Source organism: Grampus griseus (assembly GCF_964374135.1).
Source record: "Grampus griseus genome assembly, chromosome: 2".
NCBI classification, from domain to species: domain Eukaryota; kingdom Metazoa; phylum Chordata; class Mammalia; order Artiodactyla; family Delphinidae; genus Grampus; species Grampus griseus.
In genome coordinates this window covers 74486233-74555664 of record NC_139018.1, presented here as the reverse complement: position 1 = coordinate 74555664, position 69432 = coordinate 74486233, and the positions used below count along the sequence as shown (strand labels likewise).

At 46.6% G+C, this 69432-nt stretch overlaps 5 protein-coding genes across 12 annotated transcripts in view; all 5 read right to left on the bottom strand.

Annotated features, from left to right (window-relative positions):
• Nucleotides 1-9461, bottom strand: part of RBM23 (RNA binding motif protein 23) — a gene marked incomplete at its 3' end in the record, with an annotated part of 10514 nt that extends 1053 nt beyond the window's left edge. The window contains exons 1-14 of one of the 4 annotated variants that reach the window (XM_082681555.1): nt 9295-9461; nt 6214-6265; nt 5488-5563; nt 4582-4703; nt 4031-4078; nt 3735-3902; nt 3476-3529; nt 3205-3322; nt 2956-3108; nt 2733-2870; nt 2139-2204; nt 421-616; nt 234-338; nt 56-144 (exon numbers count right to left, since the gene is read on the bottom strand). In XM_082681555.1, the coding sequence (XP_082537681.1) occupies nt 56-144; nt 234-338; nt 421-616; nt 2139-2204; nt 2733-2870; nt 2956-3108; nt 3205-3322; nt 3476-3529; nt 3735-3902; nt 4031-4078; nt 4582-4703; nt 5488-5553 (1323 nt within the window). In that variant the 5' untranslated portion in view covers nt 5554-5563; nt 6214-6265; nt 9295-9461. Of the gene's footprint in view, nt 1-55; nt 145-233; nt 339-420; nt 617-2138; nt 2205-2732; nt 2871-2955; nt 3109-3204; nt 3323-3475; nt 3530-3734; nt 3903-4030; nt 4079-4581; nt 5102-5487 lie in introns of those variants that run through there. The other 3 variants (XM_082681553.1, XM_082681554.1, XM_082681552.1) reach the window with 3 other exon arrangements.
• Nucleotides 9462-10775: 1314 nt separating this feature from the next.
• On the bottom strand, nt 10776-18440 carry PRMT5 (protein arginine methyltransferase 5; the record flags this gene model as incomplete). 2 transcript variants are annotated; one of them, XM_082647968.1, is made up of 17 exons in its annotated part: nt 10776-11315; nt 12120-12184; nt 12517-12633; nt 12822-12915; nt 13368-13477; nt 14011-14186; nt 14273-14395; nt 14482-14540; nt 14636-14713; nt 14889-15050; nt 15774-15937; nt 16156-16205; nt 16352-16464; nt 16843-16977; nt 17144-17229; nt 17546-17664; nt 18321-18440. In XM_082647968.1, 17 exons carry the CDS (start codon nt 18428-18430, stop codon nt 11163-11165), a joined length of 1914 nt encoding a protein of 637 aa, XP_082504094.1. In that variant the 3' UTR covers nt 10776-11162. The 2 variants fall into 2 exon arrangements, with proteins under 2 accessions (XP_082504094.1, XP_082504095.1); XM_082647969.1 differs by lacking the exon at nt 18321-18440 and adding an exon at nt 18235-18293.
• A 14987-nt stretch (nt 18441-33427) lies between these two features.
• Nucleotides 33428-41250, bottom strand: HAUS4 (HAUS augmin like complex subunit 4). Of its 3 annotated transcripts, none has more exons than XM_082648112.1 (10): nt 41090-41250; nt 39333-39417; nt 37722-37864; nt 37500-37631; nt 37025-37159; nt 35779-35875; nt 34743-34888; nt 34469-34599; nt 34039-34107; nt 33428-33894 (listed from the first exon to the last, which is right to left on the bottom strand). In XM_082648112.1, the coding sequence occupies exons 2-10, from the start codon at nt 39385-39387 to the stop codon at nt 33711-33713; spliced, it is 1092 nt and encodes a 363-aa protein (XP_082504238.1). In that variant the 5' UTR covers nt 39388-39417; nt 41090-41250; the 3' UTR covers nt 33428-33710. The 3 variants fall into 3 exon arrangements, with proteins under 3 accessions (XP_082504238.1, XP_082504239.1, XP_082504240.1); XM_082648113.1 differs by lacking the exon at nt 41090-41250 and adding an exon at nt 39918-40027; XM_082648114.1 differs by lacking the exon at nt 41090-41250 and having other exon boundaries at nt 37722-37890; nt 39334-39365.
• A 9421-nt stretch (nt 41251-50671) lies between these two features.
• On the bottom strand, nt 50672-61520 carry AJUBA (ajuba LIM protein). The gene is made up of 8 exons (XM_082649448.1): nt 60176-61520; nt 57081-57182; nt 55366-55433; nt 55185-55247; nt 54335-54465; nt 54200-54251; nt 53431-53499; nt 50672-52976 (listed from the first exon to the last, which is right to left on the bottom strand). The coding sequence occupies exons 1-8, from the start codon at nt 61206-61208 to the stop codon at nt 52821-52823; spliced, it is 1674 nt and encodes a 557-aa protein (XP_082505574.1). The 5' UTR covers nt 61209-61520; the 3' UTR covers nt 50672-52820.
• Nucleotides 61521-65058: 3538 nt separating this feature from the next.
• Nucleotides 65059-69432, bottom strand: part of LOC309817965 (uncharacterized protein C14orf93) — a gene marked incomplete at its 5' end in the record, with an annotated part of 9814 nt that continues 5440 nt past the window's right edge. Inside the window, 5 exons of one of the 2 annotated variants that reach the window (XM_082647259.1) lie at nt 65059-65471; nt 65592-65706; nt 66017-66129; nt 66998-67101; nt 67692-67753. In XM_082647259.1, the coding sequence (XP_082503385.1) occupies nt 65287-65471; nt 65592-65706; nt 66017-66129; nt 66998-67101; nt 67692-67753 (579 nt within the window). In that variant the 3' untranslated portion in view covers nt 65059-65286. Of the gene's footprint in view, nt 65707-66016; nt 66130-66997; nt 67102-67691; nt 67754-69432 lie in introns of both variants that reach the window. The other variant, XM_082647258.1, reaches the window with a different exon arrangement.

The window sequence follows — 69432 nt, the reverse complement described above, 5'->3', positions numbered from 1 at the left end:
AAGCCGGAGGAAAGAAAGTTAACTGTGAACACTGAAATGAGCTGGGCCTTGAGACTCACATGGTTTGGCGGGTAAAGAGGCTGGAAAGCTGGAAGCACTGGGAGGCGATTGCCTGGGAGGCGAGGTTCAGGGCCGGACTCAGAGCTGGAACAAAGAGAGACAAGGGAGTTAGCACAGAGCATTCCTGCCTTCCAGGCCCGACCCTTCTCTCCCTTTCCCAAGTCCAAGCCTACCCGTCAAAGCCGCTGGGTTCAGGGCCCCCAAAGGAACTGCTCCATTCAGTTGCAAGGCAGCAGCTTGGGCAACAGCAGCAGTGGTCGGCAGCTGGATTCCAGAGCCTCAGAGGAAAAGACGAGGTTAAGTCCTAACCCTTGATGTAAAATTCAACGCCATGTTCTTCACTCTGCAGAGAAGCCCTACCTTCTGCCAATTTGGCCATGAGCTGCAAACGTCCACCCGCTGATCCCAGATCCAGATCCTGGTCTCCATCAGGAAAAGTGATGTCTGTGCCACCATCCAGTCGCTCGGTCACATGGCCAACCCTCATAGGCCGACCAGCAAGCTCAAAGCCATTCAACTGTTCCAGGGCCCGGCGGGCACACTCAGAGTCAGAGAACTACAAGAAACCCAGGTCATATCAGGTACCTCCTGGCCACAGACATGCTCTCAAAGCCCCACTAATACTCTCTCGTCCTACTGTCCCATGAAAATTGCATGCTCACTGTGGCTCAAACTTTTCTTTCCCAGGGAATGTGACCTAAGATCCCCATGCCCGCAAATAGTTCTCTAAAAAAGACCTTTTCCAGCTGACTCAAGGGCAATCGCTTTTCAATCTCCAGCTCCACTGAGAACCTAACAGTGCATCATTTGTAGGGAGCCCAGCCTGATAGGCTGTTTCACAAATGGACATATCAAATGGAAGTAAGACAGGCGGAGATCCAAGACTCCTGAGCTTTAATTTCAGCCCTCAGGACTAGTAAGTTTCAGTCCTTAGTCAAGAACCAGGAACGTGGAACTCCAGAGCCCAGGCTCAGGAAGGTGCACACCCTGGTACTGAAAGCGAGACTGCACCCCCACTCCCACCCCACCCCAGTGCGGCTGACTCTGGCCCACTGGCCAGAAGGCCTCTACTCTCTCATCCCTTCCAGCAGCAGCACTAGCAGCAGCCTGGCATAAAGAGGATTCCCAGTCTGCTGTTTATGTGTCAAGGGTGTTGACCTAAAAGGCAGGAACACAAGGGCAAAAAGGCCCCACAGAAGCCTTTCTGCATCTGAGACACACCGGGAGCTAGAAAAGGTACTTGCCACCATGAACAGCACAGCTGGCTTTATTTACTCTGGTATTACCTGTCCTAGGGCCTGGCATGTGGTACTGACAGTTCCTAGGCAGGTGGTATAGGTGGCTTGCTTTTACCAGATACTTCTGAGATGAGCAATTCCCACGGTAGAACACAACCTACCTCCCCTCTGCCCTGCAGGCAACTGGGGGGGTGTATGCTGCCTAGATTGAGCCCAGAAAATATCAGCTTCAATTAGACTTTGTGGCTGGCAGCCAGTCCTAGCCTGGAGTCACATGGGGCTAGAAGAACCAGTTATGGGAATTGGAAACAATTTTGTTGGAGTGTCAGGAAAAGGTGAGACTTGCCCACTATTAGGTGGCCTTACTGTTTTCCCTATAGTGGTATTTAAATATAAAGATATTTCTCAATGGGGAAACTGCTTCAAACTGGGTAGGACCAGAGAGAAGTATATACCTTCTTATTCCCACTCCATCATGAAAATATACCAATTCTATAAAGCACATCTATAAAGGCCCGTACCTAACCTCCCTCATGCCCCCAACCGCTTAGCTGCAGCCTGGAATCGTTACTATTACCCAGAGAGCAAGCTGTAGCACCAGGGAAGCTGGTTGACCTCCTGGACACCCCATACCAGTGCCACTGACAGAGTGTAGGAGCAAAGCCATGATCTCAAGCAATGCACTCATCTCAAGGGGCAGAAGGCTAGTCCAAGCTTCAGGCACCAGGGTTTATGGGTCATTTAGACAGTTCCTATGGGAGGAGGATGAAGCTAAGCTGCAAAATCAGACAAGTGGACAAACCTAAACTAAAATTAAAAAGTTGAAGACTAGAGACTCACCGTAATAAAACCATAACCTTTAGAGCGGCCTGTATCTGAGTCCTTCATCAGGACAATATTATCAATCTGCAGAATAGAGAAAAATAATCAATAATCTTTTGGCTAAGCCACACCTTTGATCTTTCCTACCCAAACTGTTCTATTTTTTTGGCCATGTGCAGCATGTGGCACATGGGATCTTAGTTTCCCAACCAGGGATCAAACCTGCGCCCCCGAAGTGGAAGCATGGAGTCTTAACCACTGGACCGCCAGGGAAGTCCCCTACCCAGATTGTTCTAAATACCTCTAACTTTCTAACCAACCCATTACAGCTCTCCAAATCATTTTAAAAATGAGATAAAGCCCATCACTTTCCCAAACACTTTTTCTGACTCATCTTACTTCATATGGACCCCATTATTTGATTTCATGGTGCCTAATTTGTCTCCTGAGCAGTATGAATACAGAGATGGAGCCCAACTCCTCCAGCATGGACCCACATGGCCATTGTTAAACACGCAATGGGTTAATCATGGTCAGACAGAACGAGAAGGTACACTCGCCCTCCCCACTTTTTCCAATTCCCTTCAGAGGTTTCCCTCACTTTCTACTCACTTTGCCAAAGGGCTCAAAGATGCCCCGGAGCATGTCCTCGGTGATATTGAAGTGCAGGGAGCCCACGTAGAGGCGCATTGGTCCACCACTGCCCTTCTGCAGGTTGTTGGCCATGGCTGCCAGTCGGTTTTTCTCAGCCTGTGGAAGAAGGAAATGATGGGTCATGCCCCACACCTACCACCATTATCTCCATCTTCTTATGTCCATTTCTCAGGCTGCTCACCTGTGAGGCCTGTACAATGATAGGCACTCCTAGCAGCCGCTGTCCGGTCAGCCCAATGGCAAGTGGCACAGACTGGATCTCACAGAATTCCACATAGGCAATGCCCTTAGAACGACGTGAGTTCCGATCTGAGATGATACGTACATCTCGAACCTATCCAGGGCAAAAAGAAAATCCTGAATTGGGCATAAAGGGGGATGGATAGAAGACAGGCTTCTCAGAGACAACTAAGAGGGGGAAGAGGTTTACCTTGCCAACAGCCGAGAAAAAGTCCTCCAGGTCCCGAGGCCGAATGCGGGCAGCTAACTGCATACAGAACACCGTGCGGGCATCCCGCTCCTCAGGACTCAGATTATCAACTGGCTCCCTAAAGAGTGAGCAAAATCGTCGAGACCCTCCCTGCCAGTACATGGTCATCATTCTTCAGCTACCCTCAAGTACTACACATTCCTGTGGTTTGGCTCAAACCGCTTTTTATTCATAACTCACAATCCCTAAAAGAGTGCTCATTGTCACTCACCTGACTGGGCTCTTCTCCCGGAAATGAGGACTCTTACTGTGTCCATACCTACGCCTACGGAACAGAGAACAATCAAACTGAAAACCGTGTCACCCACCTTTATCCACACTGGCCCAGTGCTGGGTCTTCCACCATGAGAAAACCAGATTACAGCACCTCATCGCACATGCCAATTCTGAGTATCACCCCTCCAGTAACTGGGTCTCCTGCCTACCCCAAAACATGATACAAAGGTGATCTTATAAGCAAAAGGTGATACCCAGTGGCAAGCGGTGGACTCCTGTAGCGCACACGATCCTCACGACGTCGGTCTCGACTTCGTGACTCACTACTATGTCGACGTTCCCAGCTACGGCTGCGGTGACGACGCTGCCGATCTCGACTCCGGCTCCGACTGCTTCTCCGCCTATGACGGTCTCGACTACGACTGTGGACGGCAATGACTGTTAAGCTCCTTAAAGAACAATCCAACCTTTCTGGCCTTTAATGTATAGCTTTCCCTGGTATCTTTCCATTTATAATTCTCAAAACCCAAGCGGCCCCAGAATGACTGACCTGCGTTTTCTATCCCTGCTTTTACTATGGCTCCGACTCCTCTTCTTCCTGTGAAAGAGAGCATACACTCTTACTACTGAGGTTTCATCACCTCTCCCAAGGATAAGAAATGACACTAAAGCAAAGGTGAAACAGAAAGCAGTGAAAGACCAAAGCCTAGAAGACAATATGGCAGAAGTTCACAGCAATGGCATGACATCAGTTTACACAGAGCCCTGAATGCTGTCAGGCATCTGAAATGGCCATTTTCCCCCACAAAACCAAGCAAAAGCTCATGTTTCCAAATCAGAGATCCTCTTGCTATTTTACTCAAGTGAAATACTACATCGACGCTAGGACTGATCCACAAGTCTATCCACAAATCTACACTGGCAAGCGAAGACTAGAAGATCATTAAGCCAGGTCACCATCATTCCCATGACCCAGTGGAGCCATTACTAAAAGTCAGAAGTCTTACCAGCAACCACCTCCCTGTTCTGGCTGTTTCTATAATGGACACAGTTGCTTCCCTTCCTCAAGCTGCCAACCCATTTTCCTCAGGCCACACTCACCTGCCTGCCTCCCCACTGGCGCTGCTCCCACTGGTGCCACTGCCACTGCTGCCGGTACAGCTGGTGCTGTTGGTGGTGTTACTAGGGCTCTCCTTTTCAACCTCGTTAGTTTGCTGCTCATCCTGAGGGGTTCGCCAGGAAAATGACACAAGGTACCAGGTGGCAGACACACAGATTCCATTGGGCAAAGAAAGAAGTGGACAAGGAAGAAAGCTCATGAAATCGAAGCTCTCAATCATCTAAACAGTTTCTAAGCACCTGGATCTCCTAACAAAAAGAATAAGAGAAGAAGGAAGGAAACTACCCAAAAAGATCAGATTTTGAAGTCAAACCTTTAGCTACCCCAACATCTGTTCCACTAACATTTCCCTGGAGAGTGAGAAATGAGAGTTATGTCTGAGATACACTGACCTTCTACTGTGTCACTGAGAGCTGTGAGCAAAGCACTGGTTCCCACCGCAACTTCATGTCCCCTCCACCCCCAGTTTTTGGGGCCCTTTCTGTAAGCATGGCCCTTGAGTATCGGTCTCCAGCAGAGCTTACTAAAAGATTATGCCTTGAGCTTCCCTGGTGGCACAGTGGTTGAGAGTCCGCCTGCCGATGCAGGGGACACGGGTTTGTGCCCTGGTCCGGGAGGATCCCACATGCCGCGGAACGGCTGGGCCCGTGAGCCGTGGCCGCTGGGCCTGCGCGTCCGGAGCCTGTGCTCCACAACGGGAGAGGCCACAACAGTGAGAGGCCCGTGTACCGCAAAAAAAAAAAAAAAAAAAAAGATTATGCCTTTTATGAAAGCCACTGCACATAATAAACAAACAGGGAAAGAAGATTCACAAAACGTTGAAACTGATGATCCACAAGTGCTTTTCCTTACCAGCCCAATTCCAAGAGTGAGATGGGGAATCTTACCTCCTCTTTTTTATAGGGAGCCTCCAGCATGGCCTCAATCACTATATCAAAGTCATCGGATGCCATTGTAGCAGATCTGAGAAGAGGACATCAATACATAAGAACCTCATTTATATTTTTCCTCCCCTTCCAGCACCCCACATTCCCTCCCCCCTCCAAGAAACAGACTTCAGGATATACAGTTCTGTTTCTTGAACTCCAAAGGTACCTTACCCGTTGTTGTTTACCCTATGTTTATTTTTGTACCTTACAGATCTGAACGAGTTCTGCTTTGTGGCTTAGAAAAGGTCAGGGGTCTAGAAGAAAACTGAATATCTAGGTAGAGACAAAATACAATATAGACCCTGTCCTGTGAAAAGAAAATGTTGGTACTCAAAATTACTATTTATTTTACAACGGACACTTGGCCTCCATTCTACTGTTCAAAATTCTGAATAAATAATTGGTTTAAACATAAATTGGCACATATTTCCAATAAAAAGGTAAGAACGCATGACTAAAAATTAGGAGCAAGAGAAAGCAATACCAGAATAATGCAGATTAGTCCTAAGCTTTTCCCCACACCACCGCCCAACACAAATAATGAGGGGATTCATCATTAAGCATTTTCTGTACAATACCGACCAGAGTTTGGGTAACTCAGAAAGACCATGATTAAGATAGGCTTAACCAGTCTCACTTTGAAGCCTTTCTGTCTAGGAAGGTACAGTAGGACTTCTCGCCTACCCCAAGCTTTCACATCTAGCAATGGTCTTTCCCAAGTCTGTCCACCACAGGTCTATAAGTAAAAAAAAACAGAAGACACCAGCAAAATCAATAGGATAAATTATTCAGAAATTACTGGTCTGAAATTATCAATATACATAACACGGATGAATCTCAAAATAATTATGCTGAGTGGAAGGAAACAGGTTAAAAAAAGCATACATACTGTATGATTTCATTTACATAAAATTCTAGAAAATGCAAACTAACCTGTAGTGACAGAAAGCAGACCAGTGGTTACCTAGGGCTAAGAATAGGTGGGAAGGGGCTCGGATGAAAGGATTATAAAAGGGCATTTTGGAATTTGGGGGGTGATGGTTTCATGGGTGTTAACTCATATCAAAACACATCAAACTGTACACTTTAATGTGTACGGTTATATTTTATATCAATTATATCTTAATAAAGCTGAAAAAAAACTAATCTAAATACTTTCTATACAAGGAGGTTAATCATAATTAGACTTTCCATATCCTCAAGAGCTTCGTCCTCTTTAAAGCAGCTAATGCATCATCCAATCATGCTGTCTTGGTTGCCCTCAGAGTCCATAGCCTATTTTGATGATTTAATAAAAGTAATCATTATATCAATATCTATCATTTATAGTACCTAATATTGCTCGGCACTATGCTAAACATGTTACAGAGATAAGATTCTTGGAAAGAGCCAACCAATAAAACTTACTTGGAGCCAAATTTAAGGCTTACAATGGAAACCAAACCAAAATAAAATAGGTGTGTCTAAAAACCAGTGAACTCAATCTCTTATACTAACACCTTACATTTATTTAACAATCAATGGTAACATATGCTACAAGCAAATACTGGATCTAATGCACAGATGAGGGACTTCCGTGGTGGTCCAGCAGGTAAGACTCCGTGCTCCCAATGCAGGGGGCCCAGGTTCGATCCCTGGTCAGGGAACTAGATCCCACATGCATGCTGCAAGTAAAAAGCCCATATGCCGCAACTAAAGATCCCACGTGCCTGAACTAAGACCCGGCACAGCAGAAAGGAAGGGGGGGGGGGAGAGGGAAGAAGGAAAGAAGGACGGAAGAAAGATTTTAAAAATGCACAGATGAAAAAACTGAGGTTCTGTGAACTGCCCAAAGTCACAAAGCTCAAATGGAGGAGCTGACCCTTGATCATAAATCTTCCGACTCTTAAGTCTAATATTCTAACAGGTTACTGATCTCTCATGTGGTTTATAATTTAAACCCTAAAGGAAATTTAAAAAAGAAAAGTACACAACTTACCAAGATGTCTATTTTTAAATATATACTGACCTGAAGAATTAATGTTCTGATAGATATATCAAAAGAATCAGTCCCATTAGTCACACCTATTGTGTGGCTTACAGATACTCAGCGTGTAACAGTATATGCTACAAAACATTAGAAACCAGGCTGACTTTAATATATGCTATCTGATTTTAATATATCCCAGCATATATCTTAACATATGCTACTGTGGGAAAAAACGGTTCTAAAAGTAAGTTTTTGATCTACAAGCTCTGTTCCTTTCATTCATTTTTTTTTTTTTGCACTACGCGGGCCTCTCACTGCTGCGACCTCTCCCGTTGCGGAGCACAGGCTCCGGACATGCAGGCCCAGCGGCCACAGCTCACGGGCCCAGCCACTCCACAGCATGTGGGATCTTCTCGGACCGGGACACGAACCCGTGTCCCCTGCATCGGCAGGCGGACTCTCAACCACTGCGTCACCAGGGAAGCCCCTTTCATTCATTTTGGCTGCCAAATCTATACAAATTTTCTAAGTGTCATAACGCTTCTCTTTTACAGTCTGCCTTTAACTCTCCAAATGAAATGCTTCAAGAACTGCTCTTTGTTGAGTGCTAGTACAGCATAGGGATAACTTAACACCAAAAAAAACTTTCATGTAAGTTGACAAATGAACCCCTTCCTATGGAATAAAGTTTTCAGACTTCAGAAACAAATGAATGAATCTATTTAAGCACAGACATATATAACACCAGCACACTTTGAAACTTGCAATCTTGCTGGGTTTAGTCTTTCTAGATGTCCTAAAAACAGAATGTCCCAAACACTATGTGCTTTCACGTTGGGAGTTTTCAAACTCTTTGAGTCCTAACTTATGGATCAAAGTCCACTCAATCCCATACATTAAAATATTATAGTGCTTTCTTCCAACCCTGCTTCAAAAACTACGTTAGAGGCCCATAATCACGGCACTACGTGGACCTTGTCATAGCACAAACAAGACCCAAGCCAGCACTTAGGCCCCACTGCCGCGGGGGCAAAGGAGAGTGAAGAACCACTGTCAGCCCCATCAGGCAGAATTCACCAAACGCTGGAGTCCCAGGGGTGATGGTAGCGCCATCTCCTGGGTCGGGTAACTGAGCTGGGCACAAACATCTCCAAACTGAGGACAGCTTAATTAAGAAAAAACAATGAGAAAGATAAAAACATTCCCCATGTTGTGTAACAGCCAAGGCCACGCTTCAAAAAATGGTCCTACAAGTTACCGACAGGCAGCATCTCTGCGAGGGCCAGTGTCCCGATTCTAAACCCTCGTATGTGGCCCCATTATGCTCCTTTACCGCCACAGGATGTGTGGGCACAGTGGCCAACATACTGAACATGAGTCTTTGAGAGGCTGAAGATTGAGGAAGAAGCCTCAATTCCCTCATCTCTGAGTGGTGGCACTAGGGGCTGAAAACGGATCCCACATGTCCTCTCAGACCGTGGTGGGTCGATGCTCCCTCCACAGTGTGGGACACCCTAAATGTCAAGGCTGCGGGGACCTGGAAAGAGATCAGTCATTGGGACCCTTGAAACAGCATCTTCATCGCTAAAGGATGTAGCCACGAGGGTGCCGATGGACTACAGTTAGGTAGCGAACACTTCCAGATCAAAGTAAACAAAAAATGTTTTTAATTTTAAAAGTTTGCCCAATTCTGCTCTTGACGCCATTTTCTGCCTGTGACGTCAGGGGGAGGCGCCGTGCGACAACGTCACGCATAGGTGACGTTTCGGGGGGGACACGGTTTCGGGGTTTCTTACCAGTTCCGGGTCCCCGCAGGGTGGGGGGGGGTCCCGGTTCCCTTCGTTCCTTTGGGTGTGTCGGGGGACGCGAAGCACGACTCCCTTCCAGAGACTCAGCAGTAAGAGCCCCACTACAACTGGAGCTGCTCCTCTTCCCGCAAAATGGCGGCAGCTCCGCTGTCTTCCAGAACCTTTCCCAATCTGCGCAGGCGCCGAAACATTCAGGTGGCGGAATTAATCTCACGGGTTTCGCGGCAACACTCCAAAGTACAGATTTTCATTGGCTAAAATCTGAGCATGGGTGGAGCCAAGCTCAAAGGTCTCTTAGCAACCAACAAGTTCCCATTGATTGGCTAATCTTTCCGAGACTCAGGGAAAGCAGAAGCGTCCTTAGGTATCCGCCTATCGCTCTCTCATTGGTTAAATGACTTGCGGAAGGCGGGGCAACCGGGCAGAGAACCGGAGAAAAGGACCCCCCGACTCGCTCCCGGTTCTCATGTAGACTAGGCTAACACCGCGGAGGAGCCTATTGACGTCCTTGGCCGTCCCCACTCAGATTTGCCGAGGAGCTCACGTCAGGCTTCTCTGGGACAGCTTTCTGGAGAGCAACTGCATTTGCTTCCCGTGGGGAGGGATGCTGGGCTGCCCATCCCCATTGTGTCATACAACCCTCCCAACCGCTGTCTCGTTTCCTCGGCGCCTGGATCTCATGTGACTGTCACAGATTTGTCTTCTTCCGCATTCTGCCTGGTCCTACAGCTCATATACCTTCAGTTCAAATCAGTGCCCCACACACCTCCCACCGCAAGGGTAAACTTGAGGCAGTTTCTCAGGTGACTCTGGGTGCAGCAGTACTCAGCCCTCTAGCCAGAAAGAGAAGTCCACCCTCACGTTGCAACGTCTTCCAGAACCCCCAGAGCCTTCAGCTGCCTAATACAGCTGCCAGAAAGATAGCTGGTTATAACATGGAGAGGGCCATGGAGTCACAGGAAACGTGTTGAGTCCTGATTTGAATACTAACTTTATATCATTGTACCAATTCAAATTCCTCTTCTGTAAAATGTAGAATAGGACTAGATTATCTCTTAGGACTTCAAACTCTAATCCTATGATTTTATTCAAATAAAAAAAGTGGCTTCTTGCTGGTGAAGCCTGGATGACTTCCAGTTTCTCTCCCAAGAGGTAACAGAGGAGCTGGCAGTACAGCAGTTCAGGAAGGTGGAAGGGAAGCTGGCTTCACTCACTACCCTATCTTTCTCCATGGCAACAAACTCTATGCCTCCTCCCCCAGACAAGAGCCTAATCACAGGTCCTAATGGACAAGACCTCTCTGTAGCTGGTCAGAAAGCCTATAATTGGGAGTCCAAGAGTCACCACTAAGCTGCTTAAATAGGAAATAAAGCTAGGCCCCTTCAAGTCTTGGATAAGAGCATCGATCTGAATATGTGTAAGTAATGGGTGGAGAAGCAGAGGCAGGGGGCAGCAGAGTTGGAGCAGGAAAGGCCATAACCTCACTTTATTTGTATTTCCTCCTTACACAAAATCATCAAAATAGGAACAGAGATGGGCAGAGAAAAGGGCTGAAAAGTTGTTCAATCCACATGTTCTCAGGGCTATCCCAGGGAGCACTTGAGGCTCAGTGCCTGTTGGAGTAGCCACAGATTCAACATGAATTCCTCATGCCCTGGCCTGAAGTCTTCACAGATTGGTGGCGTGAGCCCTGCAATTCTCATCCTTTGCCCATCTTGATGTAAGGCAGGAAAGTGGACTGAAATGCTCCTCTCTGATGGGCAAGGCAAATCAGAGCCCATGGTGTACTGCACCTTCTGTGCTACAGGAGCAGAACCTGAAGCTGCTTCCAAGGTTCTAGACACCTGCAGGCAGGGCTAGAGGCCAATGGTGTAAGAGCGGCCTGTGGGGTTGTGAATAGCAGAACAGACTGGTGCTGTCACAGCCCACTCATACCACACCTTCTTGGAATTGCTGCATCGCCAGAAACGCACACAGATGGTCTGGCCTTCACGCACGGTAATGGGCTGCTGTAAGAAGAAAGACATGGAGGTTCAGGGTGGAGCTAATGAATTTTATGTGGCAATGTACTAAGCTAGGTGTGGAGATAAAATGATCAAATGACGTTCCAACCCTCATGAGGTTTATTTGAAGTCTATCGGAACAAATAATCAGAAATGAACAGACACTGAACAAATAATCAAAAGTGGGATGAACACTGTGAACAGGGATAGGGTGCTATGAAAACACCTATGAAAGTTAACACTAACCTAGTCTACAAGGTCAGGGAAAATTATCTGACAACAAGAATGTTTAATGAGACTTGGAAGATAAGTCAGCTGAATCAAGAAATGAGCCAAGAACTTTACAGGCAGAGGACAAAGGTGTGAAACCGCGAGGCAGGAAAGAACATGGGGCATTAGAGGAACCAAAAGAAGGTCCATAGGACTGAAGCAATGTAATCAAAGGACAGTGGCTGAAAAGGCAGGCAAAAACTAGATCACACCAAGTCTAACAAAGATTTAAGACCTTATTGTAGGGCAGTGGAAAAACATCGAAGGGTTTTAAAAGGAGAGAGATAGGATCAGATTCATGTTTTTAAAAGATGACTCTTGCTCCAGGTAGAGAATGGACAGAAGAATAGCCACAGTAGGCGTGGGAAGCCAGGCAGAAGGCCCCTGCAGATATCCCAACATCTACAACAGGATCCAAGAGCACGTGAGAGCAGTAGAACATGGGTCACAGACAAGCATCATCCTGGGAGAAGGGAAGGGGCAGAACACCAATGACAATAGTTACTCTTTAACCCAAGGAGCCTTAAAGGTGATTCCTACCTTAATGGGGAAGAGGATGGGAAACCATGAAAACATCCCAGGAGAGTGAGTCTCTGGACGGATACCTAAGTGGACAAAGTAATTTAAAAAACTGAGTATAACTGATTCACTTTGCTGTACACTGAAACACAACATTGTAAATCAACTATACTCCAAAAAAAATTTTTTTAATTAAAAATTAAAAAAAAATTGAGGTCTCCATGACTCTGCTTTTTGCCTAGATTGAGGAGAATCTCTTCTGTGAACACAGAAACAAGTAATCAAAGATCCCCATTCACTGATTCCTGGGTTCCCTGTGACTCTAAATGAAACATGTACATACGCTACCCGAAACATGTACATACACTGCCCAGGTAGCATACTCTTATACTCCCCATCTACTGCCCTAAACACTTACTCAGAGTGATGTCCTGATAAAGCACAGTCTCAAAGTAGCCTGCAAAGCCATGCAGCACTGTGTTCACCTCCACGGGAAACTCCAAGGTGCAGTAGCGGTTGTTGTCAATCATAGGATCTGTCAGGGAAGAGCGGTGTGGGTGATGAGTGGCCAGAAACCCTAGACAACTTGGTAAAGCATGAGCAGGAACCAGGAAAGGAAGCCCTGATAGAGACCAGATAGAGCAGACTCAGGACAGCAAGGGAAGAAACCAGGAGGGTGAGCTCTCACGCAACCAGTCAGAGGACAGCCATGCAGGAACCCACCTCTGTTGGGATGGCTGAAGGTAAAACAGGGCTGGGGCGCAGACAGCTGGTGGAAATTGTGCAGTCGTACCACATAAGGCATTTCAAACTGGGCCTATCCCGAGAGAGAACAAGATCTGGAGAAGACAGGCAAGAGCTACCTAATTCCCCAGGGAATGCAGCTCAAGCTTTAGGGACACAGACAAAGATAAAAACACAGGGACTTCCCTGATGGTCCAGTGCCTAAGACTGCGCTCCCAATGCAGGGGGCCCGGGTTCCATCCCTGGTCAGGGAACTAGATCCCACATGCTGCAACTGAAGATCCCAGCACGCGGCAACGAAGATACCATGTGCCGCAACTAAGACCCGACGTAGCCAAATAAATAAATATTAAAAAAAAAAAGAAAAAGAAAAAGATAAAAACATAGTTTCACTTCAACTGCTTTCCCACATCCCCAACTCCTTCACCTCTTCATCTTCTCCAGTGGAAGAAAACACTTATGCTGACAGAGAAAAAGAAAAGGACTAAAGAGAAAAGAGTCCTCCAGAAGAGAGTATCTCTTTACCTCAGGGTCGCGGTCCTTTTCCCGACAGGCTCGGACCTCATTGTACAGCTTGGAGGAGGAGATGGGAGCTAGAAAGGAGGTGTACTCCCCAGGGATGCTCACGCCATCATCTGCAGAGCGGGAGAGTCACATTACTTCCCAAGGGATGGAAATGGCGCGTCTGTACTGAAAGCCCAGACCTCCCATATCAAAATAGACCCAGGCAGCTCCATGCTATCACATTCCCAGGCCAACCTGCTCCTAACTCCTGCCCTGAGGGATTCTACTTCTAGGTTAATTTAGAGTCACACAAGAGTAAAACTGGAAGGAACCCAAGGTATTTTAATCTAGTGGTTCTTAACTTTCTTTCCTTTAAGATCCTAATGAAAGCTAAGCCCAAAGTACATATGTCAGCTTAGGAAGTCTACAGATCTCCGATTAAGAGTCTCTGCTCTGGTCCACTCCCCTCATTTTACAGATGTGAATACCGAGGTTCAGAGAAATTGCTTCATTTGCTAAGGGCACTGACCCAAGTCTGCCCTGCCTTCCCTAAACTTTGTAACCTCCTCTAGGCTGCTGCCACACCCACCCTTCCCCAGTCCCGTCCAGCCTTCCCAGTTGATAATCCAATCCCCTTACTCAGTACACCCCAGCCTGGAGGCACCTTTTAGGAAGTGCTGGGCTCCATCCAGGCATTCCGGTGACAGCTCATTATCAGCGAAGGACCCCAGAAGCTCACTGACAATGATATCCGCTTTCTCTGGAGCCACCCACTCCCGCATGTCCGATGAGACTACTGTCACCTGGCTTCCCCATTCTTCAAACTGCCAGTTCTCCAGCCTAAAACAGAGATGATACAAGTGAGGATAAGATAAGAAAAACTGACACTGGGGACAAACTTCCCAGCAAAAAAGGTTGCTACTCACGTCACCACAGCATTTGGGTTCTTCTCCACAGCGTACAGCTTTATCCGCCGGTCAGCCTGCTTGGCTGCCCTCAGGGAAGCATTCACCAGGGGCCCCCGGCCTGCTCCCAGCACCATCAGCACTCTAAGAAAGAGAGGGAAGAGTCAAGCTGACTCTGCATGTAGAGAGGCAGGCATGCAAATCTCTGGAATCATGGGGAGAGCACTCACTGGACATTGGTGTCCTTCTCTTCCTCTGGCACTCGGTCTAACAGACATTTATAGATGGCCTGGGGGAACAAGGGAAGACCTCATGGCTATAATGCCATCCTCACCCAGGTCATCCTGGCCCTGTGCTTGACCCCATCTGGGACCCATACTGTACCTGCTGGTATTGAGAGTATTTGATAGGGTCCTTTTCAAACACTTCGTATGTCTGAGATTCCAGATTATCCATCAGTGGCTGATGAATGAGAGGAAAAAGGCAAAGTAAGTTAGCCAGTTTCTGGCAAGGACAATGCACCAGAATACCAAAACCTTCCCACTGCCTCCTGAGCTCTGATAGGATTTTAGGGCACCTGCTCTCAAGAGACATTTCCTCCCCCCACCTCCCTCCTCTCAGTGTACTCCAGACCCACCTGGAGTGGGGATTGCAGGTAGTCTTCATAGCCCTTGGCAAAGAGTTCGTAGGCATTGGGTGGAGGTCGATTCTGGCTCAAGTATTCCAAGTACTGGAGGTAGGAGCAGAACTCTTTCTCTGAGTGGTGGTTGGTGCCTGTGATGATGAACTGCACCTCCAACTGTGAGAATAAGTCAGACCATCAGACACAGTCCTTGTACCAAGAGGATATTATTATGGTTTATGGCCAAAGAGCTCTAGCATAAAATAAGGCCCAGATCACCAAATACCAACAAAAGCATCAAGAGCCCTCCTATGCCACATACTCATCATCCTGGCTCAAGAGGCCCATGGATTGTTGCTATAACTTCTTTTTTTAATTTTATTTAATTTATTTATTTTTGGCTGTGTTGGGTCTTTGTTGCTGCGTGCGGGCTTTCTCTAGCTGCAGGGAGCCGGGGCTACTCCTCGTTGCAGTGCACGGGCTTTTCCTTGCAGTGGCTTCTCTTGTTGCAGAGCACAGGCTCAGTAGTTGTTGTGCACGGGCTTAGTTGCTCCGCAGCATCTTCCAGGACCAGGGATCGAACCCATGTGCCCTGCACTGGCAGGCGGATTCTTAACCACTGCACCACCAGGGAAGCCCTTTTGCTATAACTTCTTAAATGAAACTTTCTGCAAAGTTTTCATGAGATCTGGTTCCTTTTGAAATGTTTCTGGGCCCTCTACTGCTATTTGCGTTTTTGCGTCCAAGACCAACTTTGCCGAAATTGCTCTCCAGAAACTAGAGGGGCAAAGAACCCCACAGAGGGAAAAAACAAAATAAAACAAAGAACACCCCATCATACATATGTGAATAAGGCAAGAGGATTAGCTGCAGCACCTTTAGAACCCTTCTACTACACACCTTGAGGAGTCGGAAGATCAGCCTCTGGTGCATCTTAGAAAGAACAGGAAATCCCTTCTTATTGGTCAGGAAAATGCTGGTGGGGAGAATGGCTGCTTTGATGGGCTCCCCAAGCCAACGATCAATGACATGATTAGATGGGAGGTCAGCACCAATTTCGAGAGCTACACAAGGGAAAAGAAAGACCTGTAAATCACTGATAGGTCAGAAGCCTTTCCTTGCTCTTTTGTGCAAGATCTGTCTACTCCTTAAGAGCAAGGCAGACCTAAGGCACAGAGAAAGTAGCAAAACTGCCCAGCAGACAAGTGTACATGAGACCCCTGATTTTTGGTCACAGAAGGTCAGAGAATGATAACGTATCCCAGGATATTTGTGGACTTACCCACCGCAATCCTCTTGCTATAATCACACAAGGTCCGGAAGTTGTGCCACCTGTCCAGAGTCAAATACAGAAAAATACAGTCAGATACATATGGTCCACCAATCACCATACCTCAAGGAGACCTTCCTACAGGTTCCACTCTGTACTTCCCTCCACCCTAGCCTTCGCCCTGGTACAGCAGCAAAAGGAGACATACCACATCCATGTCTTCTCCTCTCCACTGTACTCCTCTGTGTGTGAAGTTGGCGCATTCTCAATTATATCATCTCTCAGGTCCTCTGGTGCCACCAATGGCACCCGCATCCAGAACTGCACATGAACAATAAATAGGTTCTGTACCCTATTTAGAACTGTTTTGAACTCATTGGGTCCAGAAAGCTTCCTTCAACTAAAAAGATCTTGATCCAGATTTCAAATTACTCCCTTTACATGCTTTTCCCAATTTGTGATTATATGTATGTGTACATGTATCTTGTGCATATCCTTAAGTAAGTATCTGCCTTGTCTTCTATCTGAATATTCTATATATTTTATAACTCTCTGCTTACCACTTTTAGTTGTGGGTAGGCAGTACTGACATTTCAATTCTGCCAAATCCACCTTTTACTGAATGGCTAGGAACAAGAAGATACTTAGCACAGCCTGACTACCATACTATGCAGCAGGAAAGGAGGCCCTCAGCCATACCATGGAGGAGTGGTGGCCAGTGTGGATGTGGTTGGTCAAAACTCTCGCCAAGTTTGTGTTATCTTCCTGATTTAGGGGCAGCAGGAAAGCTGGAAGACCCAAATATGCCCCAAAATTCAGCTCCTGTAACATAGCCTGGAATGGAGATCAAGAGAAAAAAGTTAAGAGCAAGCAATTCAAATAGCTTTAACTGCATTATATTAGATTTACTAAATTACGGAGGGGGAAAATACTACTCTCCCCATCCAGCTTGTTTACAGACCTGATCTTTAAAAAAATTCATTGAAGAGGTCAGTCTTACCGCCTCGGAGTTCCTGCGGATCTTTTCCACTTTTGAGTCTGGACGAATCCATGGAGAAAGCTTTCCCACAATTAGTGTATTCCAGTCTGCACTCCCCCACCCAAGAAAGACAAAGACTGAATGAGGTTCAGAACTTTACTCATTCAATTTCTAGTTCTTAACAGGGACTAGAGAGTTAGAGATGAGAGACAGACTTTTTCTATCACAGATACAGGACAGGAGAGCCTGACGCAGAATAGGGAACTAAGGCTTTTAGCAGGTAAGCAAGGAGAGAACAAGAGTTATCTATATCCCGGGGGGAACCAATATATCCAAGTCAAGAAAGGAAGAGAAGGAAGGCACTGATAAAGCATAAGTTGTTATTGCCTCTAATAATTAAGGGGTATGTGGGATGGTCCCTACCCCTTCCTGACAGCAGTAGGTCTGATCGTGTCTGGGGGCCCGGCCGATTCTTAGCAGGTTCCTGAGTGAACTCCCTCTTGAAACGCGGGTGGAACACAGGCATGCAGAGGAAATCAAACCTACAACCGCGACAGACCCAGAATCGTCATGTAAAGACAGCAGCCCAGACATCCAAGCAATTGGACTAGGCTATCTAGATTCTGCACAACCCTTTCAGCTGCCGTCAGTCACCCGACTGGACTGCTGAATTCAGCCCACCTTGGGGCATATCACTTCCGCTGCACTGTGCCTCAATTTCTCCCCGGAACACAGCCATGGAAAAGATGAGTAAAGAGAAACGATGAAAATCCACACCACGTGGACTTTCTATTCTGCTGTCACTGGTTTTCCAAGACTGTCACATCCAGATCTGCACCAGTACTGCACAAGTTTCCCCCCTCAAGGCTTTTCTCTCCTCTCCCTAGCCCCCTCTTACACTCACAGACGATAATCTCGCTCGCCATGGCCCTGGAGGTCTGTACGCCCCCTGTGTGAGTTCACCTGATAACTCCCCTGACTTTGGGGTTCAGTGACCCCACGCCCCCAACAAGTTTTTTTTCCTCTCTCTCACGCTCCAGGGCCCGAGACTTCTCCCCTCCAAGGACTAATGGTTTCCCCCGCCCTCGTCGTATCCACTCCGACACCCTCACCCCTGCCTCTCGGGAATGACTGGTCTGCGCCTCTCTGTCCCCGAGTTCGGACCCCGCATTCCGCTCGCAGAGGTCCAGGCCCTCACCCCTGCTTGGCCACAGCCCCCAGTGTGTCAGCTATTTCGGGGACGCAATTCAGGTCCCTCCCGCTGGACACGCGACTTCCACTAGCACCGCCGACCGCCATCGCCGCCATCTTTTCCCTCGCGCTGTCCACGCCGAGATTCCCTGACACTAGCAGCCAATCACAAAGCCGAAAAAAAGCCCCCAAAAGGCGGGACGAGTCTCCCTAACAACCAAAGCGTCTTCCACGGCTCCGGAGCTGGAGGAGGAGGGGTGGGGAGTGGCTCTTCCCGCCAATCCGCGGGCTGCACAGTGACGTACGGCTTGGCTCCGGAAGAGTCACCAATCTCAGGGTCTGGTTCTTGACGAACTTCAATCTCCCATAATGCTCCGTGTACTCGTAGAATTCCGATAAGAGACTACACGTCCCATGAAACCCTGCAGTATAAAACCCTGCAATATAAGCTTGAAGTATCATCATTGAGAGCTGCGAAATTGTCTCAGGGCCAGTGGCGCAATGGATAACGCGTCTGACTACGGATCAGAAGATTCCAGGTTCGACTCCTGGCTGGCTCGAAGGGACAGGTGTTTCCTTTATTGCATCCCATGCAATATGGCCATAAGCAGTATTTTGAAAGTCTCCCCTTATTTCTTTTTAAATATTTCCTCATTATCTCTCGCCCTCATTTTGAGGTCTTAATTTTATTGCGTTTTGCAGCCATTTTATGTCAGCTTTTCCCCTTACCGAATTCAAAGGTGATTCTTGTGTCACTACTTAGGTCCATCCGAATCCTGAGAAAACCGGGTTGATGGCTGGGGTCTTTGTGTGGGCCTTAGTATATTTTTAAATAGATTGTGGCAATTCAGCCACTAAGTCTTTGTGATTCTATATCTCAAACACAAAAAAAGTAAACAAACACCTAAACACACACACACACACACACACACACACACACACACACACACACTGAGGATAGAGAAAAGGAACCCATGGTGAGGAAATATAGTGAGGAGAGAGGAGTAATGAACTGCCTGGCGGAGGCCTGAGAGAACCTCTACATTTTCCTTTGTGAATGCCTGCTCCAGGGGTGGAAAAGAAGGAAAGGAAGGCAAAGAAAGACGTAGAAAGGGAATACCTGAAGGTAGGGATGCCAGAAGTGCTGAGGGCCTGGCAGCAGGGTTGGAAAAAGAACACAATACAAAAGTCCCGAGGCAGGAGGCGTTGACAGAATTTAGGGACCGACTGACAGGGAGCGTGATAAAGGGAAGTCTGTGGGTGATAACCCAGGGTTCTGGCCTCTGTAGAAGCTGGTTTAGGGAGAATCAGGGTTTGGGTTTGAAAATGCTGAATTGGACGTCTAGGGGGCGCTGTGTAATAGAGAGTTGGATGAACAGTGACCTGAACCAGACAAGATTTGGAAATCGCCGTTAGAGAGGTAGTGACCGAAGCCATGAGACTGAATGAGATCACCGTAGCCCGTGGGGGATCAGAGTTCTGAGAAATACGGAACGGGTGGATAGGATAAGCTATAAGGAGCCCGGGCAATGTAAGTGCCCCAAAAGGATGAAGATTAGAAAGCTAAAGAAGAAAATGCCTATGAAGCCTAAGAGAGTTGGAGATGATTTTGTCCCATCTTCTTCTTCTTATTACTAGACTTTCTTTTTTTAAATACATTTATTTATTTATTTTTTGGCTGCGTTGGGTCTTCGTTGCTGCACGCAGGCTTTCTGTAGTTGCGGCGAGCGGGGGCTACTCTTCGTTGCGGTGCGTGGGCTTCTCATTGCAGTGGCTTCTCGTTGCGGAGCACGGGCTCTAGGTGCACGGGCTTCAGTAGTTGTGGCTCGCGGGCTCCAGCAGTTGTGGCTTGCGGGCTCTAGAGCACAGGCTCAGCAGTTGTGGCACACGGGCTTAGTTGCTCCACGGCATGTGGGATCTTCCCGGACCAGGGCAGGCGGATTCTTAACCACTGCGCCACCAGGGAAGCCCCTAGACTTTATTTCTTAAAACAGTTTTAGATTTACAGAAAACTTCAGCAGGTAGTACAACACAGCCAGTTCTCTCATGCCTACCTACAGCTTTCTCTATTATTAACATGTTAACATTAGTATGGTACATTTATTACTATTCATGGACCAGAATTGATACATTATTATTATTAACTAAAGTACATAGTTTATTCAGATTTTCTTAGGTTTCACCTAATGTCTTCTTTCTGTTCCACCATCCCATCGAGGATACCATATTACATATAGTTGTCATGTCTGCTTAGACTCCTCTTGGCTGTGACAGTTTGTCAGATGTTCCTTGTTTTTGATGACCTTGATAATTTTGAGGAGTACTGGTCAGGTATACTGAAGGACACCTCTCTATTGGAATTTTTCTGATGGTTTTCTCATAATTAGACTGGGATTATGGGTTTGGGGGAGGAAGATCACAGAGGTAAAGTGCCATTTTCATCACATCATATCAAGATTACATACCATCAATATAATTTATGACTGTTGATGTTTATCATCTGGTAGAACTAGTGTTTATCAGGTTTCTCCACTGTAAAATTACACTCCTCCCCCCACCCCTGCTATCCTGTACTCTTTGGAAGGAAGTCACTTGTGCATTCCACGCTTAAGGAGTAGGGAGTTATACTTCCCCTCCTTTAGGCTGGAGTGTCTACAATATTTACTTGAATTCTTCCCTGCAGGGCTTATGAGTAGGGAGTTGACAGGAAGTGGGTGAGTGCTCTGCTGACATTTTAAGAAGAAAAAGAGTTGTTGGGGAGGCCTGCTTGTTCTCTGCCCCAGCTGTGCCCAACCAAACTCTACATTCACAGAAGACTTATTAGATGTTGTTTTGTCTTCAGAAGCTAATTATCTGGGCTGTGGACCATCTGTGCTCCTGGAATCTTCCTCCTGATGTCAAGCTGGAGGCTGCTCTGTTAACTAACCCCTCCATGGGTGAAAGGGAGAGAGGAAATCTATGAAACAGTAATGTCAGTTTTGCCATCAGTTAAAATAATTTTCAGAAGGATTTGCATAAAAAGAGCCTAGAGTTTCTGACTGACCTTAAAGTAAATTTAGGTGGGCTGAATTTCATTCATCTGGGATGTCTTTGTTTTTTCATTCAAAATGGCCTCCACTATGTGGCAAGCATAATGCTGAACAGTTCCCGGGAATTCCACACCAAATTGCTCTCTGCCTGTCCTACAACACTTTGCTTTGCCTTAAAGAACAGCATGGTCTGTGGGTCTGTCTATATGAGTTACAGAGGAGCAGAAGGAACAGACTGAAAAAGAAATAGAGAACCTTTTAAAGGACTTGGCCCTAGGCATAAAGTCAGAGTTGGTAAGGTCCATCTTATGCTCTCCTTCCCTCTGCTCTGCTCTCCTTGCTGAACTTTTGTGCTCAGAAGCATGTCAGTCACTGTTATACTATAGGATGTAGGCCTTTGCTGGGATGAAGACAGGGAGGTGGCAGGTGAGAAATAATGTTACTTTCTCCAACAGGAGCCAGTGACAAACAGGCTAGAGCACTGGAAACGTTTTTGGAAGGGAAGAAGTACCCTCTCCCAGATAACCCTCCTGTTGCCCTCTAGCATTCCTCACCTTCAGGCCCAGTTCTTCTACCTGCTTCTGTTTTTATGTCCTTGTTTAAACACTGCCAGTGCATTATAAACCCTCCTTTCACCTTCTCTTGGGCTCCCCTCCTTCTTCAGCCCTCGCTTCCCTCCCCAGGCCCACCTTCACTCACCTCTGTGCCTGCCCAGCCAGCTGCACTCTTCAACACCAAAATAATGGCCCATTTGACCCTCCTACTGCTCCAAATTGCTTCTTCACAACCAAGGCTTTCCTCCAGCTACAAAAGTGGCAGAGTTACTGAGGCAAAATAATCTGTGCCAATTTGCATTCTCTTCCTTGTCATCTCTATTATACAGTATTTATCTGTCAAAATGAATAGAAAGTAGAAACTGTACTGGAACATAGAAAAAGATGGAAAACTACCCAATTCGTTTATGAAGCCAGAATATACCTAATATCAAAATCTGTCAGAAATAGGACCCGCCCCCTCCACAGAAAAAAAATAAAGCAAACCTATAGACCTGTCTCACTTAGGAATATAAATGTAAAAATCCTAAAATATTTAAGATTAACAATAAAAGTCAATAGTATATTAACATAATAATATACCAGCACCAATTAGGGTTTATCTCAGGAATTAACACAAAGTTAGGTATTAGGAAATTTATTTATATAATAGGTCAAAAATAAAGCAAGCAGAAAAACATTTGATCATTTTTAATAGACATCAAACAGAAAATGGTAAGTCAATTCCATTTTCTAAAACATTCTTTTATTTTTATTTATTTTTATTATTATTATTTTTTGCGGTACGCGGGCCTCTCACTGTTGTGGTCTCTCCCGTTGCGGGGCACAGGCTCCGGACGCGCAGGCTCAGCGGCCATGGCTCACGGGCCAGCTGCTCCGCGGCATGTGGGATCTTCCCGGACCGGGACACAAACCCGTGTCCTCTGCATCGGCAGGCGGACTCTCAACCACTGCGCCACCAGGGAAGCCCCAATTTTCTAAAACATTCTTAATAGTCTTAATATTCTTTATATATAAACACATATATATGTATATGAATTCAACAATTTATATAAAGATAAAATAATACAAGAATGTCTTGTCTCATCACTGTGTTATTTAATATTATTCTGAAAAATCCAATACAATGACTGGAAATTTTTTAAAAGCAGTTATAACTTTGGAAAGAGGCAAATTTATCATTGTTTGCAGATGATATGATCGTATACATAGAAAATCCATGAGAATCAATTCTAAAATGATGAGAATTAATAATAGCATTCAGCGACATCACTTAATACAAGACAAATACAAAACATATCTGTAGCCTTCTTATAAACTAAGGATAACCAGTTAGAAGACATAATTAATAAAAATATCCTGGAACTTCCCTGGCGGTCCAATGGTTAAGACCCCATGCCTCCAATGCAGGGGGCATGGGTTTGATCCCCGGTCTGGGAACTAGGAAATATCCCAATAACATAGTAGTTAAGATCATGGGCAGTGGAGCTAGATGGCAAGAGGTTAAAGCCCTATTTATCCATTTATTAACCATGTGAACCTAACCCCTCTGGCCTCAGTTTCCTCATCCACAAAATAGGAATGTAAATAATAGTTCTTATCTCATAAAGCTGTTATGAGCATTAAATTAGTTAATATAGTAAAGCATTTGGGTGGGGGGTGGGATGAACTGGGAGACTGGAAAAAAATGTAAAATAAAAAATATATATACATAGTAAAGCATTTAGAACCTATCTGCACATAGGAGGCCTTCAATATACATTAGCTATTGTGATTAGTTTTTTACCCATTCACAGAGGTAACAATAACATCACCATAAAATACTTAGCTGTAACCTTACTGGAAAATGAGAGGAACTTATGTATAGAAAATCATAAAATTTTGGTGAGAGATATAAAGACTGAAAAGAAATGGAGAAATGAGTCATGTTCTTCGGAAAATGAATCTTATAAAGATGTCAATTCTTACCAAATTAATTTCTCACTTTTTCAACATTCAGTCACAATTCTTTTTTTTTTTAATTAATTAAAAAAAATTTTTTTTTGGCTGCGTTGGGTTTTTGTTGCTGCGCGCGGGCTTTCTCTAGTTGCAGTGAGCAGGGGCTACTCTCCATTGTGGTGTGCAGGCTTCTCATTGCGGTGGCTTCTCTTGTTGCTGAGCACGGCCTGTAGGTGCACGGACTTCAGTAGTTGTGGCACGTGGGCTCAGTAGTTGTGGCGCACAGGCTTAGTTGCTCCACGGCATGTGGGATATTCCCAGACCAGGGCTCGAACCCGTGTTCCCTGCATTGGCAGGTGGCTTCTTAACCACTGAGCCACCAGGGAAGTCCCTCAATCACGATTTGAATGGAATCCTTTGTTACTTAATAAAATGATTCTACCATTCATTTGTAATAAAAAGCAGACAAGAAATGCAAAGAAGGGACTTTCCTGGTGGTCCAGTGGCTAAGACTCCACACTCCCAATGCAGGGGGTCCAGTGTTCTATCACTGGTCAGGGAACTAGATCCCACATGCATGCCGCACGCAACTAAGAGTTCATGTGCCGCAACTAAATATCATGCATGCCGCAAAAGATCACGCATGCCACAACAAAGATCCTGCATGCGGCAACAAAGATCCTGTGTGCCACAACTAAGACCTGGTAGGAAAGAAAGAAAGAAGGAAAGAAAGGAAGGAAGGAAGGAAGGAAGATAGATTTTTAAAAAAGGAAAATCAAAGAAAAATTTTTAAAAAGCAGAGGAAGGAGACGGAATTTGCTCTACATTTTTAGCCTGTTACCTCAAACCCTTTATGAAACAAGCAATGTATAAATAAATAAAAGGCTACAATGTGCAGCTGGTACAAGAATAGACAGAGAAAAAAAGACAGGGGCTTCCCTGGTGGCACAGTGGTTGAGAATACTCCTGCCAATGTAGGGAACACGGGTTCGAGCCCTGGTCTGGGAAGATCCCACATGCCGCTGAGCAACTAAGCCCGCGAGCCACAACTATTGAGCCCATGTGCCACAGCTACTTAAGCCCGCGCTCCACAACAAGAGAAGCCACTGTAACGAGAAGCCTGCGCACCTCAACAGGGAGTAGCCCCCGCTTGACGCAACCTAGAGAAAGCCCGCATGCAGCAGCGAAGACCCAACGCAAAATAAATAAATAAATAAAAATAAAATAAAATAAATTAAAAAAAGAAAGACAAAACCAATAGCCCAGAAACAGGCCAGTTGTATGTGTATACATGCATGATTAAATATATGAATGCAATTTTTTAAAAGATTTTTTTAATGTGGACCATTTTTAAAGTCTTTATCGAATTTGTTACAATATTTCTGTTTTATGTTTTGGTTTTTTGGCCACGAAGCATGTGGGATCTTAGCTCCCCGACCAGGGATTGAACCCACACCCCCAGAATTAGAAGGTGAAGTCTTAAGCACTGGACTGGCAGGGAAGTCCCCTGAATGCATTTATGATAGTAATAAGAGCTAACATTTATTGAGCCCTTATTTTGTGTCAGGTTCTATGAAAAGCACTTTACATTCACAGGAACTCTGAATCTTCACATGAACCCAGTGAGGAAGGAAATGTTATCCATCTATGGGTGAAGGAATTAAGTCTTAGAGAGGTTAAGTGACTTGCCCCCCTAAGAAGGGGTTTAGATGGGGTACAAACCTAGGTCAACTGACTCCAGAACCTTTGATCTTAACCTTAAGACACATCATCTATAGTTTTACTTCTAGAAAGCTATCCTAGACAATGTTCACAAACTAGGACAAAGATTCATTAAGAGAAATGTCTAGTGTAGTATTTTTTTTATGATTACAAAAAATGTAAAACAAGTTGGATATCCTATAGGGGTATGGTCAAATAAATCATCCATGCAAGGAAACCTTAAGCAGCCATTAAAATCAATGTTGTCAGAGAAAATTTAATAAACATGGAGAAATGTTCATGATACGCCATTAAATGACACAGATTACAAATCGTACGTGCAGAATGACTTTAATATGTGCCGGGGGAAAATGTATTTTCCAAGTTTTCTATAAGCATGTTTATACTATGTGGGAAACATCTTTACAATGTATCTAAAACCTGTGATCTCTCCTTGGTCTTTCTGCTTGTTTCCATTCTTCTTTCTTTTGAAGACCTAGCCAAGCCCCCCCCCACCCCCCCCACCCCCGCCCTCTAGGCCCCTGTAGCTGTCCGATCTTCAGCAGTCACTCTCACTCCTAGCAATAACGTAACAGTCCTCCTAGGCAGACTAATATTTTTGGGTTTGTTGTTTGTTTTTGGTTTTTTTCTAGTTTTATCGAGAAATAATTGACATACATCACTGTATAAGTTTAAGGTGTACAGCATGATGGTTTGATTTACATATATTGTGAAATGTTTACAACAGGTTTGGCTAACATCTATCTTCTTATATAGTTACAATAAAAAGGAAAAGAAAGAAAAAAATGTTTCTCCTTGGGATGAGAACTCTTAGGATTTGCTCTCTTAACAACTTTCCTACACATCATACAGCAGTGTTAACTATAGGCACCATGTTGTACAGTACATCCCTAGGACTTATTTATCTTATAACTGGAAGTTCGTACCTCTTGATCACCTTCCTCCAATTACCCCTTCCCCCACTTTCCACCTATGGTAACCACAAGTATGATCTCTTTTCCTATGAGTTTGTCTTTTAGATTTCACATATAAGTGAGATCATACAGTATTTGTCTTTCTGTGGGCAGAGTAATATTTATTAAGCTCTACCACAGGCCAGGTACTTTAAATATATTATCTCACCTCAGGACATAATCTTGTCCTAATGCTCAGGACATAATCTTGTGAGGTAGGACTTATTAATATATCTATTTTGTATACGAGAAAACTGAGGTTCAGTGTCTTGAACAAAGTTGTGCTTCAACTAAATAGTAGAGCCAGAATAAGAATCCAGTTCTTCTGATTCCCAACCCATTGCTTTTTCTTTTGCAATAGCGTTTCCCCAAACGTGGTCCAAGGACCTTGGGGGCTCCCTGAGTCCTTTTTAGGAGGTGCATGAGGATCTCCTACGTGTCTGCGTGAGGCCAGATTTTCTTTATTCAGCCAAAGCCACATATCATAACAGAAAGCAGATATGAGAATCCAGCTGCCTTCTATTAAGCCAGATACCAAGGAGATTTGCAAAAATATAAAACAATATCACTCTTCTCATAAGTTTGTGGGGTTTTTTTTTGTTTTTTTTTTAAATTAATTTATTTTTGGCTGCATTGGGTCTTTGTTGCTGCGCATGGGTTTTCTCTCGTTGCGGCGAACGGGGGCTGCTCTTTGTTGCAGTGCGCGGGCTTCTCATCGTGGTGGCTTCTCTTGTTGCGGAGCATGGGCTCTAGGCACGTGGGTTTCAGTAGTTGTGGCACGCGGGCTCAGTAGTTGTGGCTTGCGGGCTCTAGAGCGCAGGCTCAGTAGTTGTGGCGCATGGGCTTAGTTGCTCTGCGGTATGTGGGATCTTCCCGGACTAGGGCTCAAACCCATGTCCCCTGCATTGGCAGGAGGATTCTTAACCACTGCACCACCAGGGAAGCCCCATAAGTTTTTTTTGTTTTGGAAAACACAGTTTTTTAATTAAAATGTATTATTTATGTTGACATGCAATGGGCTTATTATGTTTAATGAATTAATAAATATTTTTAAATGTTCTCACTTTTTAAAACCTTTTTGACTGGGAAAATATTTAGTTTATTAAATATTGTGAATGTCTGGGATATCAGACACATCATCTCAATATGTAAATATCAAATCACATTTCAAAGTCAAATTTAAATTACTTGGATTTTTTTTCTTTGCTTTTCTCTAACAATGACAACTAAGACCATTCTATATTGTATTAGTTTCTTCAGTCTTTAAAATAATTTTTAAAATGATGTTCAAGTAAACTTCCAGCAATTATCTTCAATTTTTTCTGAATAGAAAGTTCCCATTCTTAAGACATAGGCTTGTAATTCATATACTTGATATCACTCAGTGGCGTTTTATCTGTAGTAGGAAGAGGACAATCAAATATCAAGGAATATTAGAAAATCATTTAAGCCTTACTCATTTGCTGCCTCCTTCCCTGTGACATGTACATAAAACTCTTTTGGAAAGACAAATATATAATATCGCTTATATGTGGAATCTAAAAAAAAAAGAAAGATACAAATGAACTTATTTAAAAAACAGAAATAGACCCACAGACGTAGTAAACAAACTTATGGTTACCAAAGGGGAAAGGGAGAGGGGATAAATTAGGAGTTTGGGATTAACATATACACACAACTATAAATAAAATAGATAACCAACAAGGACCTACTGTATAGCACAGGGAAATATACTCAATATTCTGTAATAACCTATAGGGGAAAATAATCTGAAAAAGAATATATATATGTGTATATATATGTGTGTGTGTATATATATATATGTATAATTGAATCACTGTGCTGTACACCTGAAACTAACACGACATTGTAAATAAACTATACGTCAATAAAAAAATTATTTTTTAAAAAAAGTTCTTTTGGGGGCTTCCCTGGTGGCGCAGTGGTTGAGAGTCCGCCTGCCGATGCAGGGGACACGGGTTCGTGCCCCGGTCCGGGAAGATCCCACATGCCGCGGAGCGGCTAGGCCCGTGAGCCATGGCCGCTGAGCCTGCGCATCCGGAGCCTGTGCTCCGCAACGGGAGAGGCCACAGCAGTGAGAGACCCGCGTACCGCAAAAAAAAAAAAAGAAGCTCTTTTGGTTCTACGTTTGCCACTAGGGATTAAGTTCTGCGTTTATAAAATTGAGATCTAATCAAGATCATATTTAAATATCAAAGCAGTTGTGACTAACTAGAGCTCGGATACTACCTGACTCCATCTCGGCAAAGGATTATATTCAAGAAACAACCATGCTCAATAAAACCAAGTAATTTTTTTTCTGATATCCTTCCGGAAAAGGCCAATGATAGTCTCTCACTTTTAATTTTTAATATGAGAAATATCTATAGATAAAACTTACATAAACAAAATCTCTTTGGCGTCCTTAAAAATAGTGGCAAGTAAAGGAGTCCTGAGACCGGAAAGACTGAGAACACCTGTTTTACAACCAGCTGCCCTCCAGGAGCCTCTGATGTTGTAGATAGGGTTAAACACACTGCCCAGTGGGGTAATGAAATTCAAGGCCTGCATGACAGGCACCTTAAAGAAGTTGTAACAAAGTGCTGTGGGTATTAAATGACAGTGAGACCTTTTCTAGCTGGAATGATCATGGGGAAGCAGAACTTGAGGCGGGCCTCCAAGATGATAGGATTTTATGAGCAGAAGAGTTCTTGCCAGGTGGATAGAACCATAACAAGCACAGGAAAGCATGAAAGGGTGAGTAAGCCCACTGGGGGGTGGCTTAGGGTGAGTAGAAGGTGTGCGTGTTGGGAAAAGGTTGGAAAGTCGAGCTGCACTGTGAGGGCTTGAATTCCCAGCTAAGCCATGTGGACTGTGTTTGGTATGCAGTGGGGACACCTGACATGTTTTGAACAGAGAAATGACGTGAAGTGAAAATTACAAACTACCTGGGAAAAACAAGTCAGAATCATAAAAATTGGCCTGGCAGTGGTGTATAAGATGAGAGGAGGGGCAGTTAGGACAATTTGCAGGGACCCAAAATGAGGACCTGAGTAAGGTGGGGCAGTGGCAGGGGAAGGATGCCCATTGGCCATGCTGACTGGTCTCACAAGGTGGCAGGACATTGGGGAGGTCTTCTGCTTCAGGGCCTGGCTCCAGCTGGGTGGGTCCAGAGCCTCTGGAGAGCCCTGATCTTGTTCTTTAACCCTTTTCTAAACTCTGGGCTAATCATTTACGTTTGGTTACACAGTCTTTCTTCAGCCAGGCTTAGTACATTTAGGTCTTTCTACATTTCAGTTGTATTTTTCTGAGACCAGGCCTTACTTAGCCACTTTGGCTGGACCTCAGCCACTTGAATATAACTATCTTTTAGGGAAAATTCTTTCTACAGATTGCTAACCTCGTTCATGATGAGTTGACGCCTATATTTTCACTATCTCAAGGTATAAGGAGACCTCACTTAACAAAACCTAGACCAGGGACTTCCCTGGTGGTGCAGTAGATAAGACTCTGTGCTCCCAATGCAGGGGGCCCAGGTCCTGATCAGGGAACTAGATCCCACATGCATGCCACAACTAAGAGTTTGTATGCCACAACTAAGGATCTCGCTTTCCACAACTAAGACCTGGTACAACCAAACAAATAAATAAACATAAAAAAACCAAAAAAAAACAAAAAAACAAGCCTAGTCCAGATCCTTTAGGATGGGTATTGTGGAGAGACTTTTTATGGGGTGAGGGGCCCTCCAGGGGGCGCTGGGTTCGCCTTTTTGTGGTGGCTGAGGGAGAATGAAGGCAAGGTCACTCCCTTGAGACCTGGATATTCACCCCTCCTTGAAAGCCTGGAGGAGACAGATTTTGCTTGTCTGAGAACGCCCTAGTTTCCTTCCAGAGAGCGATCCTATTCCAAGTTCTGGAGGTGATATATTTTGCCTCTCATTATGGAGGAAGAATCAACAAGACTGGTTCTTTTTTTTTTTTTCGGCCGGGCTGTGGGGCTTGCAGGGATCTTAGTTCCCTGACCAGGGATCGGGAACCCTGGCCTGGCAGTGAAAGTGCCAACTCCTAACCATTGGACTGCCAGGGAATTCCCAGCAAGACTTGGTTCTTGATCAGATGTGGTAAAAGGTAAGTGAAGAGAGAGAGGAGTGTGATAGAATGAATGACAGACAGTAAAGGCAAATCTTTTCTGAAAAATGTGAGGAGGAGAGGGCAGCTGAGGTCCAAGATGCTAACCCTCAGCTCTCGCTCAACCCCTCTGCTTGCCCTCCAAGGCCCCTTCTCATCTCCACAATAGAGAAATTTACTACTGCGGACCTTCCATCTCCAGTCAGTGTGAAGAAGGAAAGGACCAAGACACAGCACCGTAGTGCTCTCTTCAGGTGCACTGAACACTCTTTGTAAAGAAAAGGGAACCCTCATACACTGTTGGTGGGAATGTAAATTGGTACAGCCACTGGAGGACAGTATGGAGGTTCCTTAAAAAACTAAAAATAGAGTTACCATATGATCCAGCAATCCCATTCCTGGGCATATAACCGGAAAAGATGAAAACTTTAATTAGAAAAGATACATGCACCCCAATGTTCATTGCAACACTATTTATAATAGCCAAGACGTGGAAGCAACCTAAATGTCCTTTATCCATTGACAGAAGAATGGATAAAGAAGGTGTGGTATATATATACAATGGAATACTACTCAGCCATAAAAAAGAATGAAATAATGCCATTTGCAGCAACATGGATGGACCTAGAGATTATCGTACTAAGTAAGTCGGAAAGAGAAATACAAATATCATATGATATCACTTATATGTGGAATCTAAAAAAATTATACAAATGAACTTATTCATAAAACAGAGACAGACTCACATAGAAAACAGTCTTATGGTTACCAAAGGGAAATGGGGAGGGAGGGAGGGATAAATTAGGGGTTTGGGATTAACAGATACACACCACTATATATGTAAAATAGATAAACAACAAGGAACTACTGTATAGTGCAGGGAACTATATTCAATATCTTGAAATAACCTATAATGGAAAAGAATCTGAAAAAGAATACATACATATATATATATATATATATATATAAAACTGAATCACTTTGCTATACACCTGAAACTAACACGATGCTGTAAATCAACTATAATTTTAAAATTGAAGGAAAAAAAAAACGTATCCTGGTGCTTGTCATACCATTCTTTCAACTTTTCTGTAGGTTTGAAAACATTCCCCCAAAAATGTTAGGTTAAAAATTATAGTATAACTAAGCAATATTGACTGTTTCTGAGTTTTTACATTGATCTATGTTGGGCTGACCCCGCAGGCCTGCAAGCCTTGTAGCTGCCCAGCCTTGAGACCTAAGAAATAGCCCAGAGTCAGTGACAGAGACATCACTGTCTTATTGGACAGGGAATCTTACATGTCCACAGCAAAAGGGTCCTGGAGCAACAGCCCCCAACCCCTGCTGATGGCAGAGAGCAGGCAGGACATGGCAGCAATCTTCACCACTTGGGGGAGAAGGGGGCTACCATTTATAGGGGGAATTTAAGTCAGGCTGGCTCATCAGCTACGAGGAAAACCAGCAGCTAGGCACATGCCTCACAGCCCCTCAGGTTAGCAACCGTCAGGAGGGCAGATGTTTCCCTTAAATAAACTAGCAGGTGGAGCCGTTCTGGCCTAAGGATTAGAATGATCACTAGCTGGGGCTGGGGGCAAGCACGTTCACATGAGTAGGGTGCAGGTGAAGCGGGGACTGGTCAAGCAGGGGATGTACAAAGAGCAAGAGAACAGCCGTCTTGAGTGGCCTGACCATACAATCTAATTGCTCTTGTTCATTTTGTGTGGGCCAGCACTTGCTTATAGATAAACGGAAGTAAGCACTATTTACAGAAAAATTTAAAGTTGAGTCAAAGACCTTAATTTTTCCTACGAATCAATCCAAAACCATCATTATTTGATCTTAGCAAAAGAGCACCTTGACACAGTCTCCCTGGAAAGTGGTTTGAGAAGCTGGGTAGGCCCTTCTAAATAAGGGTGTCGGTCTTGTGCTTGTTTGCAGTCCCTGACTTTGACACCAGCCAGGGCCCTGCCTTTTTCTAAGCTAAATAGACCGTGAACTTGGTTCCTCAGGGTGATCTCCTCCCACCCTCTGCTCTCAGAGAAAGAAGTAACCCTCAAACCACACCAGAGGGAAGCGGGAACACAAATGCCTTGTGTCCTTTCCTGTAACCGAGCTGGATGCCCTGCTACTTTATCATACCCGCCCCACTGAGAGCCACAGTGACAGAATAGTTCCCTATCCATCTGAGCATCTAGCACTCCTCTGGAGACTATAGTTCTTCAAGAGCAAGACCAGTTTTAATCCACTTCTGCTAAGAACAAAGCCTCTAAGGCTCCACATGGGACTTCCCTGGTGGCGCAGTGGTTAAGAATCCACCTGCCAATGCAGGGGGCACCAGTTCAAGCCCTGGTCTGGGAAGATACCGCATGCTGCAGAGCAACGAAGCCCACGTGCCACAACTACTGAGCCTGCGATCTAGAGCCCGTGAGCCACAACTACTGAGCCCACGTGCTACAACTACTGAAGCCCGCGTGCCTAGAGCCCGTGCTCCACGAGAAGCCACCGCAATGAGAACCCCGCTCACCGCAACTAGAGAAAGACTGAGCACAGCAACGAAGACCCAACACAGCCAAAAATAAATAAATAAATAAATAAAAAGAAAGAAAGACTCCACGTGGGTGGGATGGCCCTTCAACCTCCCTCACTTTGAGTAAGCATTACGGATCCATCTCTATTTGGATCCACTCAGTTTCCCTCCTTATCCGTATAGCCTTTTTTTTTTTTTTCCATATAGCCTTTGATATTCTTTTTTTACCTTTGCCCAAAGGAAAATGACTAAAATCCTCAGATATAACATTATCACTTTATTCAGGAGATAATCAAGTATGATACAGGGCTGACACTGACAAATAGCTGTATAGAAAATTATACAAATCTGTTACATTTGCTAGAAGAGACTCTCATTGTAAACAAGGAAGAAAAACCAGGAGGGTGCCTAAAGGACTGCAGTGTTTTGAGCAAGTGTCCCCACGCTCCCTTGAGTGAAGGTGGGCTCAGGTGGAGGTGGCCCTTCCAGCAGGAAGAGGAGGAGGCAGCCCCTATGCAGAAGCTGAGCCTCCTGGCCCCACCCACACTCAGCAGCAGGCCTTGTTGAACTCCTGGAGGGCCCAGCGCTTGTTCTCAGTTGCCTGCTTGAGTTGGGTGTACTCTTTCACCAGCCTGTCAAACTCCTCCCCGAGGACCTCATAGGCGTTCAGGACCTGTCGGGACTTCTCCATGTCCTGCTCTTGTAGGTGAATGGCCCCCTCCAAACGGTCCCTAAAAGCCCAGGCACAGAAGATACAATATAAGGATCTGGTTCCTCAGAAACTACACGAGAATGAGAAGGCACTAAAATGAATGAGTCTGGAGGGTATGGGGACCAGCTCTGAATAGCTGCGTCAGGCTCTTGGGAGTTCTCACCTAATGAGACGATGAACTTCCACTTTCTCATCAGTGTAAGTGTCAGACAAAATCTTGAGCTCTTCCATCCTGACCGAGGGAAGAAAGAAATGTCAAGCTGAGGATCCCTAACAGCAGTAGACTTAGGAATGGGATCCAGGACCTGCCAATGGTCAAGGTCCTGTGTTGAGCAGTGACAGGATAAACAAGGTCATTCCAAATTCCCGAGCAATTTAGCTCACAGTAAACCACCTACTTCAGAGGGCTTTAAAATAAAAGACCCAAGAATGTTGACAGCTTTAGAGTAATCCAAAGGCTAATACTGCTATGTGACATTTACTGAACACCCACAGGGTGCCAGGCGCAATGGAGACGAAAGAGATGAGGGCGAGGGTTGGAGTGGGTGGTGTATGAGATGGAGTCCCTCAGATCCGCGGCGCTCACAGCTCACCGCAGCTTAAGGATCATGGCGCTGCACTTGACCTCCAGGTACTGGGCATTGATACGGTCCAGCTCAGACTGAGTCTTCAGCCGGTGCTCCTGAAGAAGCCTCTGCAGCAAGGCCAGGCAGCGAAGAAGCACCTGAGCACCCGGGAGGCAGGAGCAAGAGGGCGGCCATGAAAGAGGGTAGAAAAGAAAGCAGATCAGAAATCCCTGGCTTCCCCAGAGGGGCCCCTGGGGTCAGGGTAAAAAAGAAAGGAGGCCATCCCACCGCCCTGCCAAACCTGGGAGTAGGTGGCACTCTTCTTCTCCAGGAGCACCATCTGCTCCTTCTGCTGGCTCTTGGCATCCTGGCACTGCTGCTTCTCACCCACCAGGACCTCTGCGAGGTTCCATACCTTTGCTGCCTTCAGGGTTTCACTGTCTGAATCTGGGCAGAGACAGAGCGCTGGATAGGAAAACCCTAATTGCTCCTGCCCTTTGAAGGCCATGTTTCAGTGCCCCTATCCGATATCTAACCCTACAGATTCTGTCTTCCTCCAGGTTTTCTTCTGATGGCCTGGTAAAAACAGCCCAGTTCTCTTACTTTCCAGATTTGGCCCTTAATTCTTTTTTATTAATCTTTTTGTAAAAATAATTTATTTATTTATGGCTGTGTTGGGTCTTTTTTATTTATTTATTTATTTTATTTATTTATTATTTTTGGCTGCATTGGGTCTTCGTTGCTGTTCGTGGGCTTTCTCTAGTTGCACTGAGCGGGGGCTACTCTTCATTGCAGTGTGCGGGCTTCTCATTCTGGTGGCTTCTCCTGTTGCGGAGCACGGGCTCTAGATGCACGGGCTTCAGCAGTTGTGGTGCACGGGTTCTAGAGTACAGGCTCGGTAGTTGTGGCGCGTGGGCTTACTTGCTCCACGGCACGTGGGACCTTCCCGGACCAGGGCTCAAACCCGTGTCCCCTGCATTGGCAGGTGGATTCTTAACCACTGCGCCACCAGGGAAGCCCTGGCCCTTAACTCTTAAATCATAGAAATAAAGATAAGGTCAACTTCTATTAACCTGAATTTTACTCCCTATTTCATTCTGATTCTCTTAAGAACGAACCATGCTTCCCTGCAGCAAGAGGATGCTGCCACTTTGCTGAATAAAAGAAGTCTGTACAAAATTTCTTGCTTTTATTCTACCAGCAAGGAAACAAACAAGTAAACATTTCCAACGCTTCTCAGCTTCTGTCCCAAAGCTAAAATTCAAACACATTATTCTCAAAAGAGAAGACCAGGAGCCCTGAAGGCCAGCCATGAACAGAACACAGCCAGCACGCACCTGAACTGGGATTGTGGTAGCAGAGCAGAGTGAAACATTTCTTCTTGAGCTGCTCCTCCACTTCAAGCAGGAGCCGGGCTCTCATCCACATAAAATCCTACAGCCACAGAAGTGAAAAAAGTGAGATGTGGACAGACTGTTGGAACTAGAAAGATCCAGTGAATGAATATGTGATGACTAACAATCTCAATGATAACCAAAGAAAATGCATCAAGAGACATCAGGGAGATTAATTTTTAACCCATCAAATTAGCAAAGAATACAATGACTGTCAAGATCCCATGTTGATGAAAATGTGGGGACCTAGGTGCACTGGGAGCTCTTCTCTGGAGAGCAGTTTGGCAATACGTACCAGTGTGTTCAATGTGTGTAGCCTGTGACCTGGTGATCCCAATTCAAGCACTAACACTCGGAAAATAATCATACAAAGACATGTATGAACTACCATGTTCCTATCAGTGTGGTTTCTACCAGCAAAAATGTGGAAATAACCTTAAATTAATATCCATCAATAAGGTTAAGCAAATTATGCTACATCCATACAATGGAATCCTATCTGTAATTTAAACTGATGATACAATAAGGACTCTGAGCACTAACTATGTGCCTGGACACTGCTGAGAGTGCCTGAGGAAGGTGAGAGGGATAAATTAGGAGGGTGGGATTAACAATACACACACTACTATATATAAAATAGATAACCAACAAGGGCCTACTGTATAGCACAGGGAACTCTACTCAATATTTTATAATAACCTATAAGGGAAAAGAATCTGAAAAAGAATAGATATAAATATACATATAACTGAATCACTTTGCTGTACACCTGAAACTAACACAATATTGTAAATCAACTACACTTCAATTAAAAAAAAAAAAGAGTGCTTTAGGAGGTATCATCTTATTTACAGTTATTTGAAAAGTAATATATATACCTTAAAATAATCATATACTTGAAAAAAGTCCAAAATATATTGTGAGAACAGATTATACTCTCTATACAGGTATAGAAGGTATAATACTATTTATGTCAAGCTGTATATAATAATACTGCATTTATTTCTAGATTTAGTATTTCAGCTTTTACTTTCTTCCTTGTAATGTCTTTCTTACTTACTTGAGCTTGACCACCACGAACATGTTTCATTTTTATAGAAACAATAAAGCTTAACCAAAAAATGTTTAAATATATGGGAGAAATTAACCCATTTCCCTTCTTTGGTCCCAATATCTGCCCCCCGCCAACCTCTGAGGGTGGCATGAGCTCCAGAAGGTCCACCTTCTCCAGCCCAAGCAGTGGGGGCACCTCCCTCTCCTGGCTGGGACCTAAGAGCTGTGTCAGCTCAGTCACGAGCAGCCGCTGTTCAAGGGTCTCATGAAACTGAGAGAGAGAATAAAAAACAAAAAGAAGTTACTATAAAACTTCTCCCACTCCATCTCCTCCATCCTCACAAACCAGTTTTTCACACATCTTCAAAGTCCTCAAACGTGTCATCCCCTTCGGATGACTTCCCAGCTGCCAGTACTTTCTCCTGTCAATCTTTCTTTTCAAAACCCTGACAACACATCCACCTCTTCCCCATAACCACAGTCCCTTTCCTTCTTGATAACCACTACCCAAAGCTCCTATTTCCCCCAGATCATAGAATCAGTTGAAGCCATAGCTGGCCTCGTCATTCCTACAGCTGGTACCAATGCCTACTTCATCTCTCCTGCCTCACCTTTTTGTCCTCAGAAGTTAAATTTCTGTCTTGTGTCTTCACATAGTAATCCACAAGCAGCTCTTGAATGACTCTCTGTAAAATTTCAGACCTTAACCACGTTGTCTTATGCAATCGAACTTCCTTCCACGCCTAGAAAACCAAAAAAATCCCAGGTAGGAACCCCTCTTTCTCAGAAGATATTTCCTTCCTCCCTATTAGCCCTTCTCCCAGGGCCCTTACCTGAGCCTGCTCCTTTGCCAGTGTGAGGCTTAAGCCACTCTCGTCCATGTGTTGTGAGAGACTCAGCAGCAGTTTGCTGAAGTGTGGGTTCTGTAATAGGTCCTCTTCACTCAGGTTACAAGGAGGAAGCTGTTTGCTGCACACTTAAAGGGATGTCCCCCATAGGGACCAAAAAGCAAAGACAGTATGGACTCAATTTATATAACTGAGCATAACTCTTAGCTTAATACTCACTTCCAAAAAACCCCAGGTTTTTGGTAGGGAAGTTTTCTAAATCGAATGAAAATTTTAAGAAAATCAAAAAACAGGGAATTCCCTGGCGGTCCAGTGGTAAGGACCTTGTGCTTTCACTGCCGAGGGCCCGGGGTTCAATCCCTGGTCAAGGAACTAAGATCCCACAAGCCCCGTGGCGTGGCCAAAAGAGAAAGAAAGAAAGAAAAAAATCCACAAATAAACTAGAGGCAATACTCAAAGTAACAAGCATTTATATTATATACAAGGACATTAATCAAGAATTAGGCAATGAGTCTTAAAAAAACTAAGATCTTAGAAAATGGAAATGCAGTTGGAAAATATTAGACAAAGAGAATCAAGAATAAGGGACTCTTTGGTATACCACAGTACCTAAAATGCCTCATTCACACAGAATACCTAGAGCTCTTAAGGAAAAAAAAAAAACCACGTGTAAAGTTCCCTCGTTGTATGGGATCTCTAGTCGCATAAGCAAGACTGAGAGAAGGTATATTCTTAACAGTAAATAAAAAATTTAACTAACCAAATTCTCCTTATTGTAAATAGACTGAGTAACCCATATGGATGCAGAACAGCACATGCGTGAGAAAAAGTGCAAGAAGTCAGGATCCACTGTTTATTCCATATGCTCAAAGGGCTTTTTTTCCATCTCTTTTCCCACGTGCTTTCTGCTGAGGTCTTATGTTTTACTCCCACTCACCAAACACTTACATTTTCATTCTTTGGACCATCATACCAGAGTCCTTTTAGAGAATAAGAAATCTCTCTTTTTTTTCCCCCAAACGCATTGAAAGATCACTATGGAAATGGTCAAAATACAGAAGATTCAAGTTTTTGAAGGATTCAAGAAAGGATTTGAGATATGCAAAGAATTCAAGATATGGAAGGATCTGAGATTTTGGAGGACAAGATATGAGAAAATTCAAGACACAGGTAGGAAGGTAGCTTTCAAAAGTTCACTGGCCACGCTCATCTTCAGGATATGCTTGCTAACTCAGCGTGGGAGCATCTTGAAATTTTAGTCTACTGCACTAGCAGATACCGAACAGGAGTCAGTATAATCTGCCAATAAGAGAGTGTTTAAGAATCTTCAAGTATTCTAGTTTCTCTAGAAAGTTAGGCTTTTGCGCGAGAAACCATACTGGTGAACATTATAAATCCTTTTTTTATTTTTTTTGGCAACGTCGCATGGCATCTCAGTTCCCCAACCAGGGGATGAACCCAGGCCATGGCAGTGAAAGCGCCGAATCCTAACCACTGGACCACCAGGGAATTCCCCCTTTTTATTATAGACGACAAGACCCTAGATAAGACCTCTCTGGATAAGTCCTCAATCCTCTTTCAAATGGCTACACTTACCTTGTTGGAGTATTTCCATCCCTTCTCCAGATGAGCAGAAATCCCCGGATGCCATCTGCTTTTCTTGTGATTCTTATCTGTCCAACTGAGTGAAAGAAACAAAAAGATAAATAAACTGGCTTGGCTGCTCCAGAGAGACAACTACCTTGGGTTCAAATTTCTGTCATCTACAAGCTGGGGAGGAGAAACACCTCTTACAGGGCGGGGACTATGTCACACATCCTGGGTCCTGTCTGAAAAGGAGCCTCCTTGGGAAAGAAAACTTTCCAATTCACTAGTCTAAACAGGAGGATGGCCCCCTCCCCCCACCATTATGTCTAAGGTTAAAACTGAGCTGCTGCTTTCCAGTTATGAGTGAACTGGGAAAAGGGGGAAAAAAATCCAGGTCTGCTTTTTTCTCCAGTCAAATAAGCCAGCTATCAAATTCCACAATAGTTTCTTGTGCTTCTTTAACTTGTCCTTTCATCTGAGATCTGTTGGTAGTTTTTGATCATTAACTCTAGAAACATCCTTCTGGACTGACGAATCATTCCACACTTGAACAAAAACAACTGGTTTTCACATAACAGCATTAGTAAAGAGCACCTGGAGGAAAGAGCATGACAAGAAGACTGACAGGGAGGTCAGGGCCAGAAGAGGAACTCAAAGGTGTATTAATGCGTCTGAGGCCGGGAGGACGACGTGAGCCGTCGGTGTTTTGCCAGAACACGGAGTACACTGAAAAGAATGACATCAACACAAAAGGGCAGTAAAGATGGGCACAGTTTGGACTCTGTGGAGACAAAATTTTTCCCTTGACATGACTTCCCATTTTTTTCTTTCTTTGCTCCACCCCCTCCTCTCTGCAAAGTATCAAACTCCAAAGGGAAGCTGAGCCTCCCAAAGCAGAACAGACATAGGTTACTATGATTTAACACTTCATGTTCACAGAACATTTGGTTTACTCCCTGGTTTTATGAGTAACATCAAAGTAACTACTCATTTGTGTTGTAACATGGTCTAGAGGGGGACCGTAGCTGAGGTATCAGAATGCTAAGACTTAATTTGCGGCTCAGCCGTTGCTTCTGTGCGAATTTAAGGGAATTGATTTTTTGTGCCAAACTTTTTCCCACCTGCAAAACTGAGATAACGATTCCTGCCTTGGATGAGACATTAAGAATTAATAACACAATCGACTTGTCAACAAAAGCCACTACTTAGTGTTTTAGCATTCTGTTTATCACGGATCTAAGCCTGAAAATAAATTTTGCAGGGAAACTTCGCCCACGGAAATGAGGACCAACCCTAATTTCAAAAAAAGTCAGCTGTTCTTCCCTCCCTAGGGGAAGTGCCCACTTGGGGTTTTTTAGGGTGCTTTCCTCTACCCTTTTAAAGTGCTACAGGGCGTGAACGGTGGCAGCAATCAGGCTCGATTCTCCACCCTTTGCACTCGGACGTGTCTAAACGGTGATACAAGGACCGAAGCATTTAAATGTTCTGACTCAGGCGTCTTTTAAATTCTTAGATCTGTCTTTACACGCTGCACTGAACGTTAAATTGATTTTACAGGTATTTTCACAAGATGTGACCCTTACAGAGCCCGAGATGAATCAAAATGCGGCGCGGGCTCTCCAGCGCCTACTTTCCTTCCGCCTGGGCAGTCAAGGATTCCCAAGGCCGAGGGCGATCTCGGCGACCGGATACCGGGGACTGGCCGACTTAACCCTCCCAGCGCTCCTCTTCCCCGCAGCGCCGCCCGCCGACCCTCCGGAGCAAACCTGCACAGCGTGGGCAGCTGAAGCTCCCGAGGCAGTGCTGAGGGGGCTGGGGCGGGCAGGCCGGCGGCAACACCCGGCCCCCGGCCGCGCCCGGGCTCCGGAACCTCTCCCTCGGGCCGGGTTCAGGGGCTGCGGGAAACTAGGCCCGGGAGGACCGCGCGGGGAGGTCGGGGGAGGGGAAAAGGCCGAAAGCTCACGGGAGGCAGTGGTAGGGGGCGGGGCCCCGCTCGAGGCGGGAACGCAGGCTCCGCCCCCCGCCTCGCTCGCGCCCTTAGACCCCAACGGCCGGAAGACTGGGTGTTCGGAATCCGGGCTGGGAAAGGGAGACGTCGTAGGCAGACTTCTTTACCATTTCTCCTGGGTACCTTCCCCCATGTTGAGGGCAAACGTTGAGAAGACGGTAATAATTGCCGGCTTCTACTGAGGGCCCACAATGAGTCAGACTATGCCAAGAGTTTTACTTCCCTTGCCCCGCCCCGTTTAGTTCTTAGAGTGTCCTACGAGGAAGTCACTATCATACCCATTTTGCAGAGAGGAAGACTAAAGCGCAAAGAGGTTATGTGGCTTGCTCAAGGTCGCGGCCTGCAGAGTGTAAACCTGACCCAAGGGCCCGCTGAACCTTCCCAGACCTGCCGCCCACTGGCGCTGCCAGCCCTGCCCCTTGGATGGGCTTCCCACCCAATTTCCTCCCCCAGGCTCCTCCTCTGCCCTCTCCTTTACCTCTCATCCTTCACTAAAACCCCTGTCTTCCTTTTTTAGACTATGTGGACATTTATTGTTTGCTTAACCAGAAGTCTGGAGCTGGGGGTCCTAAGGCTTCTTAGTAGCTCCCTGGTATCAAGGTTGTTTACAGTTCTCTTCGCAATCCCCTCATGGTCAAAAGGTGGCTTCAGAAGTTCAAGGAGTACATCCTCTCAACAGCATCCCAAGCAAGATGGAAGGGGAAGAGCCTTCTTCCTGTAACAGTCAAGGAAGAAAATCTTTCCCAGGAGCACCCAGCAGACTTTCCCATATGTCTTATTGCCAGGTTGGGTCACCTGCCCACCCCTAGACCAGTGAGCTGGATGTCTTACATTTGCCCCCCAGATCCACCTTCTCTTCAACCTATGTAGAAGGTAAGGACTACCTCAGGACTTCAGGGTTCCCATATTCTCTGACTAGTATCAGCCAATGGGGGATCCCAGCAGGAGGTGGGAGGACAATTCCCCTGACTTCCTCTCTGGCCTTGACCTCAGGCTGGCTATGGACTTTGACCAAAGGTCATTTCTCCTCTCAGGGGGGGTCTACCCACCTCTCTCTGTCTTCACCCCCACCCACCCTTTTTTCAAAGTCGACTGGAATTAGGTGAATTATTTTAAAAATATTTGATGCTAAGTAAATTGCACCAAGGTTATGAAATCTCTTGCATCAGAGAAGCAGATAGTCTGGGGTAGAGGGAAAAGAATCTCAGGGCTAGATGTGCTGGATGGCAGAGAGTTTAACCTTTTCTTTTGGTACCAACTAGAGAATTCTGCTAGCAATACATAGGGAAATAGGGTGATCCAGTGCAGAAATCTTTTACCCCTGGTCATCTTGTCAACTGCCACCTTTCATGCTTAATGTTAAAGTGCTGTCATTTTCTAAGGCTTTTAAAGATCATTTATGCTTCCTCAGTTCTGTAGTGCAGCGTCATTAAATATCAGGCATAATGTCCCTAAGAAACAGCACTTGGAACAAAATAGCAAGCGTGCTTTGGTGACTCAGAACTGATCAGAAATCTACAGAAATTTCATGTCTCATAGTTGCCAAGTTTTCTAAAATGGTACTACAAAGGTTTGGCTAAGCAGATCTAAAGTACTGGGGGAATGAGGAGGTGAAGGGTACAGAGGCCTGTCTTCAGGTAGGAGGGCAGAGGGCCTTGGGAAGACTTGAATTGGATCAAACCTTCACATGCAATTATCTGTTCCATCTGTGTCTCTAACAAACTGTGTGACCTTGGGTTTCCGGTTCCTTATCTGTCAAAAGGAAGAACTAACATATTTCTAGCTCCTCCAATCTCACAGTGTTGATGTAATGATCAGATGAGATAATGGCTGAGATAATGCTTTGGAAAGACTGTCAAAGTGAGGTGTTTTACAACTGACACTTATTAAGCACTTATTAAGTGCCTTGGGAGAGACACAAAGATAAATAGGACTCAGTCCCTGCCCTGAAGGAGTTCATAATCTAGTTCAGAAGATAAAACATATGAAAAGCAAACAGTACATGGCAGCAAAAAGGTGTCAAAAGAGCAGTTTAGAATATAAATACCAGAAAAAAAAAAAGAACATAAATACCAGAGAAAATTGAAGAAGGTACAGAACTCTTTCTGCAGGAATGGATAGGGAAGACTGAAATAAATCTTCTCTTAGCTGGGCCTGAAATGAGAGGAAATTTGGATCATTTCGAATGGAGGAAACATCCCAGCAAGTGGAGGCAGAGACGAGGAGTCCAAGCTGCATCCTGGGTCCAAGAGGAGACCAGACCAGGTGAAGTGAAAGACTTCACAGGCCAGTTCTACTTAAGACGAGAAAGTTGAGCCTATAGACCATCCTGGCAGCTAAGACTGCAGTGGAATACCGAAAAAGGATCTTACAATCGACACCATCTGGTGTTCTTGAGCAATAAAGAATTGCGAGAGAGGCCCTAGAATTCATTCTCTTTCTCTCTTCCCATCCCTCCCTCCCTCTCTATCTCTTTGCTCTGGATTTTTTTAAAAACAGCTTTATTGAGGTATTTTGCATACAATATTTAAAGTGTACTGCTCATTAAGTTTTGACATAACTATACATCTGTGAAACCATCACCGCAATCAACATAGTGAACATAGGCGTCATTCCCTAAGTGATTACTTGTGCCCCTTTGTAATTCCTCTCTCGGGCCCCTCGCAACCACTGATCTGCTATCTGTCACTGTAGATTAGTTTGCACTTTCTAGAATTTTATATAAATGGAATCAAATAAAGATGTACTTTTTTTTTTGTCTGGCTTCTTTTACTCAGCATAGTTAATTTTGAGTTTTATCCATGTTGTTGCTACTCTTAATAATTCATTTTTTTTCAGTTCATGTTTTTATTGTTGAGAAGTGCTACAGAATCCTCTTTAAAACCTTAATTTGTTTGGTTTTGTATTTAAGAAGGTGCTTCCTCCATGACCCCAAGGTACCTATCTCGGTGCTTGGCATACAGAGGCACTTATTTGTTGAAAGGATGAATTTTTGACCACCCCACAGTGCTAATACCTTATATAGTTTTGTTTGTTCCGTGGGATGCTTGGCCTTTATAGGCCTGTCTCTTCATCACTGTTGTTCATCTCACCTTCTGCTATACCATATGCAAAATACAATCGCCCACTTCTTAAATGTTCTTTAATGATAAAGCCATGAACATGCTCAAGTATTCCTGAGCTAGACTCTGGTGGAGGAGGGGGTGTTAGGGGGGAGGTGGAGAAAGATAAATTAGGCATAACTCGTGTTCACAATCTAGCTCTACCTTCTTGAAGACATTGCTCTTGATTGAGGATTCAAAACAATATTCAAAAACATATTCACATATGTTTTAACGATAATAAATGTAAATGGGAGTCTGAGAAAAAGTCTACTTAGCCTTTCAGACTTGGGCCATTCCTTTGCTGCATTGTTTAGAATTGCAGAGAAGAATGGAGATTTGCTGAGAATATTGCAGGGACTCTGCCTCCCATACCCTAGCCAGGAAACAAAACGCTGCTCCAAAGATAGAGATTTTGGTTGAGCATTTAGGATTCTACTTATCAAACTAATGGAAAGTTTTTTGTTTTTTTTTTTTTAATGGAAAGTTTTGAGTAGAGTATTTTCTCCCACTGAAAATTTGGGCTTACATAACCCGTTTCAAAGCTAGGACATTAAAATAGCCATTGAATTATGGAACCATGCTTAACTAAGCAGTTGTTTAGAAAAAAAATTTTTTAAAGCCATACCACTTTGGGGAATTCCCTGGTGGCCTAATGGTTAGGATTCAGTGGTTTCACTGTGGAGGCCTGGGTTCGATCCCTGGTTGGGGAACCGTCCCACATGCCATGCAGCGTGGCCAAAATAAAAAATAAATAAAAATTAACAAACAAACAAACAAAGCCATACCACTTTGAAAGTATCTGAAGACAAGTAGCAGGAATATATTATGGTATTATGGACTCAGAGCTAGTTTCAGGAATAAAAATTTTACAGGCAGTCAAGAGATTTCAGAATTATTTTCAAGGGTGTTCACTGGAAAATGAAGTTATTCAGAGCCACAACTATTGATTAAGCTAGAAAATTTCATGCCCATTGTAAGTACATGATTTAAGGAGAAACCAGGTGGATAAAGAAAATATGTAATCAACCTATGACATCAAATGAAAAATTTAGAACAAATGTTCATAATGTGCCACTTTTGCAAACGCTTAACCCTTCCAAGGGGCTTTCAAACCCAGCGCTGTGGCTTCAAGGGTGGCCTGACTGTTCATGGAAACTTGTTATACAAACTGGAATGAGCCTGGTTTTACTGAGATTCTGTTGTGAGCTAGGATATAAAGAAGGCCTGATAGGAAATTTTGGATCTCAAAGAAAAGCTGAGAAGTTTGGCTCAAAAAATGGGACAGATTGAAACCATTTTTACCAAAGGAATATGAAACAGTTAAAGGAAATTGACTCAGAAGAAGACTCATATCATTTTGAAAAGCTAGACATGAAGCACAACGTGTTCAGTTCTTGTTATAACCGACTGAGTGTGGTGCTGTAATGCGTAAACACGTACCAGGCTGATAAAGTATTTCCCTGGGCTTTAAACTGATGATGACACTGTCTCATACTGAGCTGCATATGGAAGAGATTTTCTCCTTTAAAAATTGTGTCAGAGCCAGTGGGAGAAATAGACCTACCAAAGGGCATTTGGAGTTTCATGCTTGGGAAGAACATACACTGTAAATATTGAAACATCTCCTATGATTAAGGTGTTATGCAAAAAAAAAAAAAAAAAAAAGCAAATCCTTGAGGAAGTTAGCAATTTAGTATACTTTCTATATTCCATTTACCAAAGAGAAATTTTGCCAAACTAATTTATAGTATTCAACCATGGTAGCTAAGTAGATTATGTGTTACATCTGGGTTTCCCATGACTGGGTTGCTGTATAAAAACACAGGCACAGATATTTCTGGAATGCATGCTTTTCTTGGGCAGCATTTCAAAACTAATTTATCAGTATTTTCAAATGATTAATAATGGGAGACTCTATGGATGGGGAGCCCTTGATCATCCAAATCAAGGGTTACTGACTCACAAGTCTATGGGAGGGCTTCCCTGATGGCGCAGTGGTTGAGAATCCGCCTGTCAATGCAGGGGACACGGGTTCAAGCCCTGGTCCAGGAAGATCCCACATGCTGCAGAGCAACTAAGCCCGTGCACCACAACTACTGAGCCTGTGCTCTAGAGCCCGCGAGCCACAACTACTGAGCCCACGTGCTACAACTACTGAAGCCTGTGTGCCTAGAGCCCGTGCTCCGCAACAAGAGAAGCCACAGCAATCAGAAGCCCCCACACTGCAACAAAGAGTAGCCCCGGCTCGCCGCAACTAAAGAAAGCCCGCGCACAGCAACGAAGACCCAACGCAGCCAAAAATAAATAAATAAATAAATTTATATTAAAAAAAAAAAGTCTGTGGGAGCCAGGCAGGTAATTAATGTATGAAGGGCACAGACCAAAGAGTGGTGGGGACTGTGACAAACTAAGGAGAGAATACATCAAGCAAAGGAGCAGCCATCACTCAGTTCCGACCAGTTGCTGCCATGTGGCAATGGAAGCCCGGGGTGACAGAGCTTCTGATTATTCAAAAAACCTTAGAAACCCAGCTCTTTGTGTATAATATCCAGATTTTTATATGAAATCTCCTGAAATGTAAATGTTGGCAACCAGTTATTTTATTCATAATAGCTTATTATTATTACAGAGGAAGTACACGTGCATCGTATAAAAATGGAAAATGTAGGCCAACAACAACAGAACATATTCCCACCACTCAGAGAGCACCACTGTTAACACCTTAGTGCATATCCTTTCAGATCTTTTTTATTCATAAATATATAGACATTTTAAAAGCAAAATGATTTTGGTTTTGGAACTGGTATTTTATTAATGATTTTGACCTTTCCATTTCAGTAAATTTTCACCCCATCTAATCCCCTGTCCATATTAAAACATTTCCAGTTGACCACAAACATCTTTTGTAGCAATTTGTTTAAACTAACAGGGAATCCAGGACCATGCATTGTATTATTATTGCATACCTTAAGTCTCTTTCATAGCAGTTTTGGCTTAAAAAAAAAAATCATACTGACTTGCTGAAGAGAGCTGGCCAGTTGCCCTGCAGAATGCTTCACCTCCTAGATTTGTCCAGTTGCTTCCTCCTAGTGTCCATTAGTTCGTTTCTCTATCCCCAATATTTCCTGTAAACTGTAAGTTATATCTAATACTTCTTTTGGGGTAGGGAGCAGCTAGAATATATGCTAGGTTGGGTTATGTATTTGTCTCATACCAGAACTGGCCTACTGGTAGGTGATACCAAGACTGTTTCCAGGAAATGAGTGATGACAGTCTGATCCCTCCAATATACAGTTACATTTTTGTCCTCAAGTTTGTAAACTGACAGTGTTACTTGGCGCTGTATGAGTGTGCAGTTGTCTACCAATCATTTCACCTATGGTGTTTAACACCAATTAATAATCTTTGCTAGGATCAATAGTTTTATTAAAGTTCACAAAATGCCATTTTTCCAATTCTGTCATTCTTTCTCCATTTATTAGCTGGCATTTTTTCCTTCTTCAACTAGGGTTCAAGTTCATACTATAAAAAATAACTCCCAGTGGGCCAAACTCAATGCATTTGGGGACAGGATTTAGCCAGTGGGCTGCCGCCTTCTGATCTACACTCTAAGCCAGACCGTCTCATCACTGTCACCTGTACCCTGCGCATTAGGTCTCGTTGTAACACTCAGTTTCTTTGCATTTGTTGACATGTTGCTTGTAATCTTCTCACCGCATTTTACGTGTGTTTTTATCTCCCTGGCTGGACTGTGACCTCCTCAAGGACAGGGACTCCCCTGCAGTATATTTCCTTTGTTTCCCCTAATGTGCTCTTAAAGGTACTTTGGTGATTGCTAATCCTAATTAACAAAAAAGCACTAATAAGAACCAAAAGTTTTCATTATTATCTCTCGTGTTCCCTGGCTTTCCCGCTAAAACTTGCCGTAATTATCTGTCATAGTGAAGCACTTGTCTCATTTACAGTTTACTTATGCCCTGGGAGTCCCTGGGTGGGGGTAGTGGGGAGGGAAGAGGGGAAATAAGCTCTTTATTAGTCTTCAGAAGTTGGAAAGTCATTTTCCAGCTGTGTGACCTTGGGTAAGTCCCATCATCACTCAGAGTTTCTATTTCTTCATTCAGTAAAATGAGGTGACAGCGGTATCTCTAAACGCACACCTCGCTTGGCTCTAACTCTCTAGGATACAAGCCTAACCAGTACCTTTTAGTAGATTTCCTCCTAACCCATCTCCCCCCGCTCCCTTCACATGGGTCAACACTATCTAAGAGGAGAGTAGCTGAAATAATAACCACAGTGGACAGAATTTGCCTCTGATGACTTCCCGACCATCACAGTTAGACCGGTCTAATCTATATGTCCCAGGAACAGTCTGCTCAGATTTCCAGGGTCAAACCTTAGGAGCTCTTTCCCAACGAGAGCCAAGCGTGGACAACAGGGCCCTCCACAAGCAATTGACACAGCAAAGGCCCAGCCTTAGGTCTTCCTTGCTGCAAGGGAGGAGAGGTCGGAGAGGATTGAGATTGGTTGGACACTTTTCCTTCTTGTGGAGTCTTGCCTTTAGGATTCTGAATGCCCCTAGGCCAGCTCTGGGGTATGGGTCCTTCTAAGAAAAGAAAAAAAAAGAAATAAAAATGCTTCAACTCACTGCTTCTTCCCAATCCTTTTCTCGCAGTCCTGTTAGTCTCTTTTTATTCCCCCCTTCTTATTCCCTTCCATCTAGGTACAGTCTCAGGGACCTCATCCAAATGGCTTTCTGTGCCCTGAAACAGCTTTCTCGTATGTCCTCCTTGACTGAGGATGGTCTCCAGCCTGATTATAACGGAGCCTTACCATTTCTGTGGCCCTGAGAGCTCCAGGCGGAAGGGGACGTAGTCAAGTCTCTAAGAAGTAAGGCAGAGAACCTGCACCAGCCGGCTTATTCACAAGCCCCATTCTGGCCTGTGGCAAACAGGGCTGGCCAGAGCAAATAGCTCAAGTCTGCTGTGAAAGCCTGACCCCTGTCCGTGACTCTCATCTAAAGAGACACAAAACGGATCCATAATTCTTCCATTTCCCCTTTTGCTGTCTCCGGCCTATTGGCTGTTGATGAAAATCAGGTGGCAAATTGGCCAAACAAGGTCCACCTGTTGCTGTATCCTTGGCAGCATCCCATGAATCTTTCAATACCAACAGGAAATAGTAAATAGAACTGCTAAGGATGAACAATCTCCCCGTGAACAGGAAGAAGGGAAACTCTTGAGATGTGGGGTACACTTGGAACTTGCCAGTGATGCCTTGCGACAGCTGGGGCTGCTCCTATGCCATGGCCTGCCTTCCCTGGGCCCGTCTTCATCAGATATTAGCACTTGTTTTTCCTCAGGAAGGAGGGAGAAAGTAGCCCTAGTGGCAAGGACAGAGTCTTGGGGACCCCTCAGGGTGAGGACAGACGAGCACAGACCTAGGAAGGAATCAGCCAGTCAGTGGTAGAGGGAGGCCAAAACCACTGTAAGAAACGAAGGGTCAGAGTGACAGAGTGGACAAGACCCCCAAGAGTAAAACCACCGAAGGGATGGATGTAAGGCTACACGTGCTTGTCTGCATTTCCCAGACCTGGAGCAGCCTGGTGAGAAATTTTCCCAGTCACAGAGCCTTTGTATTCACTTATTTAATAACAATAGTTCAGAAGAAGCAATCCCAGCTGTAGAACACGTAATTTTGTTTCAGAACATTACCCTGCCAAAAAAAAAGTGCATTTCCCCCACTCTGGCACTCCATGGTGTGAATCTGATCTCTTACTTTCACTCAGAGGCCTCTTTTATGCAGTTCCCAGGTTGGCTGGCAAAGTCATCTTAGAATCATCCCTAAATGTGGAATTTCTGTTTTCAAGAGTCATTTCCAATATGAAACTCTAAGTGGTGGAGAATAAAGACTAAGGATCAAAGGTTATCAGATTAATTTGCCTAAAAGCAATTCACCTAGAGACAGTTTCAAGTATTTATCAAATCTGCAGCATTTCAAAAAGTTTAGCAGATTCACCCTTTCACTTTTCATTGCTGTTGTCTGTACACTGTTGTTGGTCAACTGAATATGCCACATGCCTGTTTATTTGTTGAGACTATATTGGCCTTTCAACAGCAGGAACGTAGTAGACAGACCAAGTCATCAAAATCATATTGAGCTCTGTTACAGTTTTCAAAGCATCTAATTTGGAAAAGAATATTGGATTAAGAAACACAAAAAATGATACACAAAATGTCTGTACCAATTCTATTTATTGCTGGAAACTTTAAAAAAGTTTGAAAAGTAGGTAACAGAAAAAGATATCCATAAAGGTAGGAAGCAATCTCGTCATTTACAAAGTGCTGCAAATTTGATAAATTTATGCTGCTGATAACTCAGGGGTACTCTTAGATGAAAAGATATAAATCCTTGAAATACCCAAGCATGACAAAAACGAACAGAACAACTAAATGGCTATAAAAATACCCAGAAGGGAACTCAGCTTTTGGCAAACTGGTCATCAAGTGAACTTTAAGTAAACAAGTTTTTAGTGGATTGGTTTTAAGAGATCTAGCCAAACTGATCAGAACCAAGTGAAAGTGTTTTGCCTCTCTGGCTCCTGGAACCTCAAGAGTTTGGGAGCTGTGGTGGAAATAACTCTGGTTTCCTCTGAGAGGCAGCAGGTCTGGAGAGCTGAACTACTACTAATGAACCAAGTGTAAGAGTCCCCTGACGAGAGAGAGAGAGAGAGAGAGAGAGAGAGAGAGAGAGAGAGAGAGAGAGAGAGAGGGAGAGAGATTGTGTGTGTGTGCCCGTGTGTGCACACAAATGTATACTAGAGATACAGACTAGAATCAGACCTTTAGAAAATACTGGAACCCGCCTGTGTGTGCCTGTTATGTGCTACAGCACAGGCTGCACACCTGGAAAGGCCAGTCACCCACATCATGGCAACTGGAGGGCTCCTCCTCCACAATCCATTTGGAATGTCTTGATCTTTGGGTCTCTGGCCCTTGGGGCCCTCCCTAGAGGACTCTTCTGCCAGGGCTACAGAGTGCCTTCTTTTTCTTGGCTGGCCTCAGAGGGGCCCACTGGCCAGAGGAATTTGTCAATGGTGGTGACGGCAGCGGCAGTGACTGCATCTCAGATATACTGGGTTGGCCAAAAAGTTCGTTTGATGTTTTCCATGAGATGGCTCTAGTAGCGCTTAGTTGTCTTTAACTTCATTTGAAACAATTTTGTTAGATTGTATTGTGACAGCTATCACATCAGTGTGCATTTTAAAAAAAGCTTATAAAAATTGGTGTATTTTTGTGTAGCCATTTTAATATTGAAGATGGAAGAAAAAAGGAACATTTTCGGCATATTATGCTTTATTATTTCAAGGAAGGTAAAAACACAACTGAAACGCAAAAAAAGATTTTTGCAGTGTATGGAGAAGGTGCTGTGACTGATCGAACGTGTCAAAAGTGGTTTGCGAAGTTTCATGCTGGAGATCTCTCGTTGGATGAAGCTCCGCGGTTGGGTAGACCAGTTGGTTGATAGCAATCAAATCAAGACATTAACTGAGAACAATCAACGAGGGAGACAGCTGACATCCTCAAAATATCCAGATCAAGCGCTGAAAATCATTTGTACCAGCTTGGTTATGTTCATCGCTTTGATGTTTGGGTTCCACCTAAGTTAAGTGAAAAAAAAAATGTTCTTGAACATAGTTCTTGAACATAGTTCTGCATGCGATTCTCCACTGAAATGTAACGAAAACGTTCCGTTTTTGAAACAAATTGTGACGGGTGATGAAAAGTGGATACTGTACAATAATAACGTGGAATGGAAGAGATCGTGGGGCAAGCAAAATGAACACCACCAACCACACCAAAGGCCGATCTTCATCCAAAGAAGGTGATGTTGTGTATATGGTGGGATTGGAAGGGAGTCCTTTACTGCGAGCTCCTTCCAGAAAACCAAATGATAAGTTCCAACAATCACTGCTCCCAATTAGACCAACTGAAAGCAGCACTCGATGAAAAGCATCCGGAATTAGTTAACAGAAAATGCATAATTGTCCACCAGGATAACGCAAGACCGCGTGTTTCTTTGATGACCTGGCAAAAACTGTTACAGCTTGGCTGGGAAGTTCTGATTCATCCGCTGTATTCACCAGACAATGCACCTTCAGATTTCCATTCATTTCGGTCTTTACAAAATTCTCTTAATGGAAAAAATTTCAATTCCCTGGAAGACAGTAAAAGGCACCTGGAACAGTTCTTTGCTCAAAAAGATAAAAAGTTTTGGGAAGATGGAATTATGAAGTTGCCTGAAAAATGGTAGAAGGTAGTGGAACAAAACAGTGATTACACTGTCCAATAGAGTTCTTGGTGAAAATGAAAAATGTGTCTTTTATTTTTACTTAAAAACCGAAGGAACTTTTTGGCCGACCCAATAATTGGCAGGGGACTGTCGGGCATTGAGCCGCTGCATGTGACAGCCGTGGCAGAGCAAGTGCCCATCCAGAGGGAAGCAGCAGCAGCCTTCCTCGTCACTCAGCTGCATCCGGCAGTCCTAGGGAAGAAGGACACCTAGTTTACCTCAGCCCAGGAACCAGGGACATCGTGGAAGTCGGCCCTGCTGGGCACTAGACTCCCAGTGACTGGGAAAAAGGGGGCGGGGTTGGAGGGGGATGAACTCCCAGAAGAGAAACCTGAGAAAATACCTCAGCTGGACGCCAGGTGTCGCTGCTACAGCAGAAATAATGAGACAGGCTCCCATTTCCAGCTGTTACCAGGAGTCCCTAGTTTTGGGAGTCTTGACTCTGGGGAAGCCAGATTTAGAAAGGACTAAACGACCACACCCAGAGAGAGTGGCTGAAGGACGCGAAAGAGACTGGAGATGGGTCAGAGCACCTTCCTGGTTTCCCGTATCCTAGACCTCTCCTACAGACTGTGGCAATTCTAGGACTTCACTCCCCCAGCCCCCTTCTGGCTCTCCTCTGGGAGCCCAGGCGCCCAACACTCACCTCACAGTGGTAGCACTCAAAGTGATAATCTCGGTCCATGGATATCACCCTCACAATGTCCTCACAGCCCTGAAATAATGCACACCCCCATGGGCATGAGAGCAGCATGATAACCCCAACTCTCCCCTCCCCCACCAGCCCCCCTTCCAACGGGAGGTTCATACAGAGGCCTCCAGAGCCTCTCTGCCACAGTCTGCAGCTTTGAGGTGGCCTCTGCAGACCCCGCGGGAACTTTCCCCCTCTCCTTCGTTGGCCTCCAGGAAGGCGTGTCCCCTCGTGGAGCCTCCCCTCTGTCCAGGGGCTCAGGCCTTACGGAGGGAAAGGAAAGAGGCAGGCTGCATCAATAAAGTAAGCTAAGCCGGGGACGAGGAGACCCAACAGGGCCTGCTTCCTCGTGGGCTTTTGGCTTCTCTCCCTTGGCACACACAGCGTAAATCATTTCTGACCCCTTCCTACCAGCCCTGAGGATTCTTCCCACCTTTTTCCAGCCCCTACATCTGGGGGCTGGTGACCTTGACTTCAGAGAAAGTCTCCTTCTCTGGACTGGGAGAAAAGAGATGGAGCCTGGGTCCAGCAAGGCTGTCAGACAAGTCCAGGCCCGGATGTTGGGGTCAGGGTGATGACCCAGAGAGCAGAGTCACACGGGAATCTTCGCGGAGTACATTCCTCAGCACCACTGCCTCCCAGGGGAGGCCAGGCGGCATGTCCCCAGTCCCTCCCCAGAGGCAGCAGCACTGGCTGCCCTGCAGGAGAACACAGACATACTGACCTCTGAGGGGAGGATGGGTTGGCCACAGGCCGCACACTTAGGAGCGTAATTCCTGAAAGAGAGAGGACAGAGGGGAGCTGAGGCGGGGGAATCCCTGAGCCCAGGTCCACACCACACCCCGGGCGGGGGACTCACTTGTGGTAGTCGGTGACACAGTACACCTGGTTGGAGAAGTCCACAGTGAAGGGGATGCCGTCCAGGCACTTGTTGCAAACGATGCATCGGAAGCAGCCTGGGTGATAGGACTTTCCCATTGCCTGGAGGATCTGGCTCGTGGGGCGGGAGGAGAATCAGTCTCTGCTCTCCAGCTACCGATGACATTCCCTGCTGCTCCCACTAACCTCATCTGAGCCCCTGCTCTCGTCCTAGAACAATGCTGTGTAATCTGGGATGACCAAGGAGTCTTAAAATGGAGGCAGAAACCCTGAAAAAGGTCTTAGGGAGCATCCAGGCCAGTGTTTCTCAGACTTGGCTGCATATCAGGGTCACCCAGGGAGGTTTTTAAGCCCATCAATGCCTGGGTCCCACCCAGAAGTATTCACCACAGTCTCTGGTGATGACCCAGCATTGGTATTTTCTTTACTTCTTCCCAGGTGATCTGCTAGGCTGCCAGGGCTGTGAACCACTGATTCAACCCAACTCCTCCTTACAGAAAAGAAAACTGAGCTTCAACTGATCCCAGCCAGTAGCAGAAAGGGGATTAAGCCTCAGGACCCCACACTCCTGGCTCAGGTGGAGGGCCGGGTTGTGCCTGCAGAGTTAGGGAGTTAGAGATCACGGGAGCCCGGGGTGGCAGGCGGAGGAGTCCAGACTTGATCCCATAGGCAAAGAGAAGCCACTGTAAACAGCGGTTCTGGGGAAGAATGGGACGCAAGTAGTTGCTGATAGGTTTCCTCCCCCCACCTTTTCTCAGTATCCATTTAGTTCCTGATTCCACCCCTCGGCCCCTCAGCCTCACAGTCTCAGCTGAAGACACTGTGCTTACCTTCTCCAAAATCAAGTGACCACAGACACAGCATTTCTCAGCTGCCTCCTGAAACCCTGAAAACTAGGAGAAGACCAAGGGAGGATGTTACGGGCCGAGAATGACCTGATGGGTGGAACCCCAGTGGGCCACAGAGAAAGGGGTGGGAGCCAATTCCAGGCCCAGGGGACCCCTCACTCACCAGATAATCTTCCTCACAGTACACAGAGCCGTTGACGCTGTAGAAAGCCTTGCAGCGCAAAGTTCGCCCTAGAAGCAGTAGACAAGGGGCTGGAGCCTCTCCCAGGGTCCAGGCACAGGGCGTCCCCGCCACGGGGTAACTGCTCTCCGGTGTTTCATGATGCGTTTAAATCTGGATTTCAGAGCTTGTCCTCCTAACTGCTGTCTGTCCCGTCTCCCCACACAAATACCCCATCTGATGCAATTCCAATTTGTTTGGTCTCACTCCTGCCAATCCCCACTCCTTCGCTTGCTACTTCTCCAGCTCCTGCCCCCCTCAACAGTTTTCTGTGACCCTGCTTTAAAGGGGTGCCACCTTCTCCAGTGCCTGTGCTTGCTCGGGGAGCCACCTGGGAAAGCAAAGCCAACCACAGGCTGGGGGACAAGGTCAAGGGGCTCTGAACACGGGGCCCTACAATGCGCTCAGAGACAATCACACTGTCATGGACTTTGCTCTCTGGGACCTTTCAACCCAGGAGCTTCTGCACAGCTCTCCTATTCTCCTAGCCCTGTCTGTCTCCCAGGGATAGGCTCCATGGAGGTCAGGACATACTGGGACTACTGTTGGGGACAAAGTGCTTTGTTTGAGAGCAAAGTTGGTCCCCTTTCCTGCTGCACTAGGCTGCTTCCCCAAGCTTAGAGGGACCCAGAGTCTCCGGGGTCAGAAGCAGCCCAGGATCTTCTGCAAGCAGACAAGGCAGGACCGCTCCCCATGAAACCAACACCCAGGAACTGCTCCAGGGTGTCTAAATTATCAGGTATGAGGAGGAATGAGACAAGAGTGGAGAATGGGCAAGTTTCCCACCTCTGCCCTCTTCTCATGAAAATCTCCACTGCCAGCTCTGTCCAGTGGTTTAGAAAAGTTGACTTAGAAACTTACGAGACACAAGGGAGTAGAGAGAGGGAAAGAGACATTCCCAGAAGAGGCTCTATAAACAGAAGGACAAATAGATAGATGAACCTAAAGGGAGCCAGGCAGGGGATGGGAGTGGCTGGAGCCAGACAGGCAGAGATAGGAAATTAAAGGTCCAGCAAAGGAATCAGAGTGGGTAAACAGGGGGGCCGGGTAATGAGGGAGGTGAGGGAAAGGCTGGGGAGTTGAGGCCGCTGGGAGCACCCCCTGCTCCTGGCGGGCCTCCTGAGCTAACAGCAGCGGGCATTCCTGGAGCGTGATGTCATCAGCTTGGCATGGCCCGGTGGCCTGCACTCCAGCGAGGTGGCTGAACTCTGACCAGCCGAGAGAAAACCCCCCTCTCCACTCCCCCACAGCTCCCCGCTCCCTCAGCCCACCCCACCCTTCCCACATTCCAGTCTTTCACTGTCGCCCCAGGCAACTCAAGTCGGCTGCCCAAGACCAAGCCCCTCCAAGGAGAGGCCGGAGGGCTGGGAGGGAGTCCAGGCTGGGCAAGCAGGAAGGCAGAAGAAAGAGGGAGGAATAGAGCGGAGGAAAGAGGCTCAGCAGAGGGAGGGCTGACCTCAGCAAGGGGCGCCAACATGGGGGCGGGCGGGAGAGAGCCAGGTAGAGAGCAGAGAAGGGAAGCAAGAGAGAAGGTGGGGGCCAGACCAGCAAATGGAGAGGCACAAGCCCTGCTTTCCCTAGGCACTTGTGAGTGTGTATGTGCGGGGAGTGCTTGAGGCCTCAGGCCCTGGTCCAGAAGGTCTGGGGGCTGCACTCACCACAGGAGCAGCAGACAAAGCACTGGGTATGGTAGAGGCTGTCCAGGGCCTGGCAGGCGTTGCTCTGCCCATAGATGCCTTTGTTGCACTTGATACAGGTGCCTGAGAGGAGAGAAGAAGTTGTCAGCATCATGGCGCACTCCCCCAGCTCAAAACCAGGGATTCCTCATCTTTCCTGATGGCAAAGGACCACCAGTCACAGCCTCCTTTTGACAGGCTCCCTTTTGGGAAGAGAGAGTTAATGGGATGCAGCAAGGTTTTGGCTGGGCAGACTTATTCCTGTTTACTGATTAATCAACAGACATTTTCTGAACATCTATTTAGTGCCTCGCAACAACATTGTGCCCAATACTGTGGAAAATTGGAGAAACTCAAAGATAGGGTCCCTGGACTTCAGATGCTCGGTTTCTGTTGGGGAGAAAAGACTAATCAGGCAAGATATGATCACCGTGGCACTGTGTGGGACAGTCAGAGATGTGAGTCCATAAGGGCCCAGCAGCAGACTGGAAAAAGCTTCCTAGTGAAAGCACGCCAGGTGCAGAAAGGCTCTCCAGGACCTCGGCTTCTCCATCTGTCAAACGAACTGCCATTCGGCTACGGAATGACTTCTTTTTTTTGCCCCTCCCGCTGCGGAGCACAGGCTCCGGACGCGCAGGCCCAGCGGCCATGGCTCATGGGCCCAGTGGCCATGGCTCATGGGCCCAGCCGCTCCGCGGCACACGGGATCTTCCCAGACCAGGGCACGAACCCATGTCCCCTGCATCGGCAGGCGGACTCTCAACCACTGCGCCACCAGGGAAGCCCCAGAATGACTTCTGCTCTGTACCTCTAGGCTTCCAAAGATGGAAAGAAGGATCTGGCTCAGCAGAGGGCCCTGTGCAGAGGGGACCATGTGAGTGTGACTCCTCTGGGGAGGTGGCTGCTGAGAATGCAGGGTGTGTTCCAAGGATTGAGGGTTGCAGAGGAAGGGGGGAAGGGAGGCAGAACCCCTCATGTCTCCCTGTCATCTTCTATCATAGGAGGAACAGAGCCTAACTGCTCTTCCCTGACATCTCCTCTAAAATACATAACACCTGGCTCTGGCACCCCCCTTTCCTGGGTGTGTTCTTCCCTCCTTCCACTCCCCAATTCCAGGCCTATGAGTGAGGGCTAGGGCCTGTCTTTGGGGAACAGATCCCAACGGGCCCGCCTCACCCCGCCCCACCTCTCCCCCTCGGCACACTGCCACACTCCTTGCCTGTTGGGGCCCATCCAGTCTTTGCCCAGGGGCTTGGGAGCCCGTGCAGCAGCTGCAGCGACTGATGGGCCCAGGCCTGTCCTGCTCCCACCCTCTGGCAGCTGGGCAAGGCTGTAGCCAAGGAAGAGGGCCCCTACTAGGGGCAGGAGTAGGAGGGTACAGTCAGGCTGGGGGTTCTGTCAGAGGAGGCAAACTGACCCCTAGGGAGAGAAGCAGCCCTCCCCCTCACCGGGGTCCAAGGCTTCCCCAGGGGAGGGGAGCTCTGCCCCAAGATTGCCATGCCAGGGGACCCTGTCAGAGCCATTTCTTTGGGAAGCCTTGGACATTACGGGAAGACAAGAGCCAACTGCTCAGGCATGTCTGCCTCACCTCCTCTAACCCAGCATATCCGCTCCTAGGTTCTTCCTGCCATATTACTGCACTCTCTCCCAGCTCCTTTCTTCCTTCTGGTTCTGATGGCTTAGCCGAGGAGATTTCTCTCCACCCATCAACCACTTCTCCCCAGCCTCGAAAGGAAACTGCTAAAAGGATCCTGTCACTTAGTCTCCCGTGACCAAAGCATCATCTGCTCTGGGTTTTCCTCTCTCAGGTGGGGGCGGGGTGGGGGGGAAATGGGGGAAGGTTGGAGTTGAACTAGCCTGCAGCTCTGCTACCTCTGAACCTCCTCCCTTACCTTCCTTCCCTGGCTGGGTTCCTCTCTCTATTTACATTTCTAGCCACAGTGTTCTAGAGCATGGGGTCTGGGGCAGGAACATGGATGGTGAGAAAGGTGAGAAGATGCTGGGAACACTGAAGAGGCTCACAGACCTAGGAGCAGGCCCTCCACCTCTTTCTGTACTTCCTATCACAATCAGATTAGCATTATTTTATACAGTGAAGTGGTGCCTGTGGGTCTTGACTAAAAGATCGTTCAAGACACCAATATTCCCCCCCCAATAGCCGAGACATATAATCAATTAACACTTCCTGAAGGTAACTGCGTCCGGGAGAGGCGACGACCAGGTTTCTTTAGCAGCAGGAAATAAGGGGCTACTTCGTGCCTGAATTCTGAGCAGGTTATGGCCAGAACTGAAGCCCGGGTTATTTCTGGCAGCTATACACGGTCGCCATCCATCCAAGGGTGATGTTGTCCCGGTGGTCAAGGCTTCTGCCCTGACTTCCGGAGGATGGGGAAGACAGAAGCTGACACCACCGGGTATCAGCTTAAATGCCCACCCACGCACGGAGCCAGCAGGACTGGGGCCAGACTGCAGTAGGGTCTCTGCTTTCCGTCCCAGGGCTTTCTTCCTCCCCCCCGGGCTCCTTTCCCCGACCGCGGTCACAGCTCCGCGCGTATTAGGAAGCAGCTCCCCCACCCCCTGCACCCCACCTCAGCCCAGTGCCGCGCGGCCGGCCCCGCCCGCGGGCACCTGGAGCGCCCGGGCAGGAGCCGGCACGCACGCGGCCCACCCGCCCAGCCCCCCCACCCGCGCATTCCCCAAATTCCTGCGGGCGGAGCCTGGGCCCGGCTGGGGGCGCGGCGCGCAGGAGCCTGCAGGGGCAACGCCGCCGAGGGGGGAGCAAGATGGGGGGATGCTCTCCCAGCCCCACTTGGTTCCCTTCAACAAGGCCTCCTACCGCGAAAAACCCAGGATCTAAAGCTGAGGAACTGGGATTCACGAGATCATCGGGGGGTTGAATTTAGCAGGAATAAGGTGCCCGTGGTCCATTTGAAACCCAGTGGGAAGGGGAAATTCCTCTTGCCTCTTTCCTAGCCCCGCGTCTCTGCCTCCGACTTCCCAGCGCCCGCCGTCGGGGCAGTGGGGAACCGAATGCAGTGATGGGTCTCTTCCCGTCCCTAACCACTTCTCTCACTCACCAAAGTAGTCCTCTCTGGACTCCGGCTCCCGCATCCGGGCCCGGGCGGCCTCTGGAACGAACGCACCTGGCGGCTCCTCGAGACCTGACGGCTCAATCCCCGAGGGTTCTCCGCGGGCGCCGGCTTCTCGCCCACCTGTGCCCACCGTCAGGCGCAGCAACGCTGTTAGTTCATCTTGGTATCGGGCGCCCGCGGCGCAGTCCCCATAGCCAGTCACCGAGTGTCGTCCGGGTTGCGCCCCTCGTCTCTCCAAGGGCCCTGCCGCTCCCACTCCGGCCCCGGCTAGAGCTCCCGGGCTGCCCAGGGCTGGGGGATACGAGTGGCGGCTTTCCTGGCAGCCGAACCCCGCGGGCCGATGAGCGCACAGTCGGTCCAGGGCAGCGTGGAGCTCGGGATAGGCGGACGGCACCCCTCCAGAGGAATAGCCCGCCGGAACCCCGGCCAGAGGTGGGCCAAACAGGCATGGCCCGGCGGGCAGGGGGCTGCCGTGGCGCTGGTCGTAGCCCATGCTGATGCCGCTGGTACGGTTGCTGCAGGGTCGGCTACCTCCGGCTCCACCAGCCCCCGCCCCATCCAGCAGCAGACTGCCCCGGGGGCTGGACGGCTTGCTCGCGTCGCTGGCTGAGCTACTGGCGAAACTGGAGCGGGGGCTTAGGGCTGGGGCCGTCTCCAGCCGAAAGTCGGGGGGCAATGACTGAGGTAGAGGCAAGGCCCGGGTGGGAGGCGGCCCCCCGGGAAAGGAGCCTTCGTAGCGCGGCGCCTCAAAGGAGCCGCGAGGGTTCCGCTCAGCGTCCAGGGGGCCTTGCTCCCGGGCTGGCTCCAACGGCTCATCCCCAGGTCCCCCAGTAGCTCCACGGGGCCCTGATTTCCTAGGTCCCCCCAACCCACTCAGGCGCCCCTTGCCCGGCCCGGGGGTCCCATCAGACCCAGACCTGCTAGATTCACCCTTTCTGCGGCCGAACTTGGCGCTGCCGGAGTCCGAGAGTCTTAACTTCTCCAGCAGGCGACTGGCTTTCTCCCCTAACCGCTCCATGCCCTCGGGCCTGGGGCCTCCAGCCCCCTCCCCGCCCGGCACCCTGCAGCGTCTCGGCGGCCGCTTCTCTTTCCCTGCGGCCGGACTTCGCTTCCCCAGGGGCACAGGATAGGCACAGGGGTTTAGCGGGCGCCCCGGATGCCCGGCGCCAAGAATCCCGCAGCATCCCCCAGCGAGAGGGGTTGCGTCCCCCCGCGCATCAGGGGTTAAGCGGGGCTAGAAGTGCCTACGGCCGCGGCTGTCCGGTCCGCAGGTCTATCTGTTCACGCGTCGACTCGCCCGGCAGCCCCACTCTCCCAGGCCCCCGCCCCCCTCGCTCACACACTCAGCACCGACCCAACTTCTCTCCCAAACTTTTGTCTGCCTGGCCGGATCTACTTTCCTGGAGGGGCGGAGCGCCGTGTGCGAGACGAACGGGGGTGTCGGCGCAGGAATCTGGTGCGCCGGAAAGGGGGGGGGTGGCGGGTGTTGGTGCTAAGTGTCCTGTAGCTGGAGATCCGCCGACTGGTGGCGAAAGGAGGACGAGGGGCAGTTTGGACAGTTGCTACTACATCACTCAAGAATTGGGACATGAAAAAGTGGGGGAGGGGGAGGGGAACTCTTTGTTTGCAGTTGGAATGCGCGGAGGGGCACGGTGGAATGTCGCGGTTCAGAAAGGGGCGACGCGAGGCATGTTCTGCGCAAACACCGTGACTTTGTTCCTAGTGTGGGGACTGTGGGAGAGATGAGAAGGGACTGATACAGAAGTAGTGAGACAGGGAGAGAGAAGAAAGGTAGATACATAAAGAGGTTCAGAGACGCATAAGAGCCCAGAAAGGCGAGGAAGCCCTTATAGAGAGGTGGTGGAAGACAGGTATGGAAAGAAAGGAGAGCCGGACCAAATGGGATCGTGGGTGGTGCGGAGACGGAAGGGTGAACAGACCAAGAGAAAGACAAATTTGTTCAGGTCCAGAGAGAATGAGAGACAAACAGATAAGCTGCAATAAAAAGACAACTTTCTGAACCCAAAACTCTGTAACGGGAGGGAGGGAGCTTTCGTGTGTATGTAAAAGGAGAGAGGAAGAGGCTTGGGACTAATCTCTACCTTCAGGGTAGGACAGATAGAGGGATAGATAGACACCCCCTGGTGTTGGGAAATGAGATTTTTAGCAAATATTTCAGGTGACTGGGGATAGAAGGCCCGGTTTTAGAGCTAGCGAACGCCTCCCCCTTGCTTGGCCCACAGTAGTTGGTGATAAAGAATAAGTACTAACTTAAAAGGGAGAAAAAGAAAATGTCATTTAGAGGACATAGCAAGTGAAAATGATCAAGGTGGAAAAGGAAAAGAGGCTGATCTTGGCCATACTAGGAGGATCAAGAATAAGGAAAAGAGGAAGCCATGGCGGAAGCTGAACATGCCTAATTAAGTATCAGCCAACTGATTTTGCCCAGACTAGCACATGGCGAGGGAGAGGGGAATGGAGAAGGAAATGACTCCTTCGTATTTAGATGGTAAATTCGTATGAAAATTATATGCAAACAAATCATGCATATTATTTTCATCTCAACATTTTGAACACCTTTTATAATTTTAGTGTAGCCTTAGGGAATGGGGGAGGAAAGAAGGTTAATATCTTTGGGGAAATTAATTTGGCACAAACTATTTGGCTTCTCTGTCCTAGCTGCATTGTCTCCCTGACCTCATCTCTCCTGAGAATCAGCCTCTCTGTTTCCCAGGTCAGGCCTACAGCTTTTCTCTGATCCAGAGGAGAGTTTACTCTCAGACTGGAAGCAGGGAGGACTGAAAGCATTAGTAACCAAGGGGGGCTATCAGGTTGCATCCAGAGCCTGCTGTGAGCTGTCTTCAGAATCAACCATAACGTTCTCCCTCCTTTCCTGTTTCCACATGGGGAAGGGGAACCTGGATTCTTCCTTCCAATTACTTACATCCTCTAACATTTGGGAACTTTGCTCCTTTGGGGTTAAAATGGGAGAGTAAATCTTATGAAAAGTTGAGATGCCGTTAAAGGAGGCCCATCCAGGAGTTGGTAGTGGCAGCAGTGGGCACAGTTGGGACCAACAACCTGTGTTTTCAGGGGGATAACAGGAAGGAGACGCAAGTGAAGGGGGTGTGATGCGCTGACAGCGCATGCTCCAGTAGGGCTCACGACCTCTGGGTAGCCACTCCATAGTCTGAACCGGAGCTGGGAGCTCCACAGGCCCTATTCTCCATTCCCACGACCTTAATTAGCCTCTATATACAGGTGACTCCCAAATCCATATTTCTAGCCCAGACATTCTTGGACTTAAAAACTCAGCTGACGAATAGCATCTCCACTTGGTTGTCTCAAAGGCACACAACACCCTGACCTCACCTTCCCTGCCTCCCAAAACTGGCTCCTCCAGCATTTCCTGAGTAAACGGCATCATTAACCACTTAGCTACTTAAGCCAGAAACCTGAACATCAACCCTATGTCCTCCTCCCTTAACCTCAAATCCAAGCAAGTCCTATCAGCAAGTCCTATCAATTCTGCTTCCAAAATATCTTTCAAATTTGTCCTTCCCTCATCATCACCACTATATATATATATGTATGTATCAGGTCATCATCTTTTCTCTCCTGGACCACTGCAAAAGTCTCCCTGCCAAGGCTTTCTCCCTCCCATCCATCTTGAAACCTGAGGTCAAATGATTCTTCAAAAGCACAAAACTGATCATCTTATTTCCCTGTTTAAAACCTGTCAGCGATTTCTCACTGTCCTTTAACTAAGTCTATACTCTTTAAGGTATTTTACAGAGTCTATCTCTCCAGCCTCTTCTCTCAGCAACATCCCCTCCCCAAATGGTTCTGCAGTAGAACTGTACCTTGTCTGTGCTCTCTCTTGCCTCTGGACTTTTGTGCTTGCTATTCCCTAGGTTTGGAACTCTCTCTTGGCTTCCCCTTCCCTCCTGGTTAACTTCTCCCCATCTTTCAAGCATCAATTTAAACACTCTCCGAGAAGCCTTTCCAGACCGCCAGAGCAAGTTAGTTACCCCTGTGGTACATAGCCATGTACTACATTCCCCCATCATCACACTTATCACAATTCATTTCATTGCTTACTTAAATGCCTGGCTTCCTGACTAGACAATAAAACTTCTGATCAGTATCTAACCTGTTCAACAGTTTATCCGTAGCACCTAGCACAGCACCTGACACCTAGTAAGCAATCAGTATTTGTTGTATGATTGACAGAGTGAAGAGAAAGCCATATTTACTTCTCAATCCATCCAAAAAGGCACCAATTTTGTGTGTGTATATATATTCTGCATGTGTGCTTGTGTGCACACACACACGTACACACACACACTCACCTTCCTCAAAATACAGCTTGGCTGACAGGACTAAGAGATAGCTACCAAGCCACGTATACTGCTTGGTCACACGGTGGGAAAGCAGCTGCTGGTGAGACAGGGGAACTCTTTAAGCCTTAATTTCCTCACGTGTACAATGGGAATAATAAAATCTTCCTTATATAATTCAATAAACAATAGCTATTACATCTAGATCCCAATTCCCAAATACGGATGGAGCCTGTGTTCTGCTCAGAAGAATGAAGCCCATGACTGAAACTGTCCACCAGGTGGCAGTATTACCCTGGCCTGGTCCTGTGCTGCTTCCACTACGGAGCAAGACCAGCAGTCAGGGGAAGAAGTAGAAGGTACGACCAAGGGCCGCTTCACTAGAGCTTTGAGTGAAACCAGAAGAAAAAACAACTCAGAGACCAGGGCATACGTCAAGAAGGCCTCTGTTTCTTGGACCCATCCTCCTTTTCTCAGCCCAGGCTCTTCCGAGGCACTGTTATGCTTAGGAATAAGCATTTTCTGGCTTGTCGTTCACAGCGGGGGGAGGGGGGGAGTATTTCCCCCTTGGAGATGAGTCCTTTTATCCCACCAGAGCTGCCAGCTTCCACTTCTAGTGGAGACTGTGTTGAGAAGAGAGGCAGATTTGCTTTCTCAGACTGCAGAAGACATCTCGTCATTCTGGGAAGCCCTGTGGCCACCCATTTTGAGGACATGGGAAGAGGCGGATGCCAGAGTTATTCTTGGTTATACATTTCACTCATCCTTTTCCACCTTGATTTCAATGAACGAGTTCAAGTCAGGACAGCAGGTTTTGTGGGGTTGGTCAAAAGATGGGGAGACAGGTCCATTCTCATCACCTCCCTCATCCTCCTCCTCTTGGAAATTAGGATTGTAAAGTTCTGGTGGAAGGAGCTGGGCCTCAGCAGAAGGTAAGCGGTCTGAGGGAGGTCCATACACACGGTTGGCTTTGGTGCCATGCTTAGAGTTGGCATCCAGGTGGTAGCAGAGCTGCGTGAGGCGCTGGGCCCGGAAACGGGGAGGCCGGGCTACCCAGACACCTGGCTCATTAAGGCTGTCCTCTTCATCTGACATCAGCTCCTCTGTCACATCCTTCCACAGGCGTTGGTCCTCAGGGCCAAAATGCCTCATGATGCTGGATCGGTTGGCAAAAAGCTAAGGTAGGAGCCCAGGACAGAGATTAGGAAAAGCAACAAACCACCATGCATTAGGTTTGGGGAAAGGCTTTGGGTGGAAGAGAGGCTGTGTAAAATCTGTGCCCGAGAGAACCCAGTTCTCAAGAGAACACAAGTCCTCAAGAGAACCCAAGTCAGATCTTAGAACTGGCTCCCTTCCTCCTCCTCCTCTGCTCCGTTCCTGGATCTCAACTCTTTTCTCAGATGCCACGTCCCCTGGCCCTTCCCACTGTGACTTATTTATTAGCGTTTAAAGTTTAGCATCTTGAAAGGAAAGACTAGAAACCTACCCGATATCTGCGACTTCGAAGTTTCTTCTCCTCTTTTTCTTTTAGGCCTTTAAAAGGGTTCAGGGAGTTGCGGTACTCACGCCTCTTAGTAAGGAAGTAGGCTACACAGGCTCCTGGTGGGGAGGGAGAAGGCAGGCAGCAAAAAGCAGGGTCCTCAGCCCTTTTTTTTGCCCTAATACTACTGGATGGGAGAAGGGTGAACCACTGTTTAGACGATGGGCTTTCTGGGTATATCCATCAGCATCTATTCATTCCTCTCTGGTTTAGCTCCCTCTGCCTCCCTCCGTCTCCAACAGGAACTCCTCCCACTATAAAAAGACAACTCCAGGGAGGGAGGGAGGGAGACGCAAGAGGGAAGAGATGTGGGGACATATGTATATGTATAACTGATTCACTTTGTTATACAGCAGAAACTAACACACCATTGTAAAGCAATTATACTCCAATAAAGACGTTAAAAAAAAAAAAGACAACTCCAATGCTTCTGTAACTCCCTTCCCCCACTCCCAGTTAAACCTACCCCCATTCTACTCAGCTGACAGCAGATTACAAGTACTTTTTCAGCAGAAGCTTTCTTTTTTTTTTTTTTTTTAGCAGAAGCTTTCTTAGTGCTACAGACAAATAACAGAAGAGCAAGGAAAGTAGAAAACCCAGGACATAATATTTAGGGACAAAAGAGCAGGGCTGGATTCTGACCTCCTTTTTATAACACCCTAGATTCAGGCTCTGCGTGTAAATGTCATGCATGATGGTGTTCTGGCCCTTTCCTTCTCCCATTTTCATTTCAGACTGAGTAGGGGAATAAAAAGGCAATTAGAGACAATCCTGTGTGTATTGCAGGTGAAAAGAATAACCAAAACCAATTTTTTAAAGTCCTCTATTTTCAAAACCACCTAAATCATCTCCATATGCCTCTTCTCCTCTGGCCAGGAACAGGGGATGAAGAAAGGATGGGATGGGAGTTAACTTAGTTTTTCTCACCTTTCAGCTCCTTGTCAGTGTAATTGTGGGGACTGGTTACCAGCTCCTGCTTGAGCTTTTCCAGAAGGAACTTCACTACTGAAATATTCCAAGAGGACTTGATGCTGCCACAAGAGAAGAGAGTGAATAAGGCAGTATTTTATTTTATTTATTTATTTTTTGGCTGCACCACGTGGCTTGTGGGATCTTAGTTCCCCGACCAGGGATGGAACCCGTGCCCCCCCGTAGTGGGAGGGTGGAGGTTTTTTTTTTTTTTTTTTTGCGGTACGCGGGTCTCTCACTGTTGTGGCCTCTCCCGTTGCGGAGCACAGGGTCCGGACGCGCAGGCTCAGCGGCCATGGCTCACGGGCCCAGCCGCTCCGCAGCATGTGGGATCCTCCCGGACCGGGGCACGAACCCGTGTCCCCTGCATCGGCAGGCGGACTCTCAACCACCGCGCCACCAGGGAAGCCCAGGGAGAGTGGAGTTTTAACCACTGGATCGCCAGGGAAGTCCCTCGTCAGCATTTTAAAAGTTAGACAGAGATTCCCAGCACTAATCAACTTTGTGGTAAAGTCCTCCATGGCCTAAGACAGTATACAAGGGGCAATGGTGAGATGGAAGCCTTACCCTCACTGTTATACTGAAGCAGCCCCCTCTATTTCCCTCTCCTTGGCAAAGTTCCTTATGATCTTTTCCCTCAAGAGGATCGTACCTTTCAGACCCATTGAATCTCTTGTCATTGGTGATGTGGTTATGCACATTGTGGACCAATTTCTAGGGGAAACAAACAAACAAACAAACACAGAATCAAGCCAGGAGCAAATATGATGAAACCCTCCTCTGGTCCCTAGGCACTGTCCCTATGGGGTTCTCTGCCTGAATCCTGCCCATAGTCTAGGTACCATTTCTGTTGATGCCCTTTCTTAGCCAGAGAGCCGATCCAAGTTAGTATTTCTAATGAACCCTCCCTTTCTTTCCTTTTCATTTAATTTCTGTGGAGTCTCCAGGATTACCCCCTGGTCTTCCTTCTGCTCCCAGGGAATATGATCACTACAGTAGAGGGTTTCAAACACTTCCACAAACACACTCCTAACAGCAAGGAGAGAGCAAATATACACCAGGGCTACTGCAAGTGGACATTTCTTTTTTTAAAAATTTTAATGTTATTTATTTATTTTTGGCTATGTTGGGTCTTCATTGCTGCATGTGAGCTTTCTCTAGTTGCAGTGAGCGGGGGCTACTCTTTGTTGTGGTGCGCGGGCTTCTCATTGCGGTGGCTTCTCTTGTTGACGAACACGGGCTCTAGGCGTGCGGGCTTCAGTAGTTGTGGCACGCGGGCTGCAGAGCGCAGGCTCAGCAGTTGTGGCGCATGGGCTTAGGTGCTCTGCAGCATGTGGGATCTTCCCGGACCAGGGATCGAACCCACGTCCCCTGCATTGGCAGGCGGATTCTTAACCACTGCGCCACCAGGGAAGTCACTACCTTTGCTTATACACCTTTAATGATGGGTTCTCACTAGTTTTTGACTCAGCTACTATTGAACATCTCTAATTGTTAAAAAATTTTGCCTCAGGGGCTTCCCTGGTGGCACAGTGGTTAAGAATCCGCCTGCCAATGCAGGGGACACAGGTTAGAGCTCTGGTCCAGGAAGATCCCACATGCCGCAGAGCAACTAAGCCCAAGCGCCACAACTACTGAGCCTGTGCTCTAGAGCCTGCGAGCCACAACTACTGAGCCCACGTGCCACAACTACTGAAGCCCGCGCGCCTAGAGCCCGTGCTCCGCAACAAGAGAAGCCACCGCAATGAGAAGACCATGCACCGCAATGAAGAGTAGCCCAAGCTCGTCTCAACTAGAGAAAGCCTGTGTGCAGCAACAAAGACCCAGTGCAGCCAAAAATTAATTAATTAATTAAAAAAAATTTGCCTTAGATGCTCCAAAATCTGACCCCAGTTTTGCCCTAACAGCACCTGAAGTATTTGAAGACAGCTTCCATGTACTTACCAAGTCTTTTCTTATCCCATCTAAACACCAAGTCCTTCAACCATTCCTCATGACATAGTTGCCAGACAGACTCCTCATGAAACTATGAGCCTCTCTGGTTTGCCAGTGTCCCTCTTACAACATGGCACCTGGAACTGAATCTAACTCATCTGTTGAGGTCTGGCCAAAGGGAACATTACTTCCCTGACTAGAACTCTACACTTCTAGGAATGAAACCCAAGATGCTGTACCTCTCTTAGCAAGCCCATCCCTACTCTCAGTGTCACAGAGTTCATTCATAGTGAGCTTGTAGTCCATTTTCCACATGGATTACTATCTCCACCATTCTGCAACTGTTTTTTTTTTTAACTTTAATGTAGGATTTTACATTTCTTCCTATTAAATTTAGTTTTGTTGTTTCTGATTATATTTTCATTCCAAGGTCCTTCAGTCAATGGAAATTACCCAGT

Coding starts and splice junctions, on each gene's coding strand:
- HAUS4 (XM_082648112.1), bottom strand. CDS start 39,387: ATGGCATCCGGGGATTTCTGCTCATCTGGAGAAGGGATGGAAATACTC. Junction 34,600..34,742: donor AGAGTGCCACCTACTCCCAG/GTTTGGCAGGGC, acceptor CCGGGTGCTCAG/GTGCTTCTTCGCTGCCTGGC. Junction 33,895..34,038: donor GAAGTTCATCGTCTCATTAG/GTGAGAACTCCC, acceptor CTGGGCTTTTAG/GGACCGTTTGGAGGGGGCCA.
- AJUBA (XM_082649448.1), bottom strand. CDS start 61,208: ATGGAGCGGTTAGGGGAGAAAGCCAGTCGCCTGCTGGAGAAGTTAAGA. Junction 55,434..57,080: donor CTTTGTCTGCTGCTCCTGTG/GTGAGTGCAGCC, acceptor TACTGCTTCTAG/GGCGAACTTTGCGCTGCAAG. Junction 54,466..55,184: donor GTCACTTGATTTTGGAGAAG/GTAAGCACAGTG, acceptor CCCACGAGCCAG/ATCCTCCAGGCAATGGGAAA.